Raw genomic sequence first — 72,089 nt, 5'->3', positions numbered from 1 at the left:
GATAAGTAATTTTTTATTTCAATTAATTTATAGGAAACTAATCCATTAGCAGTAAAATCAGGCGATTGAATTAAATTCTAAAGAGTAGTAAAATACGGATTGTCTTAAAAATTCAATAGAAAAAAATAATATCCGCGCTTCAGTCAACTGGAAAAACTCTTATCGTTTTGTTTTTAAGGCTTGGGCAAACCAAGTCTTTTTATATAATATCTGTTCCTTCAGCCTTAATTTGTATTAATCATTATAAAAATAATAATATGCTTGTCAAACGTCATTAATTCGATGTTCCAGTAAGATGTTCGTGAGCATATTGGCCCACTTATGGGAAATATTAAAATTTTAAATCATTTGGCAGGGGAATGGTAAATTAATTCACAATTGGTAGGCGGGTGGTAACTTATTTCATATAAAAAGGCGGTTGGTGACTCATTAAAGTTTAGTTGACCTTTTTCTATAGGTTTAAAAAAAAAGTTATTTCTAAACCACGCGCCAGCACGCGCTGCACATTTCATTGAAAGTTTGTTATTTAAGAATTTTCCCTTATATATACTAAGATTCTTCATCAAAAATAGCTTTCGAAGACTCGAACCTGCAATGTTTTGCCTCGAATGCAAACGCGTTATCCATTACGCCTCAAGCCCGTACTTCGAAACAAAAAGTTATCTAAACATTGTATTTATAGGATTATTTCATTTATGTTGAATAAAAGATCTGTAAAAATAAACAACGAGCTTGCCAGGACTCGAACCTGCAATCTTCTGCTCCATAGGCAGACGCGTTATCCTATGCGCCACAAACCCGATGGAGGCTGAATAAGATGCTATGCAAACAGTGTAATATATGTGACGGTTTTACCATGATTTATAAATTAATTAGAATAAAATACTTAGACTTAATTGTTTTTAATCAAACTTCAGAAGTTCAACATTCAATAGTTGTTTGATAATTCAAAAGTGTTCCGAACCTTAACTTCGCAGTAGTTTCTGAGTTATTCGATGGAGTGGACCACCAAATTTCCCATGCTTTTTCTATGGGACGCTAAGCCTAAAATCTGTGAATTATTTCTTTAACATTACGGGAGGGTGTGGGTTCTTATCTAGAAGGGCCTACCGGCCCTTTAGAATTATGGGGACCTTACGTAATAGACTTATGGTTGTACTTTATTTATGAAAGAAGTTTAAAAACAACGGTATTTGAAATATGGATGAAAAATATTTGTTTCGTAACACTGTATACACATACAGTATTGTCGAGATCAGACCAACAGCATTGAATGTTGCCATATTAAATTGTTGCTGGTGATTTTGTGAACTATGTTAATGATATATTAAAATTTAAATGGAAAAGTTACATTTTGACACATTCCTAACCCTAAAATTTTGTATTTGGAGCCTATTAAATGCATTATGGTGATAATGTAATTAATTTTAGTGTTAAATAGGAAAACGTTTAGGCTGAAAGAACAACTCGCGTAGTTTAATCTTATTTTTTTATTTCAGTTAAAGGTTATCTAAAGTTACCCAAAAAACCTATTGTTTTCGATTAATTTCACGTTAAATATGGTTATAAAGTTGAAATTAACGGCTTATCTTCTTTTATTAGTGTTATTGCAGTTTATTATACGAGATTGAATAAGAACTTCTCCTAAATTGCAAACTTTAGAGGAGTGACTGTTTGACTCTTGCGGAACAATGACTATTTTGCCCAAAACTTTTGAATATCGCGCCTTTTCAATGGCTCTCTTTTAAAAATGGGAAAAATGCTTTTAAATGACAATTTAATTAATCGTAAGAATTAAACAGGAGAGTGGAGGCTGGGTGAAAGTTAAGTGTAGTTTTAATTTTAATTTGTTAGTTTAATTATAAGGTATCCATGAATTTACCCAAAACATTCGTGTTTTGGGTTAATTTCACATTAATTATACTTAAGTTTAATTTAACAGCTTATCTTGTTTATCTAGCATGGATTTAGTTTATAATACAAGTTTCAATATAATATTAACTTTAATTGCAATTACCCTAAAATTTTAATGTATGCGCTTTTGATGTATTTAACGATGATTTAAATTAATTTGAAAGTGAAATAGGAAACTACAGTGGCTGTACGAAAAACTTGTGATGTTTTAATATTTATTTGAGCGTGGTTCGTGAGAGTGGATTAAGCTTAAAATTTATTTGAATTTTCTACCCTAATTGCAATGTTTAGAGCAGTTTAATTTTTTTAACCCAAAACTTTTGAATTTCGCGGCAATTAATGTACTTTAAAGATAGTTTAAATTAACTTAAGTGTGAAATAGAAAATATTGGGCTTTACCAATGGCTTGGGTAGTTTTAATCATAATTAAACAGTTTATTTAAAAGTTATTTGAGCTTTTATCCAAAAATGTATATTTTGGTTTAATTTCACGTTAATTATATTAAATTGAGTTAAAATTAACGTAGGATTGTGTTTTGGCAGTGTACATTTAGGTTATAAAATGAGTTTAAATGTATGCATTACAATTTTCAGTGGAGTTTTCGATTCTCATTTTACGCAAAACTTTTGAATTTCGCGCCTATTAATGTACTTTGGAGATAATTTAAATTAGCTTAAGTGTGAAAGAGAAAACATGGGGCTTTACCAACGGCTTGGGTAGATACAATCTTAATCAAGAACATCATTTATGAGTTATCTGAGTTTTCATCCAAAAAAATGTATATTTGGGGTTTAATTTCACGTTAATTATACTTAATTATGTTGAAATTGACTTGTTGTCAGTGCTCATTAAGCTTATAAAATGACTTTCAACAATTAATTCACCTTAATTCTAATGTTTAGAGGAGTTTTTGATTATTTCCAACACATTGCGTTCAATTTTTATCATATCCTGTGCTAGGTTTTTGGTAAGGTAAAGATTATCTATACAATATGTTAATGAATGATGTTATTCTATAGTTTAGCTTGAATACCAGTAATTAAATCAAATACCTATACAATTCATAGCAATTTAAACCAATAAACAAACGGCAATGTGGACTGTGGAAATAGCAAACAACGTAACCCTCCGTTTCTAACGTGGTTACGTTGAGAGAATCTGTGATGTAAACCTGAAAATTATTTAACTAATTAAATTATATAACGACACTGTCCTCCTGGATTAACCAGCACCACTGTTACTTATGAATTAAACAATCCACTGTTGGTAACAAATGATAACGTAACATCACAGTATAACTGATTCAATATGATCAAAATTGTTTCAACGAATAATCTGGTCCTCTACATTGGTTTAGTTTCAGGAATTATATCCCACACCTTCACAATTAGTAGCATTTTAGTGAGATTAACAAATAATGAAACCGTGTATACCTGTCCTCAAATGAGAATGTTGAATTATATGCGCTAACGTAAACAAAACTCTTTTAACTGCCGTAGGGAAAACACATTGAGCATTTTGTCATCTTTCCTGTAATATTTTGAAGTTGAATTCTTCACAGGGTGAAAACACTACCGTTGATTTCTAAACCATAATAACTTCGATAGATATGCCATTTTTTACTTAAAACTAGAAGCGTCAACAAACAGTCATGATGAATACAGTATTAAGTTACGGGTTACGTAGCGTAAAACCTAGGCCTTAGGGTTAGGATTTGTAGCATGAATCGAAGCAGACTGCGTATTTTTGTAATTCCAATCCAAAACAGTGCTGGAAATAAGCTTTCTTATAATCTTTAAAAGGAAAGACACTATAAACACTATATTACATAGACAAACTAAAACTTAAGCCTTGGCCGTAAAGAACGTCGAAAAGCTTACTTCAAAAGATATAAAAACCTCTATTAACTGTAATTATTTACCTGTAATTTATATTTTCTAGACGAAAATTCGACCTGATAACGACGTATTTCTTATTAAGGGTGCTACAGTTAATTAGAAAATACATATAAAGGTGCTCAAGCTCGGATGAAATACCAAAGTAATTTGTTAGCGTCTACTGCTAAGAAATTAGGAAAATCAGCAAGAAACCCAACATTTGAAATTTTTCAACGTAACTTGTTAGCACCCACAAACCTAGGCCCTTCTAGTTGTCAACGAGAACGAAATGAAGAAATAGGTTTAAGCGCGCTATAAGGTTAGGCTGACATCTGACCCAAAAGTAACTTTTTGACGTACTATCTTAATTAGTTAAATTACAAAAATTAGAATTCATTAATTAAAAATCGAAACAGGTAAGTTTCTCATTTAAGAAATGCTTGTTAATTTAGAAGTATTCCGAAAACTAACTTCGCTATAGTTTTTCCGTATGGCCGGCTTCAATTGCCTTAAAAAACCGAAAATTTTTAATGCTTTTTCTATGGGACGCTAACCCTAAAAACTGTGAATTTTACTTTAACATTACGGAAGGGTGTCATGTCATATCTACAAGGGCCTACCGGCCCTGTAGAATATACATATATACATACATACAACAATGCATTTACCAATTCTATTTCGGATTCGCCTTGTTTTGGGACCTTGGGTATTAAAATAGTGGGACTAGCCCACGGACCACAACAAGGTTCAATTAAATCTTGGTTCAACATATAGTCGATTATTCCATCTAAAATACGGCGTTTAGCCCGTGAAAAACGATAGGGGGCGCTGGAAATCGGAAGACTGTCACCCACATCGATATAGTGCTCGATTACATTAGTTTTGCCCGGAACAGTACTAAAAATGGTTTTATATTTATTTACAAGGGTGTCTAGTGCCACATGTTGTTCCGGTTCTAAAGTCGCGTTGTTTAAAGCTTCCGCGATACCTTCAACATCGACAAGTTCATCTGTAAGAGCTAAAGTGCAAATTCGAGGCCGGTCGTTCCTTTCATTGAAAGGATAACTAAAGAAAGGTACATCGGGATACCAAAAGTTCGTTTTCAAAGTCAATAATAATACCTACATGGCTTTGAAAATCTCTGCCTAAAATGCATTCATACGCAATATCAGACACATAAACAGCCTCGAATTTCACCTTTTTTCGTGGTATACAGATTGGAACAGTGACAGATCCCGCAGTGGTTATTAAGCTTCCGTCAGATTGACATAATGCTAAATTTTTATTTTTGGTGAAGTAACCCTGGGATTCTAAAAACGGTTTTAAATTTTTACGAATAATAGTATGTGTAGACCCGCTATCCACTAAAGATAAACACGGATTTTGACCTAAAAATATTTATAAAAAGTCTCTATTTTCTGAATGCAAAAGATTCGAATGGGTTAATAATAAAGACCCCGTGCTAGCTGGGCTATACTTTACTGAGAGTTTTGGACAGGCAACGTCCCCGCCCCCTGGGGCGCCCCTGCTCCCCCGTTTCCCGAGAGTTCGGTCGTCCGGCTTGGTTTTGGCAAGGAGGATGTATAAGGGGAGGCTCGGAGTCAGGCAAAATGCATGTATCCCCCCGTTCCTAAAATGGTACTGTGGCGTTCCTATAGTTACCATGGTTACCGCTACTTCTCAGCGTACAAAGTCGCGCATGCGTTCAAGCCCGCCGATTAGGCAATTTAATAGGGGAAACACACACCATTTGGCAATCTTGGAAAAACCTAAAGGTTATCAACAATTTTGCTGAATTGTTATCATGTTTTTCACATCTCGATAAGTGTGTGTTTTGTGTTGGTATACCGGATAAAGCATTAAGTGAACTCTTAAATGAAAAAAACGGGTCTCAAAATCACATCACCAATTCTTTACATTCGAGACACTGTGAATTTTTATATATTTCTAATGGAAAATCAACTCGGTGTAGAAAATGTATCCATTTAAGAAGAATTTTGACAAGCCGATTAAAAAGGCGCAAGATAAACAACTCAAGACAAAATGTTGTGCGCAGCATGACAGATGAACAGAAAATTAATCTTTTGAAGGAAAAAAATAAAGAAATCCGAAAGTTGAAGAGGAAAATTAAAGGTTTGGAGGAGAAATTTGAAAAGCAGTTAGATAAAGTAAAGGCACACCTGCCTTAAAAAGAAGAACAGATTTTCAGCGACATTATTGACGATAATCCCTTTATAAGTAAAAAAACTTTCAGCTCATAATGATGAGACAGCAAATGAATGTAATGACATCTAGAATTAAAAGACCCAAGAAGTGGAATCCTTCATTAATAAAATGGTGCATGTACCTTAAAAGCAAATCATCGGCGGCATACGATGCATTGAGAGAAGAGTTTGTGCTTCCTGCTCCTGGAACTTTATACCCATATGCCGCAATGTTTTCGGGGAAAAGTGGATTTTCACTTGAAGTTATAAAGAAAATGAGAGCAAAGATTGATTTCAATAACTTAGATGAGGATAAGAAGTACTTCTCGATAATAGTTGACGAAATAAAATAAAAGAGGACTTGGTATACAAAGCAAATACTGGAGAGCTTGTAGGATTCTGTCATTTTCATGAAGCTGGTGAAAAACTAAAGCATGCGGAAAATAGAAAAATTGGTAAAGACTGCTTGGACCCTCCTTTAGCGTCACACGTCATGACAATAATGGTCAAAGGGTTAACTACAAACTTCAAGCACATACTAGGGTTTTTCCCGTGTCATAATATGACCGGTGAAGAGTTATACTCTATAATAGAGGAAGCAATCAAATACTCGAGAACAATCAGTTCAAGGTTTTGGTTGTCATAGGAGATAAATCTTCAATAAATCAAAAGGCAATCAAAATAGGAGCAGATGAAGAGAATGGAGTCCACTACAAGACTAATAATGTGTATGCACCGATGAATGACCCAAGGCCAATTTTTTTTATTTCTGATCCTCCACACTTAATCAAAACAGTTCGTAATTGTTTTGCCAATAGTGTTGATAAGAAACCACGACTGTTTAGGAAAAATGGAAAGGTGATTCTTTGGAAACATGTGCAGGATATGTACAATAAAGATTGCCAATCACAACTGCGACTTTGCCCCAAATTAACAGATAACCACATAGCTTTGGGACCATTTTATGCTATGAGAGTTAATTTAGCAACACAAGTTATGAGTGAAACTGTCGCTTCGGCAATTGAAGAGCTAGTTGGGGATGAAGCATCTGAAACAGTTAAATTCATTAGAATGTTCAACAGATTTTTTGACATCTTAAACACTAAAAATATTGGAGAAGGAAGAAAGAAAAGAAATGAAGACCTCAACCCATTTTATTCATTGACTGACAGGAGATTTAAGGTAATTTTTTAATTTCAAATGTTTTACGTTTTTTCTAACATGTACGGTATTTAGTGGTTGGAAGATGACTTTTTGGGCTACCTCAAAGAGTGGAAAATTGAAGCCGAAACAGATGCAAATGCATCGCCAGAGGGCAGAAATAAGATGCAACTAAGCAGAGAAACTTTAGAAGGCATCCATACAACTGCTATTTGAAAATAAGTTAAAATTCAACAAAATGTATTCGCCATTTCAAAACTGAAACCAACTTCAACTTTTTTTAGTTTATTCCATCATAGGAGCCGTTAAATTCCTTTTAAGTAAAGGTGCCAAATTTGTATTAACTGAAAAGTTCAATCAAGATCCCCTTGAACATCATTTTGGCAAACACAGGCGAGCTATTGGATGCCACGAAAACCCTGATCTAATTACTTATGGGTATAATGAAAGGAAATTTAAAATATTGAAGCCCTTAATAAAAGGGCCAAAAAATGGCAACACTTCAAAGTTTAAAGTGTTGAAAAAATTTGTCCAAAAAAACTTAATTAAAATATTCAAATAAATTTCAGTAAAATTTAGAAAAATAAATTATTTCTACAACATGAGGAACTTTATTTTCAAATCACATATTCCGTAAACTACTATAGTCATAGATCGTTTAAAAAATCAGGTACAAATTTCAAACTAGTAAATATTGCAACATTATCACAAAAAAACCAGGTACAAATTGAAATATTTCAGACTAGTAAATATTGCAACATTATCACATTAATACATCACTTTTTGTCATACACTATGCTATCTGAGCAATTATTTTTCATGGATTGCCTTGCACCCTTGCGTTCAGCACAGTCCTTGCGTTTAAGGTCATTGTATTTCCTTTGATTAAATGAACGGAGGGCTATGCCTCTACAATTAGCGAAGGTATCACATACTACACGTAAAGCTCTATTGCTCTCAATGGTTTCATCTTCTCCCCATAACGCATCCCATTTCTGAAGTACATCAACCTCCTGAAGCCTTTTTAGAACCATTTCTTTCCTAATTGCATTGTCAATTAAGACCGCTTGCTTGAAAATGGGTTCAGTGTGTTTGTGTATATGTTTGAAAAACTCAAAACCATTCGGTGTTAAGTTATAAGCCCGCCTCTGCATATTTTCTCAGACCAACTAACGTATGCTTCGGATTTATATTGGATTTTAGACTGATAAGTTCCAATTTTCAAGATACAATTTTCCAAAAATTTCGGTCTGTCGAACTTGTTAAGCAATTTCCTTACTATAAAACCACCAATATGATGCACCACCTTTTCAACTTTGGCAGATTCTTCTAATGGTGTAAGCAATTTTCTAGGTTCTTTGGTTTCGGGAACTGCAATGTCTGCTTTCAAATTCACTTACTTTAAGAAAACTTTATCCATAAAGCGCCTCATCCAATCATCAGCAATCAATTCTTGTCCAAAATTATCCAGGTTGCTGTATCCTTCTACCAATTTTAAACAGTTCATGACTTCAAGCTTAGTTTCGGGGGATGATCTTAAAACTCTGCTATGGATTGCGAATGTAGCTCGATCTTTAATATTATTTCCACTTAATTTAGAAAGAATATTAAGTAAAGCCGGGCTCAAGATAATGTTTTGGGGGTTTTGGACTAGATTATTAATGACTAGCATCAGATTTGAATCTATTCGTTCATCAAATTTTACATTAGCCATTAATTTTGAGGCTGCCTCTGAGATTTGTAACCCGTGCTCCAGGAAAAACTTTGTATTAAAATCTAAATTTATGATAAAGTTTGGAATAATTATTAAAAATAATTACAATATTAAATCATTATAACACTAACTTGTAGATTTAAAATTTTGAGCGTAGTATAGCTTGGGTTTTTCTAATTTTTTAACTTCGGGTTGTGTTAGTTGTTTCGACAAGTCCAAAGGGCATTCGCCTTGGTAGTTATTATAACCCTTAACCAAGTAGCAATTAAAATAATTTTAACCAATAAATATCAAAAATATAATTAAATTTTTCATACCGGGAAATTTGGAATGCCAAAGTTGGGAAGTGGCGTCGCGTTCGATTCGGTTGGTCCATTTCCACCCAAAAAATGCCTGCCGCAAACGTAATGTGATTTTTTGATTTTTTCAGGGGTTAAATCGCTTCTTCCACAAGCAACAATCCATTTTTTACATTCCTCCAATTTAGATTTAAGTTTAGGGAATGGTATAAACTTTATTTCTCCGCTTGCATATCTGGTGTTGCTGGAACAGTTGTTATAACAACACTTCTTGTGGTACACCATTATAACTTTAAGCGCTGTCTTGGCACGCCTCCTTGCTCTAGCCTCATGAGCTTTATAATTTTAAATATCTCTCGTTTTCAAAAACGATCACGTGACGCGCGCCTCTACCAACGGCCAGCGCGTCGACGTTGCGCACAATTGTATGCGGTATCTGCCTCGTTTATTTTACATCCCCCCTTTCCAGAACGAGCCTCCCCTCTTATTCATTCTCCTTGGTTTTGGTCGTTCATTACAATAAGGTCGAATGTGCCTTACCTTATTGCACTGGTGGCACGTTACATTGGGGTTAAAAAATTTACTACTACCCTGAGAAACCTTTTCCGAGGGTTTGTAGCTTATCGGTTTTGGAGCACCGTTCATCTTACCCTGGAGGTATTGACAAAATGGGTGGCCGAACGATTTTGAGATGCGACATTTTTCGCTTCTCCCTCTAATTTTGAACGTCGCTGTCTTTTCGCAATTTGTTCTATTTTAAAAGCGTGATCTAAAAAGTCACGAATATTTGAGTAAGAAGTATTTTCTAAATGAATTTGAATGTCATCTTTTAAATTCTTCAAAATAGCTTCAATTTGCTCCTAATCAGACAGACGTACGTTTAATTGATCAAAAAGTTTTTGCACATTATCCGCGAATTCCGCCACAGTTTCAAAAGGTTTTTGCGCGTTTGCGAATTTTTTCTTTAATGATATCATCATTTTCTTTTCTTTCAAATCTGTCTCGAAGACACCCTTCAAAAATATCAAAAGAACGGAAGGGAGCGCTTTCTAAATACCAATCCAAAGCAGGGCCCTGGAGCATGTTTGGAAGAATCCTTTGCAAAAATACGTCATCTGGAACGTTACTGGTTAATCGCATTTGCTTTACCTGTCTAAGAAAATCTTTCCAAAAAAGGTCGGCGCTTGAAAGGGCTCGAATACATAAAAGGGGCACCAAAAGGATTCACCATGGGATTAAGCGCGCTTGCGGGCGCACTAACTGTTTGACCAACAAGTCCTTGTTGATTAGTTGCCGCAGTTTGGGTAGTAGGTACACTAGGGACATTAATAATTACTGGAGAACTTCCAGAAATGGACGGTGAGGGCGTTATTACGCTTGGCGATCCGGCACTAGTTTGGCTTACAATATTGTGCAGCATTGGCGTTACAGATGGCACATTCTGACTAGAAACTAAACCCAGATTCGAAACTACGGGCATTTGACTAACACTTTGAGTAACTGGAGGGATTGAAACATTTGATCCCGGTACGTTCGTTAGTTGACTTACTAAACCCTGAAGCTGATTAAAACTAGCCAAAATCTGTTTTTGCTGCGCGTCATAGACTTGCATCTGAGCTAAAATAGCGTTTTAAACATTCGATGGGGCGGCACTCGATCCACCACTACTAGTAACGCCAATGCCGCTGCTCATAACAGTACTTGTACTCATAACGGTACTGGTGTTCGTACTCGTAACGACACCGGTATTTAGAAGTGCGGGACTTGAAACTATAGTTGCACCAATACTGGTACTAAAACTACCAACAGAGGTTTGAGGCGGAGGCGTATAAGCTCGCGAAGAAGGGCTGGATAAAGACATAGTGCTATCAATCTGCGCGTTGTTCTTTCTCTCTAAACGATTAGCGTAACGGTTGGCTCGAGAAATTTTACAATATTCAATAAATGTTGAATCGAATCGACTATATGGATTGTGGTCACTCATAAGCAAAAGACGAATTACGTCCTGGAAAAGCCAAAACAATCCCACAAAAGGGGAAAACTAAAGAGAGTTAAAATGAACTTAACAAAAGTACATCGCAAAACAACAAACTTGTTGAAAGGCTACCAGGAGATACTGGGACCAACTAAATGTTCAAATTTTACACATTAAGGTTACGCGTTCTTACATTAATAACTGTGAAGATCCCGGACGGACCCCCAATTATTATAGCAAAAATTGTTATAAATATTACTACAATTTAAAAATTATTAAAACTTAAACATTGGCCCGGGAGCTCGCGTCACTTTCACTATTGAGGTGAGCGGATTTAACAGAATACTAATTAACGATAAGTTGTCTAGGGGTTATAAGCTTAATAAAATAAAGGCAGGGCCTTATTGGGTGTTGCCAAATGTCTCATTTAATAGTTAAAACAATCAACCAATTAAAATCAATTAAAAAGCAAATAAAACACAACTGACAAAAGGTTGTGGGCCCACATGTGAATGTTACCCGAATTAAGATTGTGGCAAATTTTAGGATATTTTTGGGACAAAAACCATAGTTGGTTTATTTTCCATATTGTCTAGTATTGGAACTACCTCAAGCAAATAGCCGAAATGAAATGCAACTAAATTTCAAAGGCAATCATAATTATATAACCATTGCTAAAATATACTGTGACGTAATTTATATAAGAAAGAAAAAAAAACAGGTCTCAATTTCTCCTTCGTTGAAAATTATTTAAAGGTATAAGGTTTTTGAGGGGATGCGGTTGAATCAATGGTATGAATGATCACACATTATAACCTTAAACGGAATCGAGACTTTGTCTTTAATCATCATGAGTTCACCAGAGGTAATTTATTACGATGTGGGTGAATTGATGATTAAAAAATATTTAAAAATTTGATGAACTAACCTTTTCCTTTACTGCGGTGGCAAACATGTGACTAAACAAATTATTTTGATAACCGTGGACCTTCAGAAGGGTTTCCGAGATGTTTAAAAGTGGTATACATTTTAATCTAATGGAAAAAGAGTGGACCTTCAGAAGGGTTTCCGAGATGTTTAAAAGTGGTATACATTTTAATCTAATGGAAAAAGAAAAGAGGAAAATGTTGAATTCGTAAATAGTTTTTGATTTCATCAGCTAAACACCAAACAATATAATTTCACTATTTGATTACTTACGATACGTTTCGAATATTGTTAAGAATATAAGCTGGCAGAAAATTCGTGAACGGATACCAGATAGTTGTAGCAAAAATTGTTATAAATATTACTACAGTTTAAAAATTATTAAAACTTAAACGTTGGCCCGAGAGCTCGCGTCACTTTCATTATTGGGGTGAGCGGATTTAACAGAATACTAATTAACGATAAGTTGTCTAGGGGTTATAAGCTTAATAAAATAAAGGCAGGGCCTTATTGGGTGTTGCCAAATATCTCATTTAATAGTTAAAACAATCAACCAATTAAAATCAATTTAAAAGCAAATAAAACACAACTGACAAAAGGTTGTGGGCCCACATGCAAAATCATTATGAATCAAAATCTTTTTAGTTAAAATAATTAAACAAAATGGTAATACTCATGAATTACTATTATCAATGTTTAAAACAAGAACATATAAAAATGGGTACGCCAATACTTCGTTACGTTCTCTTTGCGTCCAGAAGACCTTTTTCACGCCGTACGGTGCCCGCACAAAAGGAAGGCTTTGGTAGGCTTGGAGGCTTTGAAACCATACAAATCGCGCACAAAAATGCTCGAATTTATTTCTTTGTGGTCTCGCCGTATCGATTTTCCGTGTTTTAAACCGAGGCCGAACTTAGATTTCTCAAAACGGGGTATACCCCCAGGACTTAGTCCGGACTGCAATAATAAAACTGCCCGAAATTCATAATCGGTTCGTTCTTTCGTTGCCTTTAGCCGGGTCTCAAAAAGGACATCCTGCTCGTGCAGAGTTCAGAACCCAACTCCTTTTTCGTTCTTGTAGAAAATATAAAGAAAGGTATCCTATGGTACCGAGTGGGAGATCGAACTGATAACTCGCCATACACAGTAGCTAAAGGGTCGCAGCGTTGAAAATGCCAGGATCTTCACAAATAAAAGCCTAAGATGGGTAGATGGGCCTGGTTTTCACTGCCGAAATTTTCACGGAACAGAAAAGAAAAATCCGCAAAATATTGCGGATAATTCCTTAAAAAGCGGCGGCAAAACGTTTTCACTTGTAATATGAAAGAGTGAGAGTTCGTGGAGACCAAGGCTTATCTGTTATGTTGAAAATGCACCAATAGCAACCTATCTATTTTCTGAGACTTAATTGTCTTTGTAAAAACGTTCAATTTTATCATATAAATAACGATTTAGCCAAATTTCTTTAGCAAATCGTTAACTATAAATTTTTAGACATTTAACTCGACAACAGAAGCGCCTTGAAAATAAAAAATGGCGTCGAAAAAAAGCCTCGCGAGCTGACCAAAACCAAGCCTATGACGTCACGCATTCGTCGATTCCTATTGGTCACCGCTTTCCTTTCCGTAAAAATTTGCGGAAAAATAGAAAACCAAATCCAAGCTTGCCGCACAGAAAACGCGAAACTTTGCGGCAAGTTACCTTTAAAAAACGGCGCGGAACGCGGTTTTTCCTGCGTTTTGGGCCAGTGAAAACCAGGCTTAACGGCGCCAGTTACCAAGTCCCCAAAAACTAGGAAAAAATTCTAGCGACCACCACAGTAGAGACCAGCTCCAAAGAAGTTGTCGACTAAATGTATTTCCTTTTTAGATTGAAAGATGTTAAACAAATAAAAGGGCTAAATGTTTGAATCCCACATATTTCGCGCTACATAGTAATAAGTCCATTTGCAATATATTGTCCAAAATCGTCGGATTTTTGTATGTATTTAAGTCATGAACATTTTAAGGACTATTTACATTAGTAAAGATATCTTTAATCTCGTATAGGGTACTTTTCGTACTTACATGTGTTCAGGGCCGTCGAGAGAGGAGGCAATTCGGTCCATTTTCCCGGGGCCCGTACCTTTCGGGGGCCCGGCCAGACCTCGACCTTTGTTAATTGTAGTAGATAATGGTTGTGAAAATATAACTATAAAACTTAACAAACTATTATCTTCAACTATAGCTTAAACAGTAAAAGGCAAAAAAAAAAGAATGAAGGGCGGTAGTTTTATAACTTGACCCTTCTCTTAAAATGCTCCTAGTCCCTTACTCTCCATAAACATGAATCACTGAAAGTAAAATACAAACGGAGGTTTAAATTTTGTTTATCACGGGAATCACTCTGTGCCCCGGAAAAACTTCCGCATTTCTACAGCTGTTTATTTATTGTGGACGATCGGGTAGGTATAAATATTATTAATATTATTAAATTTATCATAATCCAATAAGTCATATACTAACAGCTTTCTTACTTCATATGGTTATGGTTTTAGGCAAAGTAGTTTAATAATTTAAGAACACAACATGTAGTACAGACAGCGTCTTGCAGTCGCTTAGTTGTAAATTTATATTTTGCGAGTTAAATCAAAGAAGCTTAAAGAATATCATAATTCTAAGTTAAATGCACTTCTAATCTAGTTTTCCGTACATAAACAATAACATGAAAATTATGACAAGCTTCGCTTTGGACCTGCTGCACGTTATAATGTTCTGATATCCCATTTCCAGCTAAGTTTTAAATAAAATTTTGTACATGCATATCTTCACTTGGTTATTATATTGTTATTATTGTTATTATTTGCTGTGCTATAGGCAAGTGACAATGTGTTTATATAAACTCTATAAAATTCAAAAATGTTTATATGGAACTTCGCTGCACATGGGATCTCGGAACTCATAAGGTGTAGCAGTTCCAAAACTAGGCTTTCCATATTTTTGTGCTTCAGGCTGTCTGTTAGAATATCACTTCTTTTCACCTATCCGAGTGATGATGAAGTCATGGAGAGATACAACACTGGACGCATCTGTGTGTATGCCTCTCACCACGTTCGCAAATGGCAAATCTGAACAAACGTGTTAACAGAAAGTAATTTTTGGCATCTACTCTCATCGTTAGGATTAAGAAGTACGCGGCAATCGGCTAGGGTTACGGGAAACGTCCATCCTCCCAATGGCAAGGTTTCCACCAAACGTTCACGCAATTGCGGGTTTTCTTATCATTTATCATAAATAAATGGCCTTTTATACCCTTAATTTTCAAAAATTGTTAAAGAGGCATAAGCTTGAATTCAAACGTCAACAATAGCTATGTTTAAAATTATTTTAGGAATAAAGTTTCTTATAACGATTTAACTAGAATTAGGTAAATTAATGACGATTAAAATAATTAATATCAATTATATTCTTTTAATTATTTATGAAAAACCTCTTGTTTCGGAGAGGTTTCTTTTGGTTTCCCAACTTGTTATAGGTAGTTTTTAAAGTGGGAACAAAAGACAATTTAAATTTCAGTATGTTTAAATTTTTTCTTTACTTTATTATTAAAATACTAAATAAATCCCAAATTTTAGGTTTCCACATCTTTTAGAAGTACCTTAGAATTTTCATGATCGGCCGCTAAGTGAAATAAAAATAATTTGACTTAAGGTATTTCGTAGACTGTATTAGGTACAAACTTATAATTTGGTTATAGAGGTAGGTCTATTAAGAACTATTAGTTAAGGAAAATTCAAACTTCCATCTTTAACCAAAACGAAGATATATGGGCTTAAAAGTGCCTTAATTTGCTAAGAGAAAAGAGTGTTTGGAGTGCTATTGGCGAGTGCACCGAATGGCTAATTTAGCCACTCAGATAAGTGCTGTGCACGCAGATAATTTCCCTCCAAATTAGTTGGTGAATTTTTAACTTTTCCCGGGGCCCGAAAAGTCTTCCGACGGCCCTGCATGTGTTGTTCCAAAGTTAAATTCTCGTGAATGATTTCCTTCAAACATCTTGTGTTTATGTAACAACGCTATAAACACCAACTGAATTTCAGAGTGATGCAAGCTAAGAAGCTGAATAACTAAAAGGGTCTTGCAGCGATCTGAAAATTCAAATACGGTCTTAATATTTTATAGAAATATTTTGGTCGGAACTCCTATGGAGTTCTTGCCTTATCCCAACAAAATATATTATTCGAATGTAGAGACCCGTTTTAATTTGGGATGTAATGAAGTTTTCGTACAAATATCATTCCGTATAAATCAAAATGTCTAATGTAAACGTGGCTGAAGTGTGTTATATGAGACGTTAATTATCATAAATCATCAGTATTCTGATTACTTTGTCCTCGTGAAATCCTTTCTTCTAATGACTTTCATTTCATAGACTAACTGTAAATATGAAAAGGTAGAACTTATTTTAAAAAATTAAAGGGTTTTTGTCGCACGTTTTCAGCGATATTGGTGTTTACCATCACCTTATTTGCCCAAAATAGTTTATATTGCTGAACTTCCAGTTATCATATTATCCTATGTTGTGAGACTTTAGCTCTATGAATATTTTCCTGAAACATCTAAGTAATACTTGTGGAGGTCCAGGAAATGCTTTCTCGTTATGCTGACCTTCTATTCGTGCTTATATAGTCTATGGCAACACTGTGAATCGATACAACACGCACTTAAACGCTATCAAGTTGAAGAGATTTTATACTCATTGCGACGTTAAAAATTTCCATATCGTTCTATTAAAGGACATTGATACAATTTTTGCAAGATGTGTCTAGCATTTTTGACGCATATATTGCGATTTCAAGAAAGACCGAGTGCTACTAAATTATTGTTTTTACCTGACTAAATCGAGTTTAAAATGCCAAATATTCAAGACGAAAATTTTCCGTCGAAACCTGAGAAAATGGTCCAATTTCAGACGTAGAAAGCTTCGCCGTAATTGAGACAGGGATATGCAAGTCTAATTTTAAAGAAAGATGTCCATATGTATGTGTTAGTCCATGGTCATATATAAAATTGAGAAAATTTTGTGTTTGCACTGTTAATGAACATGAAAGTGATGTTAACAGAAGAGCGTGCAATGGTTCTATTGCCTTGGTCGACACGCTCCTTCTAATCAAGATTTTAATGAGGTTCCAACCGATTTGCGTGTCGTATTTTCCCCGCGACTCCGCCCATTCGAGAACATCGTCACCAAAAGACAAATTAGGTGTACAATTCTGAGAGATCTTGGCTGCTGCTTGGGGAAATGTTGCCCATTTGTTTTCGTGTTTTTTCTCATTATAACGAAATAATAAATCTCAAACTCTATTTTAAAGGTTAGTGTTTTGGGAGGTCATTTCGCTGTATAACTAGGTGTTGTAGGCTTCTCATACATTGGCTTTTTTTAGGGCTCTGACGTTTTTGAAAAAGTGTACGGGATTACGAATTCCAATTTGATTTGTTCGGACGACTTCGTTTGATTATGTCAGACTTCGTCGTCACATTTTGTGTGATATCAAAATTCGATAAAATCCAGATTCATCGGATTTTGAGATTATTTTTTGGATTTTGGATTTCGCGATTTCTTTACTGATTTTCTTTCCGATTTTATGATTTTTTATTGATTTTGTGATTTTTTTACTGATTTTGTGATTTACTTGCTGATTTTGTGATTTTGGTTTTTTATGAGTTTTTGAAATGTCCCCAATTTAATTTGTGTTAAAAAATTGAGCCTATAGAGGCCGCATTATACTCAGAATACTATAGAATTTCAATATTTTATCATTGTTATTTACATCGTTTTTAAAGAAAATAGCTCATTGAGACACGAAGAATTTATTGTATATGTACAATTCCATTTTTAAGTCTCTTGGACACAACCTTTTTGAACATTTATCAATTAAACTTTATAATTGTGGTATATTTTAAAATTTGAGTACAACAGTTTATCGAACAGTTTTCAAACTATTCAACTTGATGAAAATATTTGAGACAAACTCAGTTTTAACAAAGCTACGATAGTTTACATCTCTTCATTATATTTTTTATATTTGGCAATGCATTAAACGTGTACAAAAACGTATATTCTAGGAGAGCGGTAGCTCTCTTAGATAAGACTTCATACTGCTCTTAATGTATAAGGAGGGTTTTTTGATTGGATGTAGTTTTTTTTGTATTGTATTAATTGTTTCGAAAACATTCCACAGAACTACAAATCGGGCCCTCAATATGTGTTTAAAATTTCAGAAAGATCCACCCATTAGTTTATTTTGTAAATTATAAAGTTGCTAAGGGTGGTTTTCATTTCCATAAAATTAATCAGGCCACTCGGTGAAAAAGTAAAATTTTCCCATAGAAATAACATGGAGTTTTTCTCCAATTTAGCCATTTTGTGGCCACCCTTTTGAAATGAGATATCCGTTTGTTACGTTTGAGAACGGTTTTATATCAAAATATAAACCTTTTTCTAGGAACAAATTTAAGGTTTTTGAGAAAAATTTAAGTTTAAGTGCTAAATTTCATGTTTTTTAATCATGCTTTGACTTACGTTGTTGCACCCTATATGTCATACTGTTGGACTTACGGCGTTTTACCGTGGAGAAAGCCACTCTTGCACTTACGCTGTTATACCGCGGACGTTTATCTGAATTTATTATTTTACTCTCTTTCGTTGCTAAAACTGAATGATATTATAATATCATAAGCATATCAAACTACCCGTAAGCGTGAATCGGCGGGAAATTAGCCACAAGCATTGTCTAGGTAAAACTCGAAACACAAGTATTCCTGGTGGCCCAAAAGGAAACTTTATTCAAATCGCGCAAGGGATGCTACCGGAAGCTTGGGAACAAATACAAGGATAAATATATATCTTAAACTTACCTATTATAAGCTCTACCTCTATTAACACTTGTAATCATAACAAAGATTGTCGTCTGCTAGTGGGGCTAAAACGTGCGTAATACAGGCATGCGGCAACCTACATTTTTCTCTTTTGTACTTATCCTATTTATAAGAAACCAGTTGTACTGTGTACACTTATCACTAGTTTTTTTCCCGTTTTCTTTTAAAATTCGAGAAAATTTCCTGTTCCTAATCTTAAACAAACAACTTAAGTCTTAAAAGCCCGTACTAAACCGATTACCGCAGCCATTTATTGCATAAGCAGACGACTGCTTAGATTTTTCCGGGTTATAAGGTGGTAGGGGGAATCGGGAATTAGAGAATTGCTTCGTTTTCCCTCTAGGTGGCGTAGAACCTCAAATTTCTCTCTGGCTCCCTTGTACAATGGTGATTACCCGTGGTCTTATTGTGAATTCACACTTACGGGTGGTTTGATATACTTATGATAATATATATAAAACAATTTTAAGGAAGGAATTAGAATTAACAAATATCTTTTGTGTTAATTAATCGATTTTGTTGATAATTTCGAAACTGATGCCGTCCTCAATACGAAGGGTTAGTAACAATTACAGGTAATTAAGCTAGATAAACGATTGCAGTTAATTAAGCTAGATAAACGATTGCAGTTAATTAAGCTAGATAAACGATTACAGTTAATTAAGCTAGTTAAACGATTACAGTTAATTAAGCTAGATAAACGATTGCAGGTAATTAAGCTAGATTAGCGATGGCAGGTAATTAAGCTAGATTACCGATGGCAGGTAATTAAGCTAGATTACCGATGGCAGGTAATTAAGCTAGATTACCGATGGCAGGAAATTAATCTAGATTACCGATGGCAGGAAATTAATCTAGATTACCGATGGCAGGAAATTAATCTAGATTACCGATGGCAGGTATTTAAGCTAGATTACCGATGACAGGTAGTTAAGCTAGATTACCGATGGCAGGTAGTTAAGCTAGATTACCGATGGCAGGTAATTAAGCTAGATTACCGATGGCAGGTAATTAAGCTAGATTACCGATGGCAGGTAATTAAGCTAGATTACCGATGGCAGGTAATTAAGCTAGATTACCGATGGCAGGTAATTAAGCTAGATTACCGATGGCAGGTAATTAAGCTAGATTACCGATGGCAGGTAATTAAGCTAGATTACCGATGGCAGGTAATTAAGCTAGATTACCGATGGCAGGTAATTAAGCTAGATTACCGATGGCAGGTAATTTAGCTAGATTACCGATGGCAGGTAATTTAGCTAGATTACCGATGGCAGGTAATTTAGCTACATTACCGATGGCAGGTAATTAAGCTAGATTACCGAAGGCAGGTAATTAAGCTAGATTACCGATGGCAGGTAATTAAGCTAGATTACCGATGGCAGGTAATTAAGCTAGATTACCGATGGCAGGTAATTAAGCTAGATTACCGATGGCAGGTAATTAAGCTAGATTACCGATGGCAGGTAATTAAGCTAGATTACCGATGGCAGGTAATTAAGCTAGATTACCGATGGCAGGTAATTAAGCTTGATTACTGATGAAAGGTAATTAAGCTGTACATTACCGATAAGCATATGACACAATTATTGCACAATTCTATAACATGTGTTGGTACTTAAGTCTAAGACATCTGTTGGTGCTCAGATCTATGGAATATTTTTGTGCACAGGCCTATCTTTTTGTGGTATAACTACCGCTTGCTCTGCGATGTGCTTGTGAAAATGATGGGAAAGCAATTTGAGTTTGACTGGACGGTGATTGTCAAGTATGGCAGGTAATTAACCTAGATTAACGGATACAGCAAATTAAGCTAGATTACCGATGGCAGGTAATTAAGCTAGATTACCGATGACAGGTAATTAAGCTAGATTACCGATAAGCATATGACTTGAGTTTGTGCTCAATTCTAAGAGACTAAGACATCGGTTGGTGCTCAGATCTATGGAATCTTTTTTGCACAGGCCTACTTAATTTTTTTGTGTATAACTACCGCTTGCTCTGTGATGTGCTTGTGATAATAACGGGAAAGCAATTTTAGTTTGACTGGACGTTGATTGTCAAGTCAAGCAGTCAGGATTATTAAGTTATGTAATTGATGGTTGGTTAGTTTAAAAGCTTTAACTAATGAAAATGCAACGCCCTAAAACCTTTTCTCTCCTAAGGTTTCTAAACTATTTTAATTAATATTAATAGATGGTTGGTTAGTTTAAAAGCTTTAACTAATGAAAGTGCAACGCCTTAAAACCTTTTCTCTCCTAAGGTTTCTAAACTAGTTTAATTAATATTAAGACTGAAGTAACAGATATTAATAAAAATTGTCTTTGTAGACAAAGACGGAAAAGTAAGAGATAAGTGTAGAAATATAATCGCCTGAAGTAACAGATATTTAATTTTTACTTTTCAACACATGATTATAAAACATAAATTATTTGAAAAAATTCATATCTTAGTTTTTTCACCAAAATTTCATTTGCGAAAAATATTTTTCAACATTATTTACCCTAGTATAGACCTAAAAATAAAATAAACAAGCTGGCCATATATATACGCCCGTTAAGGGCAAATTGAAAATGAAGCAAGCGCCATCTAGTGAACAGAAATACAAACTCAAATGTGACATTTTTTCATTGGCTGAAAACATTCTGACACTAAAATTCTACCTCTGCACATTTCTAAGCGAACCAATAAGATCACCCCTCATTCGTGAAAGCCCGGTTTAGAAACTCGTATGGCCGTTGTAAATTTTTGAATGAATTTATTTTTAGGTGTATTTTGCTTTCAATATTAGCTCTAGAAAAAGGATTCTTCAAGAATTTTGTAAGGGATACTAGCTTGATACTACGTTTTACTTTCGACTGACATGGTTTTTAAGAAGGTTCAAATACTTGTATATCTGGAAAAATGAGATTTGAGTTTAATTTTTATATTTTTATATGGGAAATATTGCGAAGCGGAAAGTAACATAGGCAGTTTGATTGTGATGTTGATATTAGTGTCGAAAAGATCTGTAGATTGATCGTGATCTTTTGAGACCTATACATTACGTCAATTTTTGAAACTTCGAAAACTTTCAAATTAACGAAAACTTTTTGTTTTCATACGGATTTTTATTTATCAGCTATTAACATTTTTCTGTCCATTTTGTTATTCCCCTTATAGGGCTGAACCAAATTGTAAATATTTGAGAGAAAATAAATTGAAAACGCGTATTATTTTTACCTCTCCGTGTGACGTAGTCCAGGAGAGGTTCTGTAACGGCCGTGTCTGTCTGTCTGTCTGTCCTTTGTTACACCCACGTGACCGCGTTCGCAGTTTGCGTATCGGAGCAAACGTGTTCGCCCTTTCCGAACAGCTTTCACAGTCACGGAAATGGCTCCTCTACTTGAGTTCTCACACCACCATCTTCTGGTCTTTGTCCATCCCACACGGACACCAGTCTGTTCTTACTGGCTTCTAATCACCACCATCTTTTGGTCTTCGTCCATCCCACACGGACACCAGTCTGTTCTTACTGGCTTCTATTCACCAATATCTTTTGTTCTTTGTCAATCCCACATTGACACCAGTCTGCACTTGCACTGGCTTCTAACACCACCATCCAATGGTCTTCCGTCTAATCCACATAGACACCAATCTGTATCATTGGCTTCTACTCCATTATCATCGTTTGGTTTCAGGATATACGCGGCGATCAGCTAGGGTTACGAGAAACGTCTAGCCTCCCTAAGGTGGGATCGCCACCAAAGGTTTTCGCAATTGCGCTTTTTCCTTACTATTATAATGGAAACGAATCGTACATATACCCCAAAATTTGAAGAAAGCGGGCAAGAGGGGTACCCTTCACTTTAAACGTCAATATTAGCGAAGTTTGAGATGATAATAAGTATAACTTTATTTTAAACGATTTAACTATTATTAATGTTAATTATTGAAGATTAAAATAATTAAAAATAATTATATTTATTTAAATATTAAAGATAAACCTCTCGTGCAAAGAGAGAGATTATCATCGCCTCCTATATCTACCAAGGCCCGTGCATGCGATATATTTCCTTCATTGCCTCCTATATCTATCAAGGCCCGTGCATTGTGATATATTTCATTCATTGCCCCCTATATCTATCAAGGCCCGTGCATTGCGATATACTTTTCAAAACAACAACCAAAATGGGAAGCTCCTCTCAGAAACATAATAATTTCTTTTCTCTATATATGAAATGAAAATATGGCTAATACCGCGCTCCTTCTTTAATAGTATGAATCCTTGCCTGTCTGTTAATATTTTACGTATGATTAATACGTTTTTAGCGAAGTCTAGAGAGGATAAACATAAGCGAGATTGTTTCGAAAAAAAAATTACTGCTTCCACTAATGGATTTATACTCCTTGTTACTGTTGTATAGAGTAATCATGATAAAAGCTTAAAAAATACGAGAGGACAGACCGTTTTTATCCTCTTGTTTTATTCTTAATAAGAATATAAAACATTTATTTTGTATCAAAAAATATTTTTTGGTGCTGAGATTGCTTTAGAAAAATCCAAACGGTTAGGCATTGGTAAAAAAGACATGTGTAAGCTATTTGCAGAGATGATAATTGTTTTACATGTTTTAAATAAGACTGAAGCTTCCACTATTGTGTTTATATAATCATCTAGACACGGAGAGGTAATATTTTGGTTTTCCCAACTTGTTAAAATGATATATGTGTCATGTTAAAATACTTTTACTAAAGTAATTTTGTGAAAAAAACTAAGATAAGAATTTTTTCAAATAATTGATGTTTTATAATCATGTGTTCAAAAGCGAAAATTTTATATCTGTTACTTCAGGCAATTAATTTTCTACACTTATCTCTTACTTTTTCCGTCTCCGTCTACAAAGACAGTTTTATTAATGAAGTATAAGCGTCTAAACCTCTTTAAAAAATAATAATATCTTTTTAGAACATTTTTGAAATATAGTATCATTGTAACTTTTTTTAAACAAAATATTACATATATGTGGAAAAAAGGGAAGTATTCTTCTTATTAAGCTTTTTCGGACCTTTGCGATAGTATTCAGGTTAGTTTAGGTTTAGGTGGTTTCAGCAACCAACTATCGGCATTCATTCAAGAAGAAAACAAATAAAAAATACACAGAAATACCAGAGTGAAATAATACACAGAAACCTTCATTTGAAGCTGCGAAAATTACAACAATTTTATAGGTAAGTGGAATATCAAATAAAATTTCGAAAGCAATTGGTTTCTAATAATATTAAAAGGTTCATGTACATGAAAAATAGTTCAACTTCGTTGTGTTAAATTATTATTTGAATTTTATGAACATTCCCTACTTGAAATTTGGTTGATTTTGTTAAGTGTCATTGGTTATCAATAAAAAATTGGGATAAAATAAAATGCAATATAATCTTCGAAACTACCATAAACAAAACGAAGTTTCTTTCGCTTGAAAAGATCCAAATGATAAAAGTTCGTAATTACCATTATTATTCCCATTTCTAGAGCTTGAACAATATATCATTTAAAGTTTTATAAATATTAATTTTTAATTTATATTTCAAAACTATATGTTTTAGTAAACTAAAAACTGAAAAAATCAATCGATTTATTTTCAACGCATTTCCATGTTGCATCTGCTATGAAAAACACTCTAGTATTATCATTGCGAGTGAAATACAAAATAAAAAATATGGATGCTTCATTAAGATGTTTCTAATGTCTCCAGGGAATGAGAGTAAATTATCTGATTATTTTTGAAGTGCAAGCATTTTAAGAAGTTTTTTGTTTGAATATATTGAATAATGCTTTGCTTTATAATACGAATAGAGAAGCCGGTCATTTAATCAAATTTCGGGGCAGACTGACGTGAATAACAACGGAAGTGCAATCGCAATTTTACTGCGAATCATTAATCCATTGTCAAAACTGATTTTGGTGCGTAATCTATGTTAAATTAATTAAATTCAACTTCTTTAAATTGGATAAAATCTCACAAATGGAAACCAAAGTAGCGATTGAAATTCCGTAAAAGTAGATGGTGAAAACGGGACTGAGAAACCCAAGAGACAAGGAAGTTGTCTCTTGCAGTTGATTGAAGTCCGTCAAAAGCAATTCCCGAAATTTAAAGGCCTCCTCAATTTCTCTTGGAGTACCTTGACCAGTCTCCGAAAACATCAGTGTTCTGAATAAAAAAAATTAAATTCATCATTTGGCATCAAAACAAGTAGTATAGTGTTAGTGAGGACATCCCTTCGTAGACATTAGCTTCTTAAATTGTAATTATTAGAAATCAAAAGACACGTTTGCGTGTAAACACGAATACATGGCCTATGCGAGCCCTTGATAAGCTATTTTTGATAGGCTCTTCAAGTTTTCGAGCCTTTGGGAAAAAGCTTCAGACCAAGGGTTATGGTTATCGAGCTTCAATCTGTGGGCGGTGAGACTCTAGATTAGGTTAAGGGTCAGGAATTACAATCTAAGACAATCTACTGAATATTGAGACGCTGTAGATACACGCGAAATAGAAAATAATTTTGGATTTTATTGTATCCTTTTAGTAAGTACACATTTGATTGATGAAAGTTTTACTTCAACTATTGGGTATAGAAAAATACTCGAGAAATCTAGGTTAGGTTAGGTTTTGTTAAGCCAGATTTGAATAATTTATTTAAGGTTTGGATTTGTTAAGCAAGGTTAGGTTAGGTTAGGTTAGTTTAAGCTAGAATGGGATGGGATACGTTTGGTAACTCAAACTTAAAATAAATAGTATTAAATTAACGAGCAATATTTCGGATTTTAGGTACGGTTAGCGTACAACAAAAATATTTAGAGGATTCAAATTAAAATAACTGATTCTGTATTAAAGTATTTGAATAAAAATTGAAAATACATCATTGCATTTCTTCATTAGGTTTACTGGCTGAACAATAAATATAATTTTTCTTTTTAATTAAGTGAATTGTTTTTAAGGGTTATTTTACGTAAAGCGTCCTTGGGTTTTAAATATTTTTTAAATCAACCGTGTTTTCGATAGAATGAGAACTCCGAATTTCAGGTTCATTCGAATGGAATTGGGGAACCAAATTAATTTAAAAAAATAATGGGTGCTAGGTAGCATTTAAACTATAAAAAATCATTAATTTTTGAATTTTAAAATTCTGATCACTTTATCGATTGTACAATGGGATGTTGAAAGCCAATAGGGTTAGAAGTAAGGAAAAACACTCTTATATACATATAGATAACATCATGTACAGTACTTACAAATGGTTGATGTTTTCAAGCATGCCAAGAGGGAGTTGTTTGTTTATAAGATAATGATAATATCTCGCTTCGAAAGATTCTTTTCCAATGTAAATTTTTCTTCTTGATTTCACCAAGGTGGGCTTAACATAATTGAGAATGTCTGTCGCAATGTATTTCTTATCTACAAAAATCGAAGATGTGCCACGGGGAAAAATGTCTTTAATTAAATAGTATCATTGCAAATAAACCCGTTTTGATCAATCTTTTTCTGGAGTTTGGTGCTAAAAGACGAATTTGTCTGAATGAAAGAAAAATTGTTTTATAGTTTTTTGTTTGATATTATTGAACTTACCCGAACGGGCCGAACGCAAAAATAACAAGAAGGAAAATCGATTCGAAATAGCTACTTGTGGGAGGGAAAGAGGCGCGTGACTTTCTAACCCGTCACAGCACTTCCACTTGCTTTATACCGCTTAAACAATAAACATTTATAGTACAATAAAATATATTCGATTTGCTTTATGACACATTACGTTTAAATGAGAATTATTGAATATCTCCCATATGAAGCTTCCAAATTGTCAACTACTCAAAGAAAGATTTTCACTCATGCAATGGCGTCGCTAGGCCTTTATTGGGGGGGGGGCTATAGGCCTCCCCTAAAATAATCCGTAAAACCTACCAAACATTTGCTGTTAGCAACCTAAAATTCTGTAGCAATATAAAAAATTATAATGATAGATTCGTTAAGTTTCATCTCTGCAGAGATGAATTTCAATATCAAACCGTACAATTTTGAACAAAAGGACAGATGGAGACAAGTAAAATGTTTCATGAGTCCCAATAGTGTGGACTAAAAGCTAACCAAGACTAAAAATAAACTTAAGACGAGTGAAAATCCTTCATAATCTGTTCCGTAGATTTTATCATTAAAAGCAGAAGTCCATTAAACTAGCCTGGGAAGTAAGCAAAAGCGGGGTTTGGGACTCCCCTCTCTTGTGTAGCAATACTGAAGAAAGGCGACACATTCGCCACCTCGCGATACTTTTTCTCAGACCTCAGGTTTAGGTGCGACACTTACGCCAAAATTTGCCCTATTGAGAGAGAAGGAACTATTGGCTGAAAATGAACGCTGTATCTCTAAAGGGACCGAAAAACGCAATCATCCACTGTAAAACCGAGCCCTCTATAGCAAAGAGTCAGGAGAAGGGATGGGGTGTGAATTTTGGAACAGTCAAGGTCATTCATTTTTATTTTTTTATAAAGCAAACAACCAACCCTTTAGAGAGCCAGCGTTCATGGGCTGAAGAAGTCACGCCCCGATCAAGTCAAGAAAGACTACCTAGAGAGGAGCTCGAGTTTTCTAACAGTGTTAGGAAAGGGGGAAAATTTTATATTCCCATCCATGGAGTTAGGAGTTCTTACCCCAGCAGAGACGTACGCTATACAAGCTAATGTAATGGTTTACTTCCTTTGCTAATTTAATGGACTTCTGATAGTTTTTGTAAATCTATCAATTAAAAAAAAATCACGTTTCATTGATAATTCATAACTTTATCGTTCTTGATGGTAATATAACGCTTAGTAAACATCATTGACGTCGTTGGTTGACAGCCTGTTTTGCTAATTAGACTTGATATGTGTTAAAGATTTTCATACAAATGGTTTGTGTTCGTTCGAGTTTCAAATTTTCAATGCCACCCCGCTACAGACCGATTGCAGAGAGACGCGAGTTATATTTTGTAAGCTGCGAAAATAATGAAAGAGAATTCACCATTTCACACCAACAATGATGTAGAATATCAAGGCTGATTCTTTATTCGGATCATCTACCTTAACTATAGGTGCACATTACCACAAAATGTTATAAACCCCTAGGTTAATAAAAATTAAGCAATCTGTAAAAGAAAATTTTGACTTTTGTCTCTCTCCTCTCATTCTCTGTTCACTGCACCTTTCAAATGTCCACCTTTTTTTAAAGGGAAAAAGCACTACCAACACCTAGAGAAGACTTCACTATACCGTCCCATTGGAAACAAATATTATAAATCTTGAATATAATTAAGAATTTTGTTTGTTGGAATGTTTTTTCTTCAAGCTCTTGATGACACAAATTTACCGATAGTTTTAAAGGTCTACACATTTTACAGTGAACACATTATGTCATTTTTTTACTAACTTCATATAATAACTAGTTTGCCCAGATTTAACCCCCCCCCTCCCATTTTAAACCTTAGTGACCTACTGCACTCATGCCTAAAAGTTTTTCTTTACTTTTTGTGCTAAATTGTTTTCATAATTTCTTGTGATATAGAAAGGTAAAGCTCGATACCTCACCGTCGCTTAGTTTACGAGCTAGAGGCTTTAGTGTAAATCTCCAAATAACCACTTTCCTAAGGTCGGACCTGTGAGGTTGAAAGCACACACCCCTAGCTCCACCGGAAGTATTACAACGATTATGAAAATGGAGTGTGTTACCTTCAGCGACAAGTGAATAGGAAAATTTGCCGGTATCATTAACGTAATGTCTTTCTGCTCACAAAGATCGTCAATGGTATTTATGTATTTTGTGTTTGATAAGAGCAGTTCCGATTTCAAAGCACCCGTAAAGCATCTGATCAACACCGTACACCCGAGTAACCATCCGCAAAGCAAGAACCTCGGTGATTTCGAGTTGAAGTACTCGAAACTGTTTTCTAGGAAATCCGATAAGTATTGCCAAACATACTGATTGAAGTTTGTCGTTATAGCAGGTATCCACCCTAGAAATAATTGCATTATTTGTGAAATAACTATCTATTGTGAAACGTAAAAATCACAACCTCTTTCATTAAAAAGTCAACTTTAACGTTTCGCATACCTCTCTGAACTCTGTAACTTTCCGCCAACGACGATACCATAGACATGATTAGCAATGCCGTAGCGAACAAGCACCACGTGGGCGTATCTAAACCATTTACCGATAAACGCGTGTCATGATCATTTACTGTGTTTATACACGTTGCAATGCGATTGTCACCCATCAAGACAGTAGGAGAAACGTGATAAATAAAAGCGTTTTCGGGTTCTAATGAATAAGCTACGTCAGTCATATCAATAACCTGTTAAAATTTAAGCGAACGTTAAAAATATAAAGGAAGAGCTAAAAACCCGGGATGTACAATGAGGATGTTTACTTTTCAGTACTCTTTTCGTCATTTTTGTAATGATAATTCGTTAGGAAGTATGCAATTGGTATTTTTCCAACCCCGTTAAGAAAATCAAATGTACTTATAGTGGTAAACACCTAAAATCTATTCTCGTTTTTATAATATGACTATAATTCGTTGCTTTGTTTGAAACCTGCAGTTTGTTTCCTGAATTAATAGAGGATTTTCAATGTTTTCTCGGTTTTGTGACTTCTTAATTTAGGGTAAAAGGTAAAGCCGTGCCATCTAGGTTAAAACTTGAGCAATCATTTACAATATTAAGTACGTCTAAAATACGCCAATAAGTAAGTATCCGATCCCGCATACTAAGAACTATAGGAGCCAGCAATTAAAGAACTATAAGAGGAGCCCGCAAATAAAGAACTATCCGACATCACACAAATACAGAAAATATCCAACCCTTACAGAAAACGTCACAAAGCGTGATCAAGGGGGACAAGGTGTTAAAATATGTTGTATTTTTTGTGACGTAGTTTATGGACTGTCCATTATGTATGAAAGAAAAAGTACAGGCCTCAAAATATTATTTAGAGTATGGCTTTTGAGGGTATGGTTTAATCAATGTAGATTGATAGGTCATTCACGAAATCCCGTACGCTACCCGCGAAATCCAACCTATGAAATCCGAAATCAATAACAAAATCCGAAATTCCTAAAGAAATCAAACGAATTTTTGCTGATTTCGAAATCTCATAAAGATCCGAAATCAGTAACGAAATGACAAAATCAGTAAAAAAAAATCACAAAATCATAAACTAAAACATTAAAGAAATCGCAAAACCCTTTACAAAATTCACGAAACCAAAAATAAAAAAACCAGATGGGTCCGGCCATATTAGTGTTTTTACCGGGCTTGCTAAATTTATAGTAAGGTGACCCCGGCCTGTATACCTTACGGAGGTTTTTTTAACTATCAAAAACCATTCCAATTACGAATAAAAATAATCTAGCATGAATTTGGGTTATAGATTAATGAAAGAAGTAAATAACAAACTTCTGTTCTATTAATTGGAACATTTTTTTGTTGATGTTTTGTTGCAAACCTAATATTTGTGGGATAATAGATGTGTTTGGGTACTAAAATTATTCATTGATTGCACGTTTTTAGAAATATGCAACAAGCGCTTAGAATTAGCCCCGAGTGATGTTGTCTTGAAACTTAACGCAATAGAAATATAGTAATTTGCATAAGCCCTGCCGAACAACGATGACACGGAAACGGATGGTGGGAATAGAGATCAGAGAAAACAGTACTGGAATAGAATGTTCATTTATGACGAAACTCATCAGGTCACACCAAATCCAACCAACCGGCTGACCAGTCAGTCTTCCAACAGCTCTAAAGAGCGGCAAAACGAAAAAAAATCGCAAAATCCGACGAAATCAGGAGAAAAATCTCAAAATCCGAGGAAATCACAGGAAATACCTTAAAATCCAAGGAAATCACTGGGAAAATAGCGAAATCCGTCGAAATCACGGGAAAAATATCAAAATCTGACGAAATTACAGGAAATACCTTAATATCCAACGAAATGCGGGGAAAATCTCAAAATCCGAGGAAATCACGGAAAATACTTTAATATCCGACGAAATCAAGGAAAAATTCTCAAAATCTTTCGTAATCACGAGAAAAATCTCAAAATCCAACGAAATCACGGGGAAAATCGCAAAATCCGACGAAATCCGGAAAAAAGAAATGGGGATTTGAAATCCCGTACACTTTTTCCAAAACGTCCGATCCCCTCGGATGTTATGATTATAATTTGTAATTTAAAACGGAATGGACTTTTCGTCTTAAATCGTCATGAAACTAAAATTCATTTACTAACCTTTTCCCGTGTTGCGGTTGAAAGCGTATGACCCAAATGATTACTTTGATAACCGTGGACTTTCAAAAGAGTTTCCGAGATGTTTAAAATTGGCATATATTTTAATCTAATGAAAAAAGCAGAAATATGGAATTCGTAAATAGTTGTTGATTTTTTCAATTACACCAAAAAATATGAATTGATTATGGAATTACTTACGATACGTTTCGAATATTGTTAAGAATATACGCCGGAAGAAAATTAAAAAACGGAAGCCAGAAAGAAATATTTCCTTTAATTATATCTCGTCCAAATTCATCGGAATACTGTATATATTTAAGTTATGAACATTGTTAGGATTATTTACATTTGTGAAGATATCTTTAATCACGTGTAGGGTATTATTTTTTATACTTACATATGTTGTTCCAAACTTAAATTCTCGTGAATTATATGCTTCATACATCTTACGTTTATGTAACAACGCTTTAAACACCAACTAAAATAATAAAAGCTAAACAACTAAATTGCTATAAGGGTCTTGCAGCGATCTGAAAATTCAAATATGGTCTTAATATTGTATAGAAGTATTTTTGTCCGGTCTCCTATGGAGTTCTTGCCTTATCCCTTCAAAAAAGTATTTTTCGAATGTAGAACCCAGTGATAACTTTGAGATATGTTACAGTTTCCGTACAAATATCATTCCGTATAATTTACCCCAAGCATACATCCATTTAAATGAGTATTTTTGAAAAGGTGAAATTGAGGCCGCGTTTACACTCGACACTTCAAAACCGTTTTGAACAGTTTAAGAAAGTCGTAAATGTATCCTTTAGGTGTTAACCATATAGATCTTTCAAAATAAAATGTTCATTCTTAAGTTTTTTTAAAAAAAAAAGGAATGAACATTTTTTGTGCAGGTTCTGTATGGTTAACAGCTAAAGGTTACATTTCGACCTCTCTAAAGTTGTTCAAAACGGTTTCGAAATGTCTAGTGTAAACGTGACTGAAGTGTGTTATATGAAACGTTTTTATCATAAACTCACAAGTATTCTGATTGCTTTGGCCTCGTGAAATCCACCCCTCTAATGACTTTCATTTCATAGACTAACTGTAAATATGAAAAGGTAGAACTTATGTTAAAGAAATGAAAGAGTTTTATCGCACGTTTTCCGCGATATTGGTGTTTTCCATCACCTTATTTGCCAAAAACAATTTATATTGTAGATTTTCCAGCTACCTTATTATCTTATGTTCTGAGACTTTAACTCTACATATATAAGTAATACTTGTGAAGGTCCTGGAAATGCTTTCTCCATAAGCTGACATTCTATTCGTGCTTAGTCTATGACAACACTGAGAATCGATACAACACGCACTTAAACACTAGCACCTCGAAGAGATTTTAAACTCATTGCGACGTTAATAATTTCCATATCGTTCTATTAAAGGACATTGATACAATTTTTACAAGATGTGTCTAGCATTTTTGACGCATATATTGCGATTGCAAGAAAGACCGAGTGCTACTGAAAGGTTTATTTATGTGAATGTTTACTGGAAATATGATTTTTAACTTTACTCGCAAAAGACTATCAACCTACACTAAGGAATCATTACGACCCGAAGGGGTCATGTCAGTCAAGGTTCGCTACGGCTCCCAGGAGATTCGGGAATTACTTTACGTGTTAGAAGGGGACGGAACTCCACTTTTTGGACGGAGTTGGCTGGGAAAAATAAATCTCAATTGGAAAGAATTACTGGGTACTAGAGGAAAAGTAGCAACTCTATCCTCTACGGAATACAAGACCCAGCTAAACAAAATATTAGAAAAGCACAAGAATGTGTTCGGTCCTGAAATTGGGAAATTAGAGTCTTTCAAAGCGCATCTACATCTTCGCGAGGGCGTTAAACCCATCTTTTATAAGGCCCGTACGGTAGCTTACGCTCTTCGACCGAAAGTAGAATGAGAATTAGAACGCCTTGAACGTGAAAACATACTCACACCAGTCGATTTCAGCGATTTGGCTACGCCAGTAGTTCCAATTGTAAAACCAAATGGCACTATTCGCCTGTGTGGCGACTACAAAGTTACTGTCAACAAGTCTTTGCAAGTGGAACAGCACCCGATGCCTCGCATTGAGGAAATGTTCGAACAACTATCACGAGGAACAAGGTACACAGAAATCGACCTAAGTGAAGCTTTTATGCAAGTGCAAGTAGACGAAGAAACTAGCAGACTCCTAACGATAAACACATCAAAGGGACTCTACCGAGTTAATCGGTTAGCTTATGGCATTGCTTCATCGCCAGCCATATTTCAAAAGGTTTTAGAACAAGTTCTCTCTGGACTGAAATCCACAATTAACTTCCAAGATAACATCCTAGTAACAGGCGAAACCGACGAAGCCCATCTAGATAATTTGGATAAAGTACTTACTCGTCTGGCAGAATTCGGTTTGAAAGCAAGAAAGGAGAAATGTCAAATCTTTGTGGACACATTAGAATGTCTAGGACACATAATTGACGCTACAGGTCTACATCCTTCGCCTAAGAAGATAAACGCTATGAAGAACGCACCCCCTCCAATAAATGTATCTCAACTACGTTCCTTTATTGGACTCGTAAATTACTATGGAAAGTTCATCCAAAATCTCAGTCTAAAATTGTATCCATTACACCGCCTACTGCATAAAGACACTCCGTGGATCTGGTCAAAAGAATGTCAAAAGTCGTTTGACGATATAAAGTCTGACTTGTCTTCCGACCACGTATTGGTTAATTACAACCCGGCATGGCCATTACTTTTGTCCTGCGATGCCTCACCTTACGGAGTAGGTGCACTGTTGGCACACATAATGCCAAATGGAGATGAACGACCCATAGCGTATGCCTTTTAGAACTATGACTATGTAAAATAACTAAGCGTCATTTAATAATTAAGTTTCTTTTTGTATAATTAAATAAATTAAAAACTAAAATAATTTCTCTTCTAAAATTTAAAGTAACCTTGCTCAAACTTGTAAATATCCTGTAAAATCTTTTCATTTCCATTGTATAAAAGCTAAAACTTTCCATGTTTTCTTCAAAACCTGTATCAATGTAAACAATCTTTTTTTTTTCTGTAAAAGTGTTTTTAACTTTGGATGTTCGGAAAGGCTCTCTCTCTGTCCTGCTCACCTCTACTTCAAAAATAGAAAAACCCAAAAAAGAGAGGAAAAGTACCCAAAAGGCCACCTTGTAAAAGCAAATAAAAGGATTAACAAAAGGCTAAGAGGTGAGCGGGCGAGGGAGAGAGTTTTTACCTTTTATAAAATCAGAATACCAAAAACTGTACTCTCGCTAGGACCTAACTGGTCATTCTCCTGCAAAAGCGGAGCAAAGAAAATAAAAACAGAGTTCAAGAAAACCAGCTAAATTATTTCGCCAACAAAAACTTTAACTTAAGCAATAGCAGTTAACTCTTTAGATTATCACAAAATATTGCGGTGTTTCAGTCCGCCGTGATATTCAATCCCCAGCTCTCCCAAGAACCAGAATAGAGAAGAAACAAGCCAAAGCTAAGGGGCAAAAATACCCCGATTCTTCATGGTGCCTCGACCGCGGGACTTTTGGATTAATTTAAAGTGAAAACTGAACTTTCGCGAAATAATGGCGGACGCAAACGCAAACGGAACCGGATCGCTTGTATCCAACGTTCACAATCAAGTATCCAATGTTCAAGCCGGCCAAAATGGACAAACAAATGGTCAAGCGACCCAAGGAAATACCAATCCGGCCAAGAATACAAAGGATCTAAAACTCGCCAAAGCGACAAGAAAAAGTGCGCGTTCCGCTGCAACGAAAAAAGTAAACGAACTCAAAAATCTACTTAAATCAGCAACTGTTCCTGATATCGACGACCTGGAGGATGGTCTAGCTATCCTACTTCAACGAGAAGAGGACCTTACCAACGCCGAGAATTTGGTCAAACCGTTGATCGACAACGAAGTGGAGCTGGAAAAAGATGAGGACGAGGCTTTCACCTACAAAGAAGACATCATGGCCATCAAACTAAAGTTAACCAGGATGATAAAGAAGATGGGTGGAACCCCACCATCGTCCACAACTTCAATCTACGGCTCCACTTGCGGACTTAACGGACAATTAGTACAAAACAGTGTGAACTCTCAGCAAGAAAAGGTGGAAATTAAACTTCCGCCGCTCACCATAACCAAATTCGACGGCGACTTCGCCAAGTGGAACCAATTTTGGGGACGTTTCAAGGTCACCATACACGATAGCTCCAGGATTGATAAGGTAGACAAACTTATTTACTTAACCTCTTACCTAGAAGGGGAAGCTCTTGAAGAAATTAAAAATTTTGAACAAACTGAAGCGGCATACGATGAAGCAATAGACCAATTACATAAAAGATTCGCGCGAACCGAGTTAGCTATTCATTACCATATTAGTCAGCTCCAAGAAATTCAGCCGGTCACTAATTCAAAAAATGTCCCTGCGCTACGTCATTTATTGACTACTTGCGAAATTAGTGTACGAAGTTTAAGGTCTATGGGTTTCGATCCTTCTGAAAAGGCCGCCTTTTTATGTCCAGCCTTATTAAAATGCTTGCCCGCAGACATTAGAACAGAATTTCTCTTAAAAAGAAAGTCAAAACCAAACGCCGCTACCTATTTAGATAGTTGGGACGCGGATGAACTACTTGCGTTCCTTAGAGAGCAAATTGAGTGCCGAGAAATGGCAGATATCCTAGGTTCAACTTCCGGAAGGTATGGGGGGAGAAAAGAAAACGAATCCCAGTCAAAAATTAGTACTTATGCCCAAGAAAAATCAAGACCAAAAATGGAAAAAAGGCATACCCCTTCCGTAGCTAGCCTAGCAACTAGTGTTAAACAAAAACCTAGCAATAATAGATATCCAGAAAACATATATTGCATATTTTGCGCAACCGAGGATCATAAGTCGATTAATTGCAATAAGTTTACCTTAGAAGAAAAGAGAGATAACGTAAGGGAGAGCGGTAGATGCTACATTTGTCTCCGATTTGGTCATTCCTCCGACAGGTGTCGCACAAAATTTAGGAAATGTAAAAAATGCCTCAAAGGCCACAATTTTGCTGTGTGCGATAAAAACGAATCGCATCTAGTAAGAGATACCGTGGAAGATGAGAGACAGAGTGTAGTAACTGCCATAACTCCTACCGATAACAAGGAAAACACAGTACAACTTCAAACTGCCTTAGCTATCGCAAAAAGCCCCTCTAACCCTAACAATAAACTAAAAGTAAGGTGTGTCTTAGATGGGGGGAGTCAGATTAGCGTAATTAGGGAAGACCTGTCACGCTCATTAAAATTACCAATAGTTGGGGAAACAACCCTCGACATTTTCAAATACGCTTCAAGGGAACCTGAAACCGTAACTTGCAAAAAGGTCAAAGTTAGGTTAGAAAATAGAGCCTTCCCCGAAAAGAGCATAGAATTTATCGCCGTTGAATCGCCTTTCGTATGCAACCAAGTTGTTAGCATGGGTTGCAAGGAGATTGAAAAATTTATGGATAGAATGGGTTTACAAATGTCAGATGACCCAACCGATCCCCTAAACGAAAGCACGGAAGCCGACATATTAATAGGAGGCGATATCTACTGGGAAATAGCTAGTGGGAAACCGAAAGGTTCAGCAAACGCGTGGTTTGTGTGGAAACCATATTAGGGTGGGCGCTACATGGTCCCTCAGGTGAAGCTAAGGAAAAAATAAAATCAGGATCCGTAATGTTTCTAAATGCCACACAAAAAAGAGTAGATGAAACTTTAACTAAATTTTTCGATCTCGAAACCATTGGCATAAATAGCAAAGAATTAGAAGAAACCACTGATGACGCAACAGTCTCTAGCTTTTTCGAGGACATTGCATTTGATGGGGAAAGATATGTAGTAAAACTACCCTGGAAAACCCCTAAAGAAGCCCTTCCAGATAACAAGTCGGTAGCCATAAAAAGAGCTCAGGCTTTAAATAGAAAATTTGGTAAAGACCAGTCCTACTACCAGGCTTATAAAAAAGTTATTGAAGAGCAATTAGACACGGGTATAGCCGAAAAGGTCCCTCCCAATGAACAAAACATTGACAAACCAGGAATGTTCTACCTTCCACACCAAGGGGTCATTAGAGAGGACGCGCTTACTACCAAGCTACGTGTAGTTCTGGATGGGTCTTCTCACGAAAAAGGAGAACCCTCCTTAAACCAATGTTTATCACCAGGCCCAAATTTAAACCCTGACATTCTACTATTAATTTTGAGGTTTAGAAAACACAACATCGCAATAGTAGCCGATATAGAGAAGGCGTTTCTCCAGGTGGCATTGAGCGAAGAAGACAGGGATTCCTGTAGATTTTTATGGACAAAAGAGGAAAATGGAAAAATCATTCCTAACGAATTTGAAACCCTCAGAATGGCTAGGGTACCCTTCGGGGTTACGTCTAGCCCGTTTCTTCTCGCCTGTACCATAAAATGCCACTTGGACAAAACAGAAAATCTAGACCCAAGGGTAAAAGAAAGATTAGGAAAAGACCTATACGTGGATGATCTTGGTACCGGGGTAAACAATTTAGAGGAAGGTCAGGAAATATCTGTAATGGCTGCAGAAACCATGCAAAAAGCGGGGATGCGTTTCAGGAAATGGGGAACCAACTCGAAGGAGTTAAGAGAGTTCTGGGAAAAGCACACCCAACAAGGGGGAAATGCACTCTTCGATAAAGAAATTTCAACCAAAGAAACCAAAATCTTAGGGCTAAAATGGGACCCTGAGTCCGATACACTCGGATATAACCTTAGCAGCTTAATTGAAGGTTTAAAAAATATGAAAAATACTAAACGATGCGTTTTAAGTTCGGTCTCCCAAATTTTCGACCCAGCTGGATTATTATCCCCAATTTCAATTAAAGCGAAAATGCTCTTTCAAAAACTATGGGAAGCGAAACTTGATTGGGATACTGAACTTGTAGGCGATTTAGCAAAAGAATTTGAGCATTTCCTGAGCGAAGTGCCCCTCCTAGAAAAAATTAGGATAAAAAGAAACTATTTTTGTGAAGCCGATGATGAGATCACAAATCTACAATTGCATTGCTTCTGCGACGCTAGTTTAAAGGCGTACGCTTCTGCAGTTTACGTTAGATACCAAACTAGATCAGGAAAATTTTTTGTAGCCCTAGTAGTGGCCAAAGCGCGAGTTGCACCCTTAAAACTAGATCTTTCAATCCCCAAACTAGAATTGTTAGGTTGCCTTGTAGGAGCTAGACTCGCAAATTACGTCAAATCAGTCTTTGGACCAAGCGTAGAGAAAACATGTTTTTGGACAGACTCGACAGTAGCGCTGGCTTGGGTCACTGGAACCCCAAAAGTTTGGAAGCCATATATTGCTAATCGTGCTACTGAGATTCAAAAATTGACACACCCAAAGACATGGTTTCATTGTCCTGGAACATCTAACCCAGCCGATTTGCCCACTAGGGGAATAAAAGGGATGGATTTAGAGAGTTGCGAGCTCTGGTTTCATGGTCCCTCATGGTTAAAAGAAAATGAAGAAAATTGGCCTAAATCTCCACAAGTAAACGCCAATATAGATTTAGAAACAGTGGTCCATGAGCGACGAAAAATTACGTCATTAGCTCTCAATGCAACTGAAAAAACAGGCGTTTATAATGTAATCGATCTAGCTAGGCACAACTCATTAAACAAAAACTTAAGAATTACAGCTTACGTGTTGAGATTCGTTAAAATGACAAGAGGGTTAGGAAAAATTACTGGCCCCATAACTGCCGAAGAAATGAAATCTGCCGAAATATTATGGGTAAAAGATACACAAAGAAAAATATATTCTACGGAAGTAAATTCCCTAAAAAATGGAGAACAAATCTCTAGAAATTCTAAGATCCTATCACTAAAACCTACTCTTAATAAAAACGAGCTTTTATGCGTGGGTGGGCGTTTAGAAGAAGCCAATATGAGCTATAGGGAAAAACACCCTATCATTTTAAGTAAAAGTGAAACGCTAGCTAAATTACTCATGGCTAGAAGCCATCTTCAAGTAAAACACGGTGGTATAAACGACACCATAACCCAACTACGTGAAAGGTATTGGTTTCCAGCTGGAAAACAGTTAGCGCGCACAATAGTCAAGCAATGCTTGACATGTAAGAAACATAGTGCTAAGTTAGGTGACACACCAACAGCTCCCCTGCCCCATGACCGTGTCAATGAATGCCCTCCATTTTCCATAATTGGGATTGATTTTGCGGGTCCCCTACTAATCAAAGAAAATGATGGGACTAGAAAAGCATATATATGCTTAACAACCTGCGCTGTCACAAGAGCAATACATTTGGAGTTGATACCATCGCTAAGCACGGATGATTTCATGTTAGCGTTCCGACGCATAATAGCACGTAGGGGCGTTCCTAACACTATTTATAGTGACAACGCAAAGACTTTCAAACGGGCTGATGCCGATTTAAAATTTATATGGCAACATCTTAATCTGGACATTTTAAGGGAATTTTTCGGAAGCCAAGGCATTGTATGGAAATACATCATTGAAAGAGCTGCCTGGTATGGGGGGTGGTGGGAGATCTTGGTAAAATCCACAAAAACCGCGTTAAAAAAGAACGTTGGAAGATCTTCCCTCACTTACCCTGAAATGGAAACAGCCATCTCAGAAACGGAAGCAATAATTAACTCGCGTCCAATCACCTATGTTTACAATGACATAGGTGAGCCTTCCCCTCTGTCGCCGGCTGAAATTCTAATAGGACGTAGAATTACGTCATTACCCCCTTTAAATCACAGTCTAAAAAATGTAACCACATCGCGAGTGGAATTAACTAAACGATTAAAATATAGGGACACGTTAGTTAGCAAATTTTGGAATCGGTTTCGCCATGAATACATAATGGGTCTAAGGTCAGCACATCACGCTGACCCCACTAAAAATTCAAAAGTATTTAAAGAAAATGACGTTGTATTAATAAAGGATGACAATTTAAAACGTCATATGTGGAAAATGGGCCGCATTACGGAAATTATTAAAGGAAGAGACGGTATTGACCGTTCTTGCATAATTAAAACCCCAAGTGGTACAATTAGACGCTCAATCAAACACTTATGTAACCTAGAAGTGGATGATAACTAAACTATTAAGTAATACTCTAAAATTAAAATTTGTAAAATATTACTTGGGGGAGTGTAAAATAACTAAGCGTCATTTAATAATTAAGTTTCTTTTTGTATAATTAAATAAATTAAAAACTAAAATAATTTCTCTTCTAAAATTTAAAGTAACCTTGCTCAAACTTGTAAATATCCTGTAAAATCTTTTCATTTCCATTGTATAAAAGCTAAAACTTTCCATGTTTTCTTCAAAACCTGTATCAATGTAAACAATCTTTTTTTTTCTGTAAAAGTGTTTTTAACTTTGGATGTTCGGAAAGGCTCTCTCTCTGTCCTGCTCACCTCTACTTCAAAAATAGAAAAACCCAAAAAAGAGAGGAAAAGTACCCAAAAGGCCACCTTGTAAAAGCAAATAAAAGGATTAACAAAAGGCTAAGAGGTGAGCGGGCGAGGGAGAGAGTTTTTACCTTTTATAAAATCAGAATACCAAAAACTGTACTCTCGCTAGGACCTAACTGGTCATTCTCCTGCAAAAGCGGAGCAAAGAAAATAAAAACAGAGTTCAAGAAAACTAGCTAAATTATTTCGCCAACAAAAACTTTAACTTAAGCAATAGCAGTTAACTCTTTAGATTATCACAAAATATTGCGGTGTTTCAGTCCGCCGTGATATTCAATCCCCAGCTCTCCCAAGAACCAGAATAGAGAAGAAACAAGCCAAAGCTAAGGGGCAAAAATACCCCGATTCTTCAGACTAAGACGGAACAAAATTACACTCAAGTAGAAAAGGAGGCTCTATCCATTATTTTTGGAATAAAGAAGTTTCATTCCTATCTTTATGGACAACATTTCACTCTATTTACGGATCAGCGCCCTTTGACGAAGATTTTCGGGCATCACACAGGTCTTCCGGTTTTGGCCGCTTCTCGTATTCAACGATGGGCAGTTATGCTCGCAGCACATTTACACAATCAAGTATAAACCGGGGAACTCTCATGCCAACGCTGACGCACTATCGCGTCTTCCTCTCGCCGTCACGGTCACAGACAAAGACGATGGGGCCGAATTGATCCAAATCAATCAACTCAGTTGTTTGCCTGTAACAAGCCGGGTTATAGCATCCGCTACCCGCACAGATCTCGTGCTGTCCAAGGTCATGGACTATACCCTTCGCGGTTGGCCCCATAAGTTGGACATGGAGGAGGATGAGGATCTCAAGTTTTACCATGCACGAAAAGAAGACTTGACTGTTACACAAAACTGCCTCATGCGCGGAATGAGGGTGGTTATCCCGCATAAATGTCGTCCACAGGTCTTGGAAGAACTTCACCGCAACCATCCAGGAATTGTTAATATGAAAGGAATCGCCCGCAGCTTTGTCTATTGGAAAGGAAAAGATAAGGACCTAGAAAAAAAGGTTAATTCTTGCAATGAATGCCAGTCACTCAGCAAGAACGCAGTCAAGGGTCTTTTACACCCATGGATTCATGCCGACCGTCCTCTCCAACGCCTCCATTCGAAATCACATGTTCTTTGTTGCAGTTGACGCTTATTCAAAATGGCCAGAGGTCTATATATCCAAAACCTCTACATCGGAACAGACCATTGAATCCCTCACTAACATTTTCTCACGATTTGGACTAGCTGAGACGATCGTAAGCGATAATGGAACATGCTTTACTAGCTCTGAATTTGAAAAATTCACCTCCACTAACGGAATTAGACACGTCTTTTCGGCCCCGTTTCATCCATCTACAAATGGACAGGCCGAAAGATTCGTACAAAAGTTGAAAAGGAATCTCAAACATTCGTCAACAGCTCCTTCTATTCAACAACAACTAGATGACTTCCTACTCACGTACAGAAATACCCCTCACTCTACAACATGAGAAACTCCAGCAAATATGTTTCTCAAACGATCCCCGAAAACAAGACTAAGTCTAATCAAACCGGACATTAACACCACCGTAAGAATTAAACAAACATCTCAAGTTTTAAGAAGAAACACAGTGAACAACAAAACCTACGAAGTTGGTGACACAGTCTTTGCACGAGATTATAGTACCGCAAAACCTAGTTGGACACCAGCTACGGCTATAAAACGTACAGGACCAGTTTCTTATCGAATTCAAACTCCTGACCAAATGATTTGGAAACGACACCAGGACCAGCTAATTGAACGCCAAGAAAGTCCTGAACCAAATTCTAGTCAAATACTTGTCAGCCCAAGAGCTCAACCTACCAACGTGACAATCACACCAACACCAGTTCCTACACCGGACAATTCTAACGTTCCGGACCAACCAACCCGTAGCACGGGTACTCCTAGAGTTCCTACTCCTAAACCTATGACACAAACACCCGGACTAGAGATTACTAAAGAAACTATTACTCCTACTACTCCGGTGATAAGACGATCAAAACGTGATATTAAACCCCCTAAAAGACTCAACCTTTAAATCTGATCTCAACAATTAATGACGAATTAAAAGTTCCTAATTCGCAGTATTAAAACTAAAAAATGATTATTTTATATATTTGTACCGTAAAGTAACGGGTGATAAATTTTTGTTACTAAGAAAAAAAAATATTTGAAAGTTATTGTTATCTTAAAAATTTAAACATTGTATTATCATAACTTGTATAACTGGTATTTTCAATTTAATTTGGGAGGAGTGCCGAGTGCTGTGTTTTCGTATTCCCTTAACCTAGATGTCGCTAGCGTTCCCATTCTCTGATCTAAGTCTAGACTAGAAATTATCTCTCCTTTGTTTATTCAGTCGCGCTCGATACGCGCGCTCCACGGGAACAGGAAAAACACTACGCTCGCCTTAAATATAGTAGTATATGTAACGTATTAGCCTCTCAGTACAATTAAACTTTATGTCATTAATTAACTGACTAGTTATCTTATTAGCTCATTATAGTAAGGTTATTTAGGCTCCAGTTAATACTCAGACGCAATATACAACAGTAATATATTAAAAATATTTAATTGAATTGGATAGTATTGTTTTTGCCCGAAGAAATCGAGTTTAAAATGCTAAATATTCCACACGAAACTTTTCCGTCGAAACCTGAGAAAATGGTCCAATTTCAGACGTAGAAAGCTTCTGCGTAATTGAGATAGGGATATGCAATTCTAATTATAAAGAAAATGTCCTTATGAATTGGGAAAATTTTGTGTTTGCACTGTTAATGAACATGAAAGTGATGATAACAGAAGAGCGTGCAATGGTTCTACTGCCTTGGTCGACACTGCCTAGTTCTATTAAAGAACATTGATACAATTTTTGCAAGATGTGCTGTCTAGAATTTTTGACTAATATATTGCAATTGCAGAAAAGACCGAGTACTACTAAAAGGCTTATAAAGTTTATTCAAATCATGATTGTTATATTAAAAATGTTTAAGTAATGTATTAAAAAAATTAAATTGAAGTCGATAATATTTTATTTTTATCTTATTAAATAGAGTTAAAAATGTTAAATATTCCACACGGAAATTTTCCATCGAAACCTGAGAAAATGGTCCAATTTCAGGTGTGGAAATCTTCACTGACATTAAGACAGGGAAATGCATGTCTAATTTTAAAGAAAGATGTCCTTTTGTATTTGTTTGTTCGTGGTTATAGTTTAAATTGTCAAAATTTTGTGTTTGCACTCTTAATAAACATGAACGTGATGTAAACATAGCAACTTAGGCCTACACTAATTCTATTCCTTGGTCGACACGCTTTTTCTAATCAACATTTTAATGAGTTTCCAACGGATTTGGATGTCGTATTTTTCCTGGGACTCCGCCCATTCGAGCCCATAGTCACCACAAGACAAACTAGGTGTGCAAATTTGAGGGATCTTGGCAGGTGCTTGGGCTAATGTTGCCTATTTGCACTCGTGTTTTTTTTCTCATTATAATGTATGAAAATAATAAACCTACTTTAAGGTTAAGTGTTTTGGGAGCCCATATCTGTGTATAACTAGATATTGTTCGCTTCTCGTTTATTGCCATTTTTAAGAGGGGTCTGACGTTTTTGAAAAGTGTAAGGATTTTGAAATCCAATTTGATTTCCTCGGACGACTACGTTTGATTTCGTCAGATTTTGTTTGATTTCAAAATCCAGATTTCATCGCATTTTGAGATTTTTCCCGTGATTTCGTCGGATTTTGTGATTATTTTTGGGATTTTGGATTTCGTGAATCTTTTAATGGATTTTGTGATTTCTTTGCTGATTTTGTTATTTCGTTACTGATTTCGGATTTTTTTATGAGATTTTTTTTATTTATTTCGCGGGTATCGCTAGGAATTTCGTGAATGACCGACCCCTCGCATTTTCAACTCAGTCGGACCCAAGAAAGAAACCATTTGATTTATTGCAGACTCATCATAAACAGCCTGTATATATTTTGTGTAAAAGTGTAAGTTTATTTGTCATGAATAATTGTACATTGGTTAATGCAAATTTTTAACTGTTTTTTTAAATATTTTTAGGAAATTAAACATCAATTGCGGTAAATTTTCGTCAATATCTGCGTAAAAACTGATCATATATGTTAAGTGAGTTTTATATTGCATAAAATGTTACTCAAGCAATTGAACAATATTTCGTATTCGAATAACATTAAAGTCAGGGTATTTGTCGCTTTACATAAAATGTTTGGACAATAAAATGGTACCTGGTATTTGGACAGAACATCAATTTCTTTCCATTGTGGCAACTAGATATTCAATATAATTGAATAAATTATGTGCAATTTAATCAATAGATTTGTTTAAAAATGTTTTAAGGGTATTTCAAAATATTGATTTTTCAACATTATGATAGATTTTGATTTACACAATTATTGGAAGGCCTCAAGTGGGAATAATAGATCTGATGGTAAATTTCATACATACCTATCGCCAATTTAGTTTGTGCTAAAAATATTGAGCCTTTAGAGGCCGCATTATACTCAGAATACTATAGAATTTCAATTTAAATTTCAATACTATATCATTGTTATTTACATAATAATAATAATAATACAAATAATAATAATCTAAGCTTTGACTATGAAGGGATTTCCACACTAAGCCTGTGGCTTGTATACAGGTGGGTCCCTTTACAATGCATAGAGGGGTGGTGGCTAGCCCATTTGCCACAGCACCCTATACTAACTATTACCGTTAACCTCAGCAAGTTTTGATGGAAAGGAGAAACCGGGTTAGACAGCGGAGGAAAACTCCTTTTAACAAGCGGGAGAGAACTTGCAAACTCTACGCAGAAGGATTTGTTCCCAGATTTTCACCCGGTGCCACAGTCCGGGATCGAACCCGGGATCCTCTTGCTGCGAGGCGAAAGCGCTAACCGCTTCGCCACCCCACCTCATTTTGAAAGAAATAGTTCATTGAGAAAAGTAGAGTTTATCCTAAATGTTAAGTCTCATAGACAAACCCTCTTTGAACATTTATCAATTAAATTTTATAACGAGTCCAACAGTTTATCGAACTGTTCACAAACTATTTCACTTGATGAAAATATTTGATACAAACTCTATTGCTACGATTATTAATATTTCTTAATTTTATTTTTTTATATTTGGTGTCTATTTTCCTAAAATAAAACCGCTTATTGAAAAACTTTGAATGCATTAAACTTGTACAAAGACTTCTATGTAGTGTAAGCGTCTAAACTAGGGTTCTAAATCGATAAACTACCCTGGTGATTACCGTGGTAATATACCACTGAATTCTCATTTCTTTTTCTTAAAAAATGGTCTTAAAGCTCTACCCGCGCATGCACACTTATTTCTTCTCATGAGAAAGTCATAAGTCATACAAGGTCGAAGTGATATTTTTCATTATTTAGCTTAAAAGCTATCAATAATTACGGCGTATTTATCATTTTACAAAATCACCGTAATTTTCGAACCCTAGTCTAAACCTGATTTAAAAATACAACTTCTTTTTCACATTTTTGAAAAACAGTATAGCATTGTAACTTTTTTTAAACAAAATATTAAATCGAAAAAAGTAAGTTTTCTTCTTATTAAGTTTTTTCTGACCATTGAGATAGTATTCAGGTTAATTTAGGTTTAGGTTATGTTTCAGCAGCCAACTATTGGCCTTCAATGACACGGAGAAGAAAACAAGCAAAAAATTCGCAGAAAACCCAGAGTGAAAAGATACTCAGAAATCTCCATTTGACGCTTCGCAAATTACAACAATTATATAATTAAGAGGAATATCAATTAACATATCGAAAGGAATTGGTTTTTCATAATAATAAAAGATTGATGTACATGAAAAATAGTTCGACCTAGTTGTTATAAATTACGATTTCAATTTTTAGTTTGCTCGTTCAATTGAGCGTGTATGGGTCCCTTAATAATAATAATAATAATAAATTGCTTTTTATTAGGAACATCCATTAAGAATAATCTTGTTTACAGTGGAGTCCTATTATTAAATTAGTTTAAAAAAGTAAAAATCATACAGATTACAGTCGCACAGTTTAAAATGACTCTTTCAAGGTGGTTTAAGGAACCTGGAGGAGTTGGTTTATGTGGGGGACTATTTCATTTTTAAAAATGTTTAAGGATTCAGCGGACTTGGTTTGGCTACTTAGGGTATTCCAAACTTTAACTCCCTGGTGCTTTACACTTTTGGCTCTATATTTGGTTATACAGGTTTCTATCGGAAAATTTTGCCCATGGCTACGGGTTTTTAGGTTTGAATTGATTATAGGGGGGAACCATTCGGTTACATATTCTGGGAAAATACCATTTCGAACTTTATACATAAAGACTAATAAGTTAAAATAATAAATAAATTTAGGGGAGTCTATTTTGGCAGTTTTGCATGCTGTAGTTGCCGAGGAATACTTGCTACTTTTTGCGATAAGCTTTGAGCATTTCTTATGGAGAGGTTCTAATCGTGTTTGATTACCTTTAGGACAGTAAAAATAGAATATGTTACCGTATTGGATGAGTGGCTGTACGCAGGCTTTGTATATTAATCTAAGAATATCAGATTCAAGATGATTCTGCAGGGGTCTCAGTAGCCAAAGGCGGGAGTTTACTTTTTTTAGAACATAATCTGTTTGTCTTCGCCAGTCTAAAGCCTCGTCCAGCCAAATACCCAAGTACTTGAATTCTTTAACTCGTTTGATCGTATCGCTACATATAGATATAATTTTAGCTGCTAGAGTAGCTTTTTGACGGTTTGGGGCCAGTAACATGAAATTAGTTTTTGCTGTATTTAAGATAAGACCTCGATTGGCTAATTTAGTCTATAAGTTCTCAAGATCATACTCAGTGTCTCTAATTAGTATCTCTAGGTTGTCATTGGCCGAAATTAGTGCCGTGTCGTCAGCGTATTCGTTGGCGTTTGAGAAATTTAAGACGTTATGCAGGTCAGAAGCATACACGTTAAACAGCAGGGGGCCCAACACACTACCCTGGGGGACACCGTTCGTAACATGTAATTGTTCCGAGAGGTGCCCGTTATGATAGACCATTTGTTGTCTATCTGTAAGGTAAGACTGGAGCCAGTCCAAGACAGCACCGCCGATCCCGAACTCTTTTAAGTCACGAAGCAGGAGATGGTGCTGGACTGTGTCGAACGCTTTCGAGAGATCTAAGAATACGAGGCAGACAAATTTGCCTTCATTTAGATAGGTTAGAACAGATTCCATTAAATGGAAAATGCATGTAACAGTAGAATGGTATTTTCTAAACCCCGATTGATACTTATAGAGCAACTGATTATGATCCAGGAAGTTGTATACGTTATCGTAAACAATTCTTTCGCAGATTAGGGATATTCGGTTTATAATGTAAAGTGTCATTGGTTATCAATTCTAAATTAGGATAAATATCATTATCATTCCATTTCTAGAGCTTGTACAATACATCCTTTAGAGTCATATAAAAATATTAATTTTTAATATATATTTCAAAACTATGCGTGTTTTAGTCAAATAAAATTAAAAAAAAATCAATCGACGTTTCATTTATTGATTGGTTTTCAATGCATCTACTCGATGCAAGTGCTATGAAAAACACTATGTATTATCATTGCGAGTGAAATACAAAATGAAAAATATGGATGTTTTCTTTAAGATGTTTCTAATGTTTCCATGGAATGAAAGTAAACTATCTGATTATTTTTAAAATATAAGAATTTTAAGAAGCTTTTTTGTTTGATTATATTGAATAATGGCATAAGTTTATAACTTATCTCCGATAAGTATGTCACTTTGGCAAATTCTTTAATGAAACCTTGATTGAAAGCAGACGATTCTGTAACGTCATAAATTTTCGAAAAGCGCCCCCGTGCTGCCAAGATCAAAAACTCCTAAAAAAGTATTCCTACGCGAAGTTCCGGGGATTCAGGGCACATGAGTCAGTTTACATTTGTCGCGACGTGCGAAATAGGTCTGTCGTCTGCAAAGTTTTCTTTAAGTTTCAATGCGGTAAATTCCACGTCAATTAATTAACTAGGCCAAACCGACCTCTCATATAACGAAATATTAGTGAATAATGAATAAAAGAAAAATAAAACCTACTGATGTTTTGTGAATTGTTGAGCCATCACTGTGTAAGTTCTCCAATTCATCAACAATTCTCGAAATGCATGAAAAATTAGGGGACTTTCAAAAGCAAGAACCTCTAATTCAACATTTAATAGACAAATTTCAACAGACTTTGGAGAAACACAGACCAAAAAAACTAAAGGCAAGAAAGTGGACATAAAACTAAACAGCAGTTTAGCTCGGTTTGAATGGTATTCATTCATTAGAAAAAAACTTAGTTTCGATTGAAGAAACCTTTGATTTGGGTTGTTTCACGTCAACACTGGAATGTAAGAATACTCTTTTGCTTCTGCTCACTTGCTATGCAAAGGACAATTTTGAAATTTGGTCGGTAAAAAGGAGGACAAACGAAGTAACATTAACTCGCAGCACTCAGAATGATGGCACAAATTCTAAGGTATGACTTAATGGTAATGTTAACATTAACATTATAAACTTGTGATTTATATATAAAAGGATGACGAGGTCGAACAATATTATTTTTCTTAGGCTAACGAAGCTTACGAACGGTCATTACTAACTATCGGAGGTGGCTGCATGGGTGAAGTTTGGAAGGTGAATAAGAAAAGAACCATATTTGGGAAGAAAATGAATTTAAGTTCTCAAGCGCGAGAAAAAGCGCAAGTTTTATGGGAGTGTACAATGAAATTAAAAAGAACAGCTGAAGAAAAGACTGAAATTGCCTTTTCTGGCATAAGTATGAGAGATGGTGGAGGATATTTTATCCCTAAAGAGTGCCTAAATCCGTAATTGATAAAATTAAATGAAATATGTCGTGAAATTCTAAATAACGATTGTGTTAAAAGGTTTGGTCATCGCTTAATACAACAGGTAAATACTGAAATCTTTTGAGTTTTGTAATTATGATGCTTGAAATGGTCCCAATCAAACAATATCTAAATTTACAACTAGATGGTAGCTGACTATGTTAAAAGTCACGAAGATGATTTGAAAAAGACTTTCTTTAGTTGTACAAAGGACATTTTTCCCGAGGATAAAGGATCTCTGATTCTACCTGAGTTGCAGAGGATATTCACACATGCTTTAACTAACGAGTTCATAACCGCTAGAGACCTATCTGAAAAAGAAAAAACGGCTGAATCATCCAAAGGTTGTAGCGGACTCCGAGATGACCTGTACACGATAACCAAAGGGAAAAAGTCCTCTGGACCTAGAAGCCCACCAATGAAAAGGTAAATTAACGAGAGAAAGACATCAAATCTTGAAAGAGCTCCGAAAAAAGTTTTCAAAGCTGCCTCATCGTTACCCGAAACACCCAAAAAAACAAGCCCAAATTCAGGAGAGTCAAAAGGTGCTGTTTGCAAACGAAGAGGTTCACAAACAGCTAAGAAAGTAGTCAAAACTAAATTATTTGAAGTTCTTGAGTCAGCCCAAAATGAGTCAGCCCAAAATAAATGTCATTCAAGTGATGAAGTTAGAGCCATTCAAAATACACAAAAAGAGAAACCCCAAGAAACCAAAGATTCTTGTGGTATAACTGCTAAACGAGAGCAACGCCAAAAGAAAGTTCCTTCCCATTTACAAAATTAGTATTGTGATCATTATTTTAAGAAACTGTGATAATTATTTTCAAGCATTGTGATAATTATTTTAAAGCAATATGCTAATTCTTTAAAGAAATAACTCTTGAGTTATTGGAACGCAAAGTTTGAGCTTGAAATTGTATATCTGCTAATGTCAATTAAAGTGTGATAAAAGCAAATTGTATTTCTGTTGAGATCAATTAAATTCGGATAAATCAGCAAAGTAGTCTAATTTTTTATTATTCTATCAACTTTAAATTTTTTTAATTTGGTTTAAATTTTTCATCAAACGCCTCTCTTACGTAGAGTGGGACATCTCTATATCCCTTTCCACTATGATGGCCCTTAACATCAATCTTGGTCAGCAAAGCTTTTCTACAAGTATTATAGTTGACGCTTGAAAGCTTTCCTCCTGCACTATGTTTAAATTGTGAGAAAAGGGTTTCAACCGCACTTCCATTTATTCGGACTGGACAGAGATAATAGTCTTGCGGGTAATTGTCAAAAAACTCCTTCACTAATCCTTGCAGACCAAACACCATTACGCGTAACAAAGCCCAGGTCTGAATTTTTGTGATAAAAAAAATTAATTGCCATGACTAATAATTAAATAAGCATTGTTTTGATTACCTGCCAGGAAATGAACTTTTTCTGTTTAACATCTCATGGCTTAAATTCTGGATCTTCAGCTACAAATAATTACATTCAACACTTTGAGTTTGGTTATTTCGAAATATATTTAGATATGCCCAATAACAGTTTAAAACTCTTATTAATCAAGCTAAAATATCATAAACACATAACTCAGAAAACTAACTGAGAGAACATCATTTTGCTGCATTGATAAAAACCTTAGTTAGTCCTGAAATGTTTAAATATATCTTACCTGCAGAGTTACTTGTAAAATTTTAGCTGGTTGGACATTCAGTTTAGTCCACGCATCTCTGTCGACATAACTTTGGACTAGCTTCGGAACTAGACGGGGAATATTTTGCGATCTTAATTCATCATCTCTTTCTTTTAGCTGTTTAATCTGAAGCCATCCAAAGTTCACACCATCATTACAAAAACGTTTCGCTCTTTCCGGATCCGATGAATAAAGGGAATTAATTAGGCTCTTCAACTGTGAAATTTGAAATACATTTATTTATAAGTTAATTTTAAATGGAGTTAAAGATGAAATTACCTCGTGCGAAGGGCAAATTATCCAGTGTATATGTCGGTCTAAGCGGTAAGGATTTGGGAAGCAGGGTGAAAAAGAAATATCAATATCGTCCATGTCGTCCTTATTTACGCAATTAAATTGCCCTTCCAGTCCGGCAGTTAATTTTACTAGAGAGAGATTGGCACTCGCCCCATCACATACTATTGCCGCAATATTAAAACCACAGTACGGAAATGATTGGATGACTTCAAACAAGCAATTAAACGTAAAGTGAGTGTCGGCTGTGGATGTGGTTGAAAAAAATGGTCCCACAACATCGTAATTTGCAGTAACATCTCGCCACAAAAACTGGAGCATGTATTTAGCTTTGGCGATGTTTTTATCGTCAGAAATTTCTTGATAAAGATCATCTAGATACGCATAGTCTTCTTTAGGCATAGCCAACCCTATGAACTTGTGGTTTTTGCTGTTCCAGACCACTTTTGCAGCGACCCGAACCTCATCAAATATTAGTAAGCCATCGCACTGGGGTTTTTGTAGGCCTAGAGATACTTGTTCTTTCGCAAAATTGTCATATGTAATTTTCTGCTCCTTCAAATATTCCATATTAATTCCAGGTTCATCCAGATTTTTGCTTGTCTTCCTTTGAACTGAACGCCAAGAAGGTAGGTTTAAGATCTTAAAACTCTTCAGAGCTTCGTAGGCAGCTTTACTACGGCACGCAACAGACAGAGCTGTAATTTGCAATTTTGTATGTTTAAATGGTAGCATATTGCTACACAAACGGGCTGTTAATAATTGTTGGAAGATAATGAGGCTACTAGAACATTGGCAAGAAATGAGGGGGGTTTGAAACATATTAAAAAACGTACCAATCCTGTATGTAATGATGATCCAGCGATTACCTTTGTAACCAAGAGCTAAGGAAAAATATGAGAGTAAATATTACAATAAGTCAGGTTATCATAAAGAAGTGCTTACCATTTTTGTCTTGATCAGCTTTCAATTGTTCTTTTTCATTTCTCAAGTATGTTGCGCAATCTTGATTCCAGATTTCTCTAAGTCTTTTGCGATTGTCTTTTGTACTTAAGTTTGTTTTGTTTCCAGAAAGAGCCTCGTCGATCTCTTTTGTGCAGTTATTATTTATCACAGTCGTGATGTGTTTCATTTCGTCATGCTGCTTTGGTTTCAAATTCACTTTAAGTGCTTCAAGTTTTGCCATCAATTTCGAACTTTTAGTCTTGAGACTTTGCAATCGAAAGAGCTGGTGACGTTTCTTTTTATTTGAGCTATAGGGGGATAAAAACTTCTCTGGAAATGTGGACGAAGGATCCATTTTTCTTTTACGGCACGGAGATTTGATTGATTCTTCGCGTCGCTTTAAGCATACTTTCAAATATCGAGCAAGAGTTTTGCAAGCTGTACTCACTTTTTATAAGGGTCCACTAGCGTTGCTGGGTCTCTTAAACCACACTGGACAATCTGACGATGAAAAATGTTTCTTGGGAAACGAGTGTGTAAGGAGTTTTTTGGAATTGTTATCCAAATGAGGTATTATTTCAATTGAATCTTTATCGATACCATCGCAAAGTACATAGTCTTTGGCACCAAAATCACTGAGAAACTCTGACACCAAATCATGACTTAGCCCTTTGTCAGATAGAACGCAGATGTTTCGAATACACCCTCTAAAGAGTACATGATATTCCAAATAGCCAAGAGGTGTAAGGATCAGTTTTGAGGGCTCGCAACCAAATTCTGGCTCGAAAGCATTCTTTCTCAGTACTTCAATGAAACACTAAGAAGGGTTTCATTATCAGTTATATTTTTGGGAAATATTTAAGCATAATAATTGTAGTATAATATACCTCCTTTGATGAAGATAGCTTCTCAGCCCAAACTAGCGTAGTAAATGTTGACACCAACATCTTAAATTCTTCCGCAAAGTTTGCCCCAAAGTTTTGCAATTGGATATTCCACGTACATTCCGTCTTTCAAATACACTTCGGAATAAGTTTATTTGCTTTGTATTGTAAAATGTAATTAATTATTTCATACCTGACATTCTCTGGTTACTTTACTGGTCAGCTTTGCATTCATTTGGCGCGATAATTCCACTGCTTCATTAAGCCTATGCACGGATTCATATTCGGTAAACAAAGTAAACGTACTAACGTTCTTTGTTTGACTCTAAGCGTTTTTCTTTGGATTTAACGCAAAATAATTATACTGGGTTGATTTTGCGCTCTTCATTTTTTAATTGAACTCAGGGTTGGCAAAAATCCGGATTTTTCTTGAAAAAGCCACTGGTATGGTTTTTTGCTGGTTTAATCCGGATTTTATTGGATTTATCTGGCTTTTTTTAAACTGCTCTCTAGTGCTTAATTTTAGCCCTTCTTTTTACATTTAGTGCGCTAGTTGTCTTCTGCTAGGCCGTCTAATTGAGAATCATTTTTATTGTACATAAAAGTTGATAAAACTATAGATGAGTAGGGCCCCTGATTTAATCGGGATTTTTAAATCCAACCCGACCCATATCGGGTCGGAAAATCCTAGGTCGGGTTGGGTGAGAAAATTACATAAAATATTTTGCTGGTCGGGTCAGGTAGGGTTATCATACCTTCTACCCGGGTAGACTTTTTTATTATCTTCAATAGGGCAGGGTTGGGCCCGGGTAGGCTTTTTTGTGATCTTCAATAGGGCAGCTAGGGTCGGGCCCGGGTAGGCTTTTTTGTGATCTTCAATAGGGCAGCTAGGGTCGGGCCCGGGTAGGCTTTTTTGTGATCTTCAATAGGGCAGCTAGGGTCGGGCCCGGGTAGGCTTTTTGTGATCTTCAATAGGGCAGCTAGGGTCGGGCCCGGGTAGGCTTTTTTGTGATCTTCAATAGGGCAGCTAGGGTCGGGCGCGGGTAAGCTTTTTTGTGATCTTCGATAGGGCAGCTAGGGTAAGGCCCGGGTAGGCTTTTTGTGATCTTCAATAGGGCAGGGTCTGATAAAGATTTTTCTAAATGCGCGGTCCGACCCAACAATATAGCGTTGCGAAAAATTCAACTCAGTCTCACGAGTTTCGTGTGGGTCAGTGGGAGGAGGGCGCGTCAAACTAACCCACAATGTATGGGAATCGACCATTTCGATGAAATAAAGAGGTAAAGACATGTGGGTCAAACGTTTCCTTCCATCTCACTTTATGGTGCCTGCACTGGATTTTTCATCGTGGTTTAAACCGGTTTAATCCAGGTGGATAAAACGGGACTGGATACCAGCGTGCCAACCCTGATTGAACTTAAAGACGCAATTTAAATACCCTTATCCTTACTAAAGTAAACTAAATACCGACATAAGGGGCCGTATTCTGCAGAAAAAGTATGCTCCTCCTCCAGACTTAAGCTCGCTGATTGGTCGGTCAGGATCGAACTTAGGGCTTTTCATTGGCGGTGGCGGTTTTGGGGCAAAACTCACTTAAGACTTGTGATAGGTTGAAATTTTCGAGCAGACGACATTGACACGTGTCAAAATATACACCAAATTCAAAGTAGTAATTTTATAACTCGGCAAACCGTTCAGCATCATGAATCGGTTAATTGACCGGTTTTTTTGCTTTCTTTTTCCACCGGAACTTAGCAGACTACACTTCGTCGTTGCTAATGGCGGTAATGGCAGGTAATGGACTATATTGTTCTTGGTGTTGTTGACTTTAGAAAGAAAGACAACTAAATTATTGTTTTAAATACTGTTAGTTTACAAAATATAAGGGTTTGCGTTGTTATAATTTTAAAAATATGCCTTTGTTTTGTGGGAAAATGAAGTCGAACTCTGCCCGAAGTCGAAAAGTATTTACACCGAGGCTTATGACGAAGAAAGTGCTCTGTAGACTGTAGTAAGTAGTAAAGAAAGATTTTATTGTTTCTGTTATTTACTTATCGTTTGGTTCTGTAAGATAAGTTTCAAGCAAGAGAGGCACGCTAGTAAATGATTGGAACATGAAATGAGGCACCATCCCATAGCGAAGGTATTTCGTCATTCATTGGCCATGATCAAGATAATTGTGTTTTTATACAAATATGATTGCCTAATCCTTATGGGTCATGAAAGCCTGATTCGTTATACTTATAATATATATTCCATGACTGTCACAGCCATCTTCCCTGGCACTTGGCACCATGAACCGTACCTATTTTATAATCAAATCACCAACAGCTAAAGTAATTCTTCTACCTTTTATAAAGCAACTATTGCATTAATGTTCAACTGGTAGATAATGTTGCAGACATGTCTAACAAATAGAAATATTCATATGCTTTTCTTTTATTATAGATTTGTGGTAATGACGTGTTTGACATGAACCCGAATGGGAACTTTTTTTGACCTCTATAGTAGGAATTTCTCTTCATTTTCTTCTGTTACTAACAGGTTTATTTTAGCAAATTAAAGATAGCAATACAGGGACAATGTACTTTAATAACTTCATTCACTGTCAAAACACCACACAGCAGAGGAAGGATAACTGGTTAAAACATCAGAGAACACAGATAGGTTAAATGATGGCAATGAGGAAGATTGTTGGTTGGAAGAGATCAAGAAGATATTGAGCATCTTGAAAGGCGAAATATGAAAGAAGAATGCTTCGACAATGGAGAGCGGTAAAACTGGAGGCCGAACCAGTTACGTCCATGAACTCCTAAAATGTACCTTTATTCCCAGTTTTGAACTTGACATTTGTCAGTATGCCTTAAATTGTTAGCTATCTTATACTCGAGTTCTCCAGCAATGTATGTAAATATGTAGTTGGTAAATGTCCAACTTTTATGCAACTGTTGGAGAAATAATAATGAAACACAAGAATATGTTGACTCCCTATTCCTACCCATTCAAATGTTACAGTTTTATTGTCTTAATTAATTGCGTGGCATCTTCCCTTAAATACATAGGGGGGTACTTAGATAAAACCATAAAAACACCAATAGGCTCACTAGTTCCTATAGTGGCACATTTTTTAATTGACTCTTCGTTAAATGATGCAGTGGACATTTTACTACGTTTAATTGTGATTTAACAATAAAGGGGTAGTAGCGAATAAATCAATAATTAAAGTTTAAATTGAAACACGTAGGTTTTTAGAATAGAATATGCAAAATGAAGGTCATTTTAAATATTTTGCTGTTTCAGTAATGCTTCGTGACTTGTTGAAATGTGCAATTGGAAATACAAATATGGTGAATCTTCTTTTAAAACTGCAACAAAGATGATCAATAAAAGCCTTTTTTCCATATATATGATTTAAGGTTTGATACATAATTTCAATTGGTCATATATTAATACAATCTTATAATGATAATTGATAAACAACAATGCTCAAGAACATATGCACATGAATGCCAGTCCTCCTTCATTCTAATACCATTCCAACAGACGCATACATTTGCCTTAATCAGATAATAATACCATTGATGTGCATTTAGTGGCCGTCTAATAAAATGGTCTTATAGATATTGAAAATAAGAAACTAATTTACATCGAGAATCCTATGTGATAAAGTCAAAATAAACTCAGTTTTATTTAAATAACGTTGCTAAACTGTTTTTAGTAACAGCTCATCATTCAGTCTCGACATTGGTTCCTCTCCGTTATTTGTTTTCCTATAATTGTTTCTTTATTACCATAATAATAATTAGTTGAGTTTGATTTGTTTATCTTATACAAACCTTTAAAGAGCTCACCTCACATTTGTATAGGCGCAAATCACATACTCGTTGGTAGTTTATGCTTGCAACAACTATGCCAGCCTTTTCTTTAAAGGGATACCTTAGAGTAAAGCATGCTCAACTAATAAAAGTGTTAATACCTTAATATGCAAGTTGATTACAACACTTCAATGTTGGCAGATATCCTTAGAGGAATTGCCCACCCTAGATAATTCTAAATTGCCATTGCCAGTGTCAATGATAGAAATGTCATTACCACAAATCTATAATATATAAATATGAATAGTTCTATTTGTTAGTCATGTGTGCAACATTATTTACCAGTTGAACATTAATGCAATAGTTGCTTTATAAAAGGTACAAGAATTGCTTTCGCTGTTGGTGATCTATATCTATATAAATCAAAGTCCTGATTGACCAGGGTTGGCACGCTGGTATCCAGTCCCGTTTTATCCACCTGGATTAAACCGGTTTAAACCACGATGAAAAATCCAGTGCAGGCACCATAAAGTGAGATGGAAGGAAACGTTTGACCCACATGTCTTTACCTCTTTATTTCATCGAAATGGTCGACTCCCATACATTGTGGGTTAGTTTGACGCGCCCTCCTCCCACTGACCCACGCGAAACTCGTGAGACTGAGTTGAATTTTTCGCAACGCTATATTGTTGGGTCGGACCGCGCATTTAGAAAAATCTTTATCAGACCCTGCCCTATTGAAGATCACAAAAAGCCTACCCGGGCCTTACCCTAGCTGCCCTATCGAAGATCACAAAAAAGCTTACCCGCGCCCGACCCTAGCTGCCCTATTGAAGATCACAAAAAAGCCTACCCGGGCCCGACCCTAGCTGCCCTATTGAAGATCACAAAAAGCCTACCCGGGCCCGACCCTAGCTGCCCTATTGAAGATCACAAAAAAGCCTACCCGGGCCCGACCCTAGCTGCCCTATTGAAGATCACAAAAAAGCCTACCCGGGCCCGACCCTAGCTGCCCTATTGAAGATCACAAAAAAGCCTACCCGGGCCCAACCCTGCCCTATTGAAGATAATAAAAAAGTCTACCCGGGTAGAAGGTATGATAACCCTACCTGACCCGACCAGCAAAATATTTTATGTAATTTTCTCACCCAACCCGACCTAGGATTTTCCGACCCGATATGGGTCGGGTTGGATTTAAAAATCCCGATTAAATCAGGGGCCCTACTCATCTATAGTTTTATCAACTTTTATGTACAATAAAAATGATTCTCAATTAGACGGCCTAGCAGAAGACAACTAGCGCACTAAATGTAAAAAGAAGGGCTAAAATTAAGCACTAGAGAGCAGTTTAAAAAAAGCCAGATAAATCCAATAAAATCCGGATTAAACCAGCAAAAAACCATACCAGTGGCTTTTTCAAGAAAAATCCGGATTTTTGCCAACCCTGTGATTGACTGACTGGCTGACTGACAGACTGACAGATAATCAACGCCCAGCCCAAACCGCTTGCCCGAGAAGGCTGAAAATTTGCAGGAACGTTACTCATAAGAAGTAGGCGCGTACTAAGAAAGATTTTTGCAATCCGCCGCCATCTTAAAAAATGGCGCCCAGAAATGTAAAAACTCTTCTCTATGCAAAAAAGTCCGCGCGTTTCAACCGATTTCACAGATATTTAGTACACGGGTTTCCTTTAACCTATAGACAGACTAAATGCTCTTTTGGGTTCGATTTGTTGCCATCTTTTTAAATGGCGGCCAAAAAACTAAAAAAACCCTTCTTTATGGGATAATGTCCGCGTGAAAAGTAATAAAAAATGTCCCGACGGGCTGACGGGCAACGCCGAGTGGCTTCGCTCCTAGGATGCTACAAAAATATTAGTCATCAGTAAAATCTACACATTCTTTGTATCGTTTTGATGGTAGTTCTTATTACACGCGAGCGACGCCGCGGGTAACAGCTAGTTTGATTATAAAATAGGTACGGTTCATGGTGCCAAGTGCAAGGGAAGATGGCTGTGACAGTCATGGAATATATATTATAAGTATAACGAATCAGGCTTTCATGACCCGAAAGCTACCGCTCCCTTAGATAAGGCCTGATGACGGCTCAAATGTATAAGGAAGGTTTTTGGATTGGTTGTAACTTTTTTCGTATTAAGTTTATTGTTTTGAAATTTTTTTACTGAACTAAAATCCGGGCCCTTAATATGTGGTAAAAATTTCAAGATGATCCATCCAATAGTTTATTTTATAAAGCATAAAGTTGCTAAGGGTGGTTTTCATTTCCATAAATTTAATCACAGATTTCGGCGAAAAACTAGATAATCTCCATAGAAATAACATGGGAAATTTTCCGAACTTACCCATTTTGTAACTACCCTTACAAAAATAACTATACGTTTGATAGATTTTAAAATGATCTTAAATGAAAACCCCATTTTTATAGTGGGCGCCAATTTTTGTTTGATTAAGAAAAACAAAGTTTAAGTATTGTTTTTAATAGTTTTAAGTACCTGCTCCGAATTACGTGGTTTACCTTTAAACTGTGGAACTTAAGACTTTTTTGCTTGGGTTAAGTAATAAAGAAAGTCATTCTAGGACTTACGTCGTTTTACTTCGGATAATGAAATTGGTAGGGCAATTAGCTAGCTTGATTGTCATTATAACTTTTGCGCGTCCAAATAATTTAGTTGCGAAGTACAGATTAAACTGAATTAAACAAAATATGCAATTAAATATAATTAAACAAAATAAGCATTTAAAGATAATTACCAATTATAGGTAATTTAATTTTTTTCACGAGTCTAAACTATAACATCTGTTTGTGTACAAGTCTACGGAATCTGTTTAAGCGCAGACCTACAGAATATTTTTGTGCAAAGGGGTATAAAATCTCTTTGTGCAGAGGCCTATGCAATCTTTTTGTGCACAAGTCAGTGGCATATTTTTGTTTCCAGGCCTATGCAATCTTTTTGTGCACAGGCCTATGAAATATTGTTTTACACAGGCCTATGGTATATTGTTTTACACAGGTCTACGGAATGTTTTTGTGCAAATCTGCATGGAATCCTTTTGAGTTTAGGAGTATGGAATCTTCTGTGCACAGGTCTATGGAATTTTTTGTTCATGGGTCTATGGTATATTTATGTGCACAAGTTTGAAGAATCTTTATGTGCACAAGTTGAAGAATCTTTACGTGCACACAAGTTTGAAGAATCTTTACGTGCACACAAGTCTGAAGAATCTTTACGTGCACACAAGTCTGAAGAATCTTTACGTGCACACAAGTCTGAAGAATCTTTACGTGCACACAAGTCTGAAGAATCTTTACGTGCACACAAGTCTGAAGAATCTTTATGTGCCCAAGTGAAAAATCGTTATTTGTACAGGTCTACGACTTCTGTTTGTGCACAGGTCTACGACTTCTGTTTGTGCACAGGTCTATGGAATCTGATTTGCTCATTTCTATAACATCTCTTTTTGCGCATGTCAATAACATTTGTTTGTACAGTACACAAGACTAAAACATCTGTTTGTGCACAAGACTAAAATATCTGATTGTGCACAAGTCTAAATCATCTGTTTGTGCACAAGTCTAAATCATCTGTTTGTGCACAAGTCTAAATCATCTGTTTGTGCACAAGTCTAAATCATCTGTTTGTGAACAAGTCTATAACACCTGTTTGTGAGCAATTCTATAACACCTGTTTGTGAGCAATTCTATAACACCTGTTTGTGAGCAATTCTATAACACCTGTTTGTGAGCAATTCTATAACACCTGTTTGTGAGCAATTCTATAACACCTGTTTGTGAGCAATTCTATAACACCTGTTTGTGAGCAATTCTATAACACCTGTTTGTGAGCAATTCTATAACACCTGTTTGTGAGCAATTCTATAACACCTGTTTGTGAGCAATTCTATAACACCTGTTTGTGAGCAATTCTATAACACCTGTGAGTGAACAAGTCTATAACACCTGTGAGTGAACAAGTCCATAACACCTGTGAGTGAACAAGTCTATAACACCTGTGAGTGAACAAGTCTATAACACCTGTGTGTGAACAAGTCTATAACATCTCTTTGTGCACAAGTCTATAACATCTGTTTATTCACAAGTCTATGACATCTGTTTGTGCACAAGTCTATGACATCTGTTTGTGCACACGCGAGTGACTTCTGTCTGAGCAAGGGTCTACGGAATATTTTTGAGCACGGGTCTTCGGATTATTTTTGTGCAAATGGGTTTGCAATCTTTTTGAGCATTAGGGTTTGAAATCTGTTTGAGCATAGGGGTATTGAAAATGTTTGTGCATAACTCTATGGAATCTGATGTGCACATGTCTATAACATCTCTTTTTGCGCGAGTCTACGACATTTCTTTGTGCACAAGCCTGTGATTTCTATTTGTGCACAAGTGTACGAAATATTTTTATGCAAAGGTGTACGGAATATTTTTGTGCACAGGTTTTCGGAATATTTTTGTGCACAGGTGTACGAACTGTTTTTGTTCACAAGTGTACGGAATATTTTTGTGCATAGGTGTACGAAATATTATGGTGAAAATGGATTTGGAATATTTTTGTGCACAGGTGTACGGAATATTTTTGTGAAAATGGATACCGAATATTTTTGTGCACAGGTGTACGTGATATTTTTGTGCTTAGGTGAACGTGATATTTTTGTGCAAATGGGTAAGGAAAATTGCACAAATCTACGGAATCTCTTGTGCACAAATCTACGGAATCTCTTGTGCAAATGTCGATGACATCTCTTTTTGGGCAAGTCTATGAAATCGGTTTTTACACAAGCATGTGACATCTGTTTGTGCACAAGTCTATAACATCGGATTGTGCAAAACCGTGTGACTTCTGTTTGTGTACAAATCTGTGGAATCTACTTGTGCACGAGTCTACGTAATATATTTGTGCGCAAATCTATGAAATCTGTTTATGCGCTAGTCTACGGCATCTGTTTGTGCACGGGTCTACGGAAAATGTTTGTGCACGGGTCTACGGAAAATGTTTGTGCAAATGGGTGTGGAATATTTCTGAACAGGTCCAAGGAATGTTTTTGTGCACAGGTCCATGGAATATTTTTGTACACAGGTCTATGTCACATGTTTATACAAAAGCCAATAGAATATTTTGTGCATAGGTCAGTGGAATCGTTTTGTGCACGATGTAACCTTCCGTAGTAATTAGGGAACCTCCTGAGTTTCTACTCCAGGGGTGTAAGGTTACATAGAGGATTAACACACACAGTTACCTCTGACCTTTCCCCGTACTATATAAGCATCGACTGCTTATCCTATTAAGTCAGTCATTCTCCACTACTAGAATGTAGTAGTATGCTCGAGCATAGGGCGTCTTGCCCTGGTATTGGACTTCATCCATTGATAGTAATTATTATTTAATTCTTTAATTGTATAATGCAAGTCGGCATTTAATTATTATTTAATTAGTTAGTTTAATAAAAGTATGATTGAACCTAAGGAACAAGTGTAGTTTATTCTTAGTATTAGCCAAAGCTTTTATGGCCACGTGCGAATGGGGCGAGTTTATAAATCTCGCAAGCGTGGTTACAACAGTTTTAGAAATATTTTTGCGCGCAAGGGACCGTCCATAAACTACGTCACGCAAAAAATGCCATTTTCTGAACCCCCGTCCCCCCCCAGATCACGCTTCGTCACGTTTTCTAACACCCCTCCCCTGAAAACCACGTCATATTTCTTTAACCCCCCTTCAACGAACTATGAATTGTCTTAATTTACCAATTCAATTTGATTATTTTAAAGAGATTCTTCTTGAGGCATGATATGCGTTTCACTCAGAAATGTTTTGCTCGACTTGACAGTCAAAGTTCATTTTTGTTTAAGCTTTAACAAATATCGTTTGCCCATGATTGAGCTTTAGAACTTTAATGTATGGATGTGCTTTTTCATAACCTTCCAAAATATTTCCATAAAGCGTAGTTAAAGGGGCACACTTCATAGTTTTCGACATTGTCACTTGAAAGCCTTAAGGCTAATCGAGCTTGGGATTCAGATTTTAAAAATGTGCGAAAAAAACGAAGCATTTAAATCGAATGGAGGATCCGACATTAGAGAGTTTAAGCTGACACTACATTTAGCAGTCCTTATGCGTACGTGTAAGCTAGCTCTCCAGTGAAAGTGTCAATCAACCTCTAACTGACTTCGCAATGAAATTAATTTTAAATGTGACGTCACGCATCGAAGGACCCCTCCTCCCCCTTCGTCATGGACCGTCACAAACTTACAAACCCCCTCCCCCTAAGAGTGTGACGTAGTTTATGGACGGTCCCCCGGAGGTCTAGGGAATATTTCTGTGCGCTATGGGTATGAAATCTTCATGTACCAAGGTCTATGGAATCTTTAGCGCGCAGGTCTAAGGGATCTGTTTGTGCACAAGTCTACGGGATCTGTTTGTGCACAAGTCTACGGGATCTGTTTGTGCACAAGTCTACGGGATCTGTTTGTACACAATTATATGACATGTGTTTTCACAAGTCTATGGTATCTGTATGTATACAGCTCTACGAAATATGTTTGTGCACAGACAGGGTGACCACAACAAAGCCTTGTAATAGTTATAGGAAAATAGGAAATTTACAATTGATTTACAGGAAATTATAGGAGACTAGCTGTTACCCGCGGCATCGCTTGAGTGTAGTAAGAACTTCCATCAAGTATGGGTACATTTAACTGATTCGACTAATATTTTTGTAGCATCCTAGGAGCGAAGACAAAGAGAAAATTTGTTAGATTTCTGGGCGCCATTTATTAAGGTGGCGGCGGATTGGAAAAATCTTTCTTAGTACGCGCCTACTATTTACGAGTAACGTTCCTCCAAATTTTCACCCTTGTGGGGCCAGCGGTTTGGGCTGGGCGGTGATTATCAGTCAGTCTGTAAGTCAGTCAGGACTTTGATTTTTATAGATATAGATGTATAATTTAAAAAAAACAGGAAAAGACAAGAGAACTACTCGTGAAAAAAATAACAAAATATAGGTTGCAAATGCTTTGAAAGTAATAAGACAAGATTTACAAAAGAACTTTGGTTTAATTATAACCATAAGTTCGTAAGATATGTTACATAAATTTGTCACTGGTTACTGAGAGCTTGTCTCGAAGTGACATAAATGAAACGTCGTAGATTCTCGTAAAGTGACGCCTGATGAGGCCCTGTCAAAGGCTTAGTACAGACTAAATAGGAAGATGGAGCAGAAAATCGCGTGTAGTCAATTCTCGCGTCGTTCTCGAACTAGCTCTCATTATGTCTCTAGCATTTCGAAATATAGGAAGTGTCATACTTATGGAACGTAATCTTAGAAACATATGCTATAACTTTAAAGCATCACGGACTTCCGTGACAAATATTTTTAGAGGCTTCCATGGCTTTAGCTACATACATCATGGAATACTAAACTTAAACTTAAAACACGATCGGAATATCTGAATCACAGAAGCGTTAGCCTGTATTGTAAATCCACGGTGGCTGATTGCTAGTAGCTAGTGGAAATCGGCATTACTTTCTGTCAAATTTCTGTTTCGGGTGATATATAACAAAACCAAAAGTGAGACTGCACAAAATATCTACAATTTCCAAAATTGGAAAATATAAGAAAATTATCTATATTATAGGAACTAATAGGAAGACATCCGAAAATAGGAAAAATTATAAAATTTAGGAAATATGGTCACCCAGCACAGGTCTATGGAATATGTTTGTGCACAGGTGTATAGATTGTTTTTGTACACAGGTCTACGTAATAATTTTTTAGCCTAAGTCTTCGGAATCTATATGTATTATTGCATCCACTGTGCTTTGCACATGAAAACGACGGGAAGGCAATTTGAGTTGGACTGGGCGTTGAAGCAATCAAGATTAATACTTCTATAATAGATGGTTAGGGCCTTGTTAGTTCAAACGCGGTAACTAATAAACGCGCAACACCACAAGACTTAAATGGAGCGCCTGCTTTTCAGAATAAGTTTTAAAAGACTAGTTTCTAAACAGTTTTAATTCATATTAAGACTGAAGTGACAGATATTAATAAAAACTGTCTTTGTACACAAAGACGCAAAAATGGAAGAGATAAGTGTAGAAAATTAACTGTTTGAAGTAACAGATATTCAAACTTTCATTTTTGAAGACGTGATTATAAAACATCAATTATTTGAAAAAATTTCTTATCTTAGTTTTTTTCACAAAAATTTCAGAGAAACTACCTTAATACTACTTTTTATTTTCTAGAAACATTTGTTTCGAGGAATCTGAAAAATAGACTTAGAAGAATTTATTTTTATATTTTAAAATTGAAAATATTGCGAACCGAAAATTACATTCGCCCTTTGACTGTGATGTAGTTATTAGAGTCAAAAGGATCTGTAGCTTGATCGTGATCTTTTGAGAGATATACATCACGTCAATTTTTGAAACTTCGAAAACTTTAAAATTAACGAACACGTTTTGTTAAGTTTTCATGCTTATTTTATTTTGTCTGCTATCAACGATTTTCTGTCCATTTTATTCTCCTTATAGGCCCGAATACTCAAACTAACTCTAAATTTTAAAAAGAAAATAAAATGCATACTTGTTCTATTTTTCAAATGATGCACATGTTTGAGGATAAAATATTTTACTTAAGGAATTTTGGTGAAAAAAACTAAGATAAGAAATTTTTTCAAATAATTGATGTTTTATAATCACGTCTTCAAAAATGAAAATTTGAATATCTGTTACTTCAAACAGTTAATTTTCTACACTTATCTCTTCCATTTTTGCGTCTTTGTGTACAAAGACAGTTTTTATTAATAAGGATTAGGCAATCATATTTGTATAAAAAACAATTATCTTGGTCATGGCCAATGAATGACGAAATACCTTCGCTATGGGATGGTGCCTCATTTCATGTTCCAATCATTTAGTAGCGTGCCTCTGTTGCTTGAAACTTATCTTACAGAACCAAACAATAAGTAAATAACAGAAACAATAAAATCTTTCTTTACTACTTACTACAGTCTACAGAGCACTTTCTTCGTCATAAGCCTCGGTGTAAATCCTTTTCGACTTCGGGCAGAGTTCGACTTCATTTTCCCACAAAACAAAGGCATATTTTTAAAATTATAACAACGCAAACCCTTATATTTTGTAAACTAACAGTATTTAAAACAATAATTTAGTTGTCTTTCTTTCTAAAGTCAACAACACCAAGAACAATATAGTCCATTACCTGCCATTACCGCCATTAGCAACGACAAAGTGTAGTCTGCTAAGTTCCGGTGGAAAAAGAAAGCAAAAAAACCGATCAATTAACCGATTCATGATGCTGAACGGTTTGCCGAGTTCTAAAATTAATACTTAGAATTTGGTGTATATTTTGACACGTGTCAATGTCGTCTGCTCGAAAATTTCAACCTATCACAAGTCTTAAGTGAGTTTTGCCCCAAAACCGCCACCGCCAATGAAAAGCCCTAAGTTCGATCCTGACCGACCAATCAGCGAGCTTAAGTCTGGGGGAGGAGCATACATGACGGCGACAGTCATGCAAAAACGGTATTAGGCCTTGCCAAAAGTTGACTAAGCTATAGTGAGCCTTCGTCAGTCAATGATATAAGAAATTGACCCTCGGATATCCTCTGACTAGGAGATGGTTATAAAGTTACTAAGTCTCGATTTTGGAGGTAGATATTGTCTAGTGACACTTAAAGTAACGATTTAATCTTATAAACAGACTACCATCATAAGCCCATATCGTAAATTAACCGATGTTGATATCAAAGCTTAATAATTTTTTTTAACTCCATGAATCTAAAATATCAACATCAAAAATTATCTACTGAAAGAGATAACTACTTATATTCCATTCAAATTTCTCGCAACATATCAAATTAACGAGTAGAAATGTGCAAATGAAGTTCAAACCGATTAATTGGGCAAATTGCTATATTGGTCACCATTACCGATCACAGATAGATTTGCGTCCTTCAGTAGTGTTTATTATGCTTGTAAAATGGTAAGCGAAATCTGTGATTAAAGTTTAAAATAGACATGAGCAAAAAGGGCTTTATTCATATCAACTCGATTACCGAATATCTAAATTTGACTAAAATTAACAAAATATTCTCTTCATGATTAAAAGTCTTGTTTGAAGCAGGAAGCGGCCATCTAATCCTTATTTACCTTCTTTTGAAAAATAATAATAGGTTGATACCTCTTTCAGTAGATGATTGATTGATATTTCAGTTTCATTGAGTTTAAAAAAAAATTATTCCACCATTGGTTAATTTACAATATTGACCAATCGACAATCACAAATTTTAATAACTAAATTACAAAAATCGGTTCAAAACTTTATTAGTTTTGAAACAATTAAATTCTAATATTAAACATATGTACTAGTTAATTCCTCGTTGGTAATTAATTTATTGCCTTAGTGAAATTAACGCTGAATTTTATATACACAAAATAAATAATAACTTAGCTTCTAAAATTCAAATGTAAAAATGTGTGCATTATTTCCCAATTAATAAAAGATATCCACCAATTTTTCATTCAAATTAATTTCCCACTTAATATTAATTAGGCCTAATAAGCTTAAACTATCAAATTAAGAGGTTTCTTAATTTTACAAAATTATTACAATCTAACATGCAAAAACCCAAGGCTTAAAAACATTTTACTTTTATATTAAACGCTGCAAAAGAATTGACCAATAAACAGTATGTAAAATTACGTAATGAAAGAGGAAGTGACGTACATTTGGTTTGGATAAAGGTTTGGCGGGAGATCCAAATGTCGATTTGGATTTGGGTTAGAGAATACGGTTTTAAGCGCCCTATCCAAATGGAGCCGATCCAAACGTTTAGATTTGGATCATCGTCCAAATGATTTAGATTTTTAGAGAATAGGCTCCCAGCATAACGGACATAAACATTTAGAGACGAGATGGGACATTTCTGGATTTCAAGTAAATAAGATATTGAAAATACAATACTATATGTTTTATACCTTTGAAACCAAATTTCAAGATTTCTGTGCATAGCATTATGAAAACACTAAAAACCGTTGATTCTGGAGGTAAAAAGTCGAAGTTAAAAACAGGTCCAGATTTATTCTAGATTTCAATTAAACATTATATCTAAATTATGATTCTAATTTACGGCGTGATTCAGAATCTTAAGAAATTATCTAGCTTGATCCAAATACTAAAATAGATTTCATATGGAATTATTTGAAATTTCAATTTAATATGTTTATATATTAAATTCGAGGCTATTTTCAGTGCGTTGTACCTTAGGAGATTTAATAATTTTCAACAAAAAAAATTAAAAATCATGAAGAAAAGTGTCCCAAAATCGAATGTAAATCCTCAACACCAAAAACATTTTCGATTGATTTTTAAGTCTAATAAATTTGGAAGATAGAAGAAATACCTGGCTTGATTAAGTGTGATATTCATCTAAAGCAAGACCACGAAAACCTGTTGGAAAAAAGGTCCCCATATCAAATGTAAAAACTAAAATAAAACACAAAGTGTGATTTATTCTCAATTTAGAAAAACAGATGTATATCTGGATTACGATTCTTACGTAGTGCATTACTTGATAACTTAAGAAATTATCTAGATTAATAGAAACTAAAAAAAACATGAGAAATCTTTGGAACTAGGGTTGCCACTGCGGATTTAAAAAGCCAAAATTGAATTTTCTATTTATTTCAAAGAAAATTGTATATATCAAAAATGATAGGTACATTTTAGTGCGTTGTACGACACCTTAATAAGAATTATAATGAAAAACCGTTAGAAAAGAGGTCCTAATACCGGATGAAGAAAGTCAAAATGAAACAAAAAATTGTATGTATTGTAAATTTTAATTAAATAGGTAGATATCAAAAATTAAACGTACTTGCGATACCCTAAACCTATCCAAGCTCACGTATTTTAATCGAAAAAAATTATGGAAAAACGTTAGAACGAGGGGCCCCATAGCGGATGTAAAAATTGAAAATTACATACGATATGGGATGAATTATACATTTCAATTATAAAGGTATATATCAAAAACTCGAGTCTATAGATACTTCTTTTAAATCGAACCCATTGTTTAGGTTTAAGTTGAACCTGGTCCTTGGTCACCCTCAAAACATCCCTCATTTTTATAATGGGCACCATAGTGTCAGCCTATTGTCCAATTCTGAGATTGCCTATATCTTTGATGGCTCGTTTGACGTGCGTTTGTAAGTTTCGATAGAAATATATCCCTTAACATCTTCGGGTGGGACTACACTCTTAATTTGAAGCGGTTCCTCGGAATCCACATAAGCAATAAACTTCCTCATTAATAGTAATATTGTCAATTTTTCTTTCCCAGTTTTGCATAATTTCGATCATTAACTCTAGGAAGTAATGTTTGTTGAGTAATTTCATCAGAGAGCTCAACATCTCCATTTGGAATTTTAAGAATTTTCATCAAACGCAAAAAAAAACTTCCAAAATCATTAAGAAAAAGGGTCCCAAAAACTAATTTAAAAACTCACACCAAAAACATATTGGATTGATTTTTAAGTCTAATTAATTAGGAAGATGCGAAAAAAATACGTATTTTGTATGCATATGTATTATTATGTATAATTTTCATTTAATGCAAAGAAGCCAAAGACCACAAAAATCTCAAGGAAGTGAAGTCCCCATATCGAACGTAAAAATTCAAATAAAACACAAAATGAGATATATTCTCTATTACAAATAAATGAACCTCTGATTACGATTCTAATTTATAATTATTTAATACGTTAAGAAATTATCTAGACTCATCGAAACTAAAAAACATGAAAAACCAGGAATATATTAAAAGTATGAGGTTAATTTTTGTGCGTTATGCGATACCTTACGAATATGACTAATTTGAATCAAAAACATAGGTTATGGAAAACCGTTCCAGAACATAAATTTGGGGCTGTTAAAAAGGTGTAAACCAAGGGGGTAGACACTTGAGAACTCAGGTGTACAATATGACTTGAACTCAATTTACTGTCAAAGCTGAACTCTGAGTTCCGAAGGATTTGAACTCAATGCACTGTCAAAGCTGAACTCTTTTGAACTCAGGTGTACACAGAGATCCAGAGCGTCTGCCCCCTCGGTGTAAACTATGGCTGTTTTTACAATAGTTGGCTGGACCTTCTCTGAACCTAGACTACATTTGACTGCAGACTCATCCCGCAAATTATTTAGCTAAAAAATCGATCTGCGTTTTTCTGCTAAAGTTGATTAAGAGCTGCACTACAGCTGCTAGTTCAGCTTAACTGACTTAAATCTAGCTGCAAAAGTAGCCATATAGCTGCAGGTATTAAAATTCTGTAAATTGAATGTTTCTTTGGACCATTTTCAAGTTATCGCTGTTAGATGGTTAGAAAAGCTTTGCAAATAAGTCAAATTGATGATACTACAACATGACTGAAATCAAACTGTAATGGTAGCCCATGTGATATGCCATAATATAGATGCACTCAAGCTCAGTAGGAAGGAGTTTGCAAATCTCATTGACTGGAATAACAACAAATACATCTGTAATAAAAATAAAATAAATTAAAATAAGATGCTGTATCTTAAAAACAGACTTTATGAAGCTGTGCTAAATTTCTGCACGTAATATCTGTCAGCGAATTAAAATGATCGGTATAGGGGCAAAAATAGGTTAAATTACATAAAGTTTTTTTAATTAAACTTATCACTATAAACACACTTCTATGTGATCTTGCGTCTTTTCGTTTACATGAGGGCCCTGAAAGGGATAGAACAACTATAACGGTACTTCCAATGGGGCTTCAGCTGTGAGTGAGTTGCAAAAGGGATGTAAGTAGACTGCAGTTTGGGTGGAGATACCTGTCAGTGGTCTTCAGCCGCTTTGGTTTATTGCATGTTTAAGTGCACTTGTACCAACGTGTATTACTTAATGTAATTCATTGTTACATGGAATACTGCAGTGCCCTAAGAATCCTGCAGAACAGACAAGTTTTCATTACATTCATTCATCCCATCTTAACCGGGCACTGGGTTTATAGTAAGGATTATTCTCCTTAAGTGAACAGGCAGTAGAAAGAGCTTCGGGGTGTTACACCTTATTAGAAAGCTATCATAGGTGCTGTTTGAACGTTTAAACTTTAATTCAGATATCAGAATAGTAAAAGTTTCACTCTCATTCTAGAACATTAACAGAATATGGTTTAAAGACGGAAAATTAACGAGATATAGTTGAAAATCGGTACATTTCTGAATCATATTCTGAAAGCAGAACATTAGTTAAAGGGTCTGATAGTAGAACATAACGGTTCCATGTCTAATATATAAAAAAGGACTTGGTTTGCCCAAGCCTAAAAAACAAAACGATAAGAGTTTTTTCCAGTTGACTGAAGCGCGGATATTTTATTTTTCTATATAATTTTAAAGACAATCCGTATTTTACTACTCTTTAGAATTTAATTCAATCTCCTGATTTTACTGCTAATGGATTAGTTTCCTATAAATTAATTGAAATAAAAAATTACTTATCTCAGATTTTTCAGGATAAAATTTTACGAAAATGGAATTGTTGAAAAATCTGAGATAAGTAATTTTTTATTTCAATTAATTTATAGGAAATAAATCCATTACCAGTAAAATCAGGAGATTGAATTAAATTCT

At 35.6% G+C, this 72,089-nt stretch overlaps 4 protein-coding genes across 4 annotated transcripts; 3 read left to right on the top strand and 1 right to left on the bottom strand.

Annotated features, from left to right (window-relative positions):
- The first annotated feature begins 34,909 nt into the window (after positions 1-34,909).
- On the top strand, positions 34,910-36,970 carry LOC149681249 (uncharacterized). The gene has a single exon (XM_089834493.1). It carries the CDS (start codon positions 34,910-34,912, stop codon positions 36,968-36,970), a length of 2,061 nt encoding a protein of 686 aa, XP_089690619.1.
- A 59-nt stretch (positions 36,971-37,029) lies between these two features.
- LOC149681248 (uncharacterized) lies at positions 37,030-42,309 on the top strand. Its single transcript, XM_089834492.1, has 3 exons — positions 37,030-40,110; positions 41,325-41,886; positions 41,963-42,309. The coding sequence occupies exons 1-3, from the start codon at positions 37,030-37,032 to the stop codon at positions 42,307-42,309; spliced, it is 3,990 nt and encodes a 1,329-aa protein (XP_089690618.1).
- Positions 42,310-42,324: 15 nt separating this feature from the next.
- Positions 42,325-42,879, top strand: LOC149681247 (uncharacterized). The gene has a single exon (XM_089834491.1). The coding sequence runs from the start codon at positions 42,325-42,327 to the stop codon at positions 42,877-42,879; it is 555 nt and encodes a 184-aa protein (XP_089690617.1).
- Positions 42,880-50,802: 7,923 nt separating this feature from the next.
- Positions 50,803-53,040, bottom strand: LOC149681246 (uncharacterized). Its single transcript, XM_089834490.1, has 6 exons — positions 52,686-53,040; positions 52,577-52,624; positions 51,726-52,492; positions 51,438-51,662; positions 51,357-51,374; positions 50,803-51,102 (listed from the first exon to the last, which is right to left on the bottom strand). The coding sequence occupies exons 1-6, from the start codon at positions 53,038-53,040 to the stop codon at positions 50,803-50,805; spliced, it is 1,713 nt and encodes a 570-aa protein (XP_089690616.1).
- Between the last annotated feature and the right edge of the window lie 19,049 nt (positions 53,041-72,089).

The sequence above is a fragment of the Phalangium opilio genome, unplaced genomic scaffold (genome assembly GCF_054372755.1).
Source record: "Phalangium opilio isolate 3A_F unplaced genomic scaffold, DU_Popi_V2 ptg000039l_1, whole genome shotgun sequence".
Lineage (NCBI taxonomy): Eukaryota > Metazoa > Arthropoda > Arachnida > Opiliones > Phalangiidae > Phalangium > Phalangium opilio.
This window is presented reverse-complemented; position numbering and strand designations above follow the sequence as displayed.

Coding starts and splice junctions, on each gene's coding strand:
- LOC149681249 (XM_089834493.1), top strand. CDS start 34,910: ATGGCGGACGCAAACGCAAACGGAACCGGATCGCTTGTATCCAACGTT.
- LOC149681248 (XM_089834492.1), top strand. CDS start 37,030: ATGTTTCTAAATGCCACACAAAAAAGAGTAGATGAAACTTTAACTAAA. Junction 40,111..41,324: donor TAAATCACAGTCTAAAAAAT/GTAACCACATCG, acceptor GGCATCACACAG/GTCTTCCGGTTTTGGCCGCT. Junction 41,887..41,962: donor CAGCAAGAACGCAGTCAAGG/GTCTTTTACACC, acceptor TCTTTGTTGCAG/TTGACGCTTATTCAAAATGG.
- LOC149681247 (XM_089834491.1), top strand. CDS start 42,325: ATGTTTCTCAAACGATCCCCGAAAACAAGACTAAGTCTAATCAAACCG.
- LOC149681246 (XM_089834490.1), bottom strand. CDS start 53,040: ATGGATCCTTCGTCCACATTTCCAGAGAAGTTTTTATCCCCCTATAGC. Junction 52,625..52,685: donor AGCTGATCAAGACAAAAATG/GTAAGCACTTCT, acceptor ATTTTTCCTTAG/CTCTTGGTTACAAAGGTAAT. Junction 52,493..52,576: donor CATCATTACATACAGGATTG/GTACGTTTTTTA, acceptor AATTATTAACAG/CCCGTTTGTGTAGCAATATG.